Raw genomic sequence first — 66,082 nt, 5'->3', positions numbered from 1 at the left:
AACCTGAGATAAAGGTTGAAAGGTGTTCACATAAAAATGAATTATGATTGTTTCAGGTACACAAACTGACACAAATGTCAAGTGAACCTCAGAAAAATAAAGAAAAGAAAAATAATACAGCCCTTTTAATGAATGAGTTAATGAAAAGCTAAGTGTCCCCAAACTTATGGGCTATGTATATTTTTGTTAAAACCTTTATGTATTTTCTGTTCTTTATCCATTAAAACAGCCTTCTAAGTAAGAGATTAATTACCCATATGATGGCTAACAGCAGTGGGTCAAACACGTGACTAACTTGACGATCATTCAGCAGGAGAGACTTCTGAGACTCAGGTAAAACATAACCCAGTTTACGCTGTCAGTAAACGGGGTTTTTATGTTAATTGGGCTCTGCCAGATGTTGTCTGGCAAAAGCTAAAGGGCGCCATATTCTAATTCAAGCAAATCAGAGGCAGGAGGCAGAGATTCCCTCCCACTGCTCTCAAAGCCGGGCCCAAAAACGTTAGGAGAGAGGGAGGGAGACGGAGAACACAGGCAACTGAGAGGAACATTACATAAATTCCTGGACCCTGTGCAAATGCAGTGTCTGGGCCCCCTACACTATCATTAGCTCTGTTGCTGCAGCCTAAACTTATTGATTTTGCCAATATTTATTTGAAAGTGTGAACATACAATTAGGCCCAATCCCATTTCACCTCTTGCCCCCACCACTTGGCCCTTAGCCCTCTGTTTTGCATGTTCATGTCTAGGGTTAGAGTGTCATGATTTCTGTTGAGATAGAGGGGTAGGGCAAAGTGTTAGGGCTACATGGCCCTCCAAACGAAGGTTTTTCAGAGGCTCACTCAGCGACCAAAGAAACCCACAAATGTGAGTATTTTCTCCGTTAATAAATTACAGTAACCATTGTATTATCATAATTTAATGTTGTTTCAATGTATTTTGGTCCTTTTTCCATTAACAAGCATAAAAAATCGCTAATAGTATGCTGATGTCTTGGTAGCTATCTAGCTTAATTTACTGTTCCACCTTAAATAGTCCAGCAGTTCTGATGCCTGAAGCCCCAGAATGTAACTGCTGCTCCATTTAAGGTGGAACGGGAAAATTCGAACAAGAAGCTGGCGAGTAGACTTCAGCTTCATATCCCTGAAGAATTAGGGGTTGGGTGATAATAAATAATTGTCACAAGGGGAGCTTTTTGAAGGCAGATGATGCCCTAAAGCCCAGCAGCGAAGTCGCTAAACTTAACCCTCCTCTGCTATCACTGCAGACTGGCAGGGTCACCTACAGAGCAGCGCTAGTAGCCTGTTAATGAAGTAATGTTCTTTTTTATTTGAGGGTCCCATTTCATAGGGGAAGATTTCAAGGGGTAACTCAGTTCCAAGGGGCAAGGTGACACTTGAAAACAAGGTGTGGGGGTAAAAATAAGAGAGAGAATTTTTAGACTAAATGATTAAACCAGTGGTTTCTAAACCAGTTCTCAGGGCCCCCCAGATGGTCCACATATTTTTTGCTTTATTCCTGTTAGGAGCTGCAATAAAGCAAAACATAAAATGTTTAGGGGAAAGTTTTCCATGCAGTTGGGCCTAAAGTATTGGTTGATAAGTTACATTGAAATAATATTAAATAATATACTTTTGAACAATTTGCACAATACAATGACAAATTAAATCATACTAATAAAAAAAAACAACCTTGTTCATAGCAGTCTGTCTTTATGCAGTTGTGTCATTACGCAACATAAAATAGTCCATTATAACTCTGGCAAGGAGGTTGGAAGGGGTTTGCATTTAAATTACTGATAAGATAAATAACTGCTATTCTCAACATGTGTAGATACTTCGCCATAGGTTATTTATCATCAACACGTACAGCATGTCTAATCTGTGTTTTTATGGGGCCCTTGGTGGCTGTTTACCTTTGCCTGATGCAAAGACCACCTCTGGTCCCATTATTCCTCCAGCTGTGATGTCCCTGTAGAGGAAGGAGGGAAGAGTGTAAAGAAAGAGAGAGTACGGCCTAGTGCAGAGGAAGAGGGGGCATCCATCAGTTGTGATGTAGAGCAGCAGTGAAGTGGTCTCAGTCACTATAATGAGCTTCACATTAAGAGGGGGAGGGGCAACAGACTAGATCTGCTCATCACTGAGTCACACTCTGTGCCAAACACACACACACACACACACACACACACACACACACACACACACAATATGTGTATGTGAACACATTCACTGAACCTCTGTAGGCAAAGTTACATAGATGTAAAAATCTTTATGTTAAACATGCAGCACGGCTGCTCTCCTGACTCCTGACTGTCATCGGGCAATCAGGGTACGTCCCTATGGGACCCGGTGTTACCATGGTTACCTGGCCCTTCTCCCCACCTGGAGACTGTAATTATGGGGTGTTTAACAGACGTCTTGTGTAATCAGGGGAGCGATTAGGTGTGTGTGTGTGTGTCTGAGTGCGTGCTCTCGACGTAATGCAAAGTAATTATTTGGGCAGCGGACAGTGTTAAAATAATCACAGTCAGCAAAAACACCTCCAGCATGGTCAGCAATAATAATCCATTTGTGTATAGCTGGAAAGTGGAAGAGTGAGAGAGAGTAGAGAGAGATAGTGAGAGAGAGCAAGCGAGGGGGACTCACTTGTCTTCAGGCTGACCTGAATCTCCTTTTTTACCCAGAATCCTCAGGGCTGCAGTGTGTGACTCAGAGAGAGACCAAAGAGGCCTTTGAGTCGAGAGTCGACAAACACACACAACCACATACACATGCAGACAACACACACACACACACACACACACACACACACACACACAGATAAATGTATGAGTGTACACATGACAGAGTCTCTGAGTGACACTTTACATTCTGCAGGCATTTTACTCTTTAATACAGTGAGGAAGAGGGATATGCAGGATGACTCAGGGCAGTTTAATTCCCCTTCCCACTTCCAGCATTAGTTTGTATATATATTGTCTCAGGCTCAGGCCTATGCTGGCCTACATCTAAAAAATAACAGAAAAAGAAACTGAGTACTATCCTTTTTTTCATAATATCGTTAGAAACTGTCTACCATCTAGTGGTAAAACAAAGGAACTGCAACAGTTGGTGATCACAAACTGTCATGGTAGTAATTACTATGCATTATTACATTCGTAAATGTCACAACAATGATTATTCACTGATATTTGTAGAGTTATTTTGCACAAAGGATTCCAAACACATGTCACATTTCCAGCCAAATACTTTTACTCGGGTCTTCGTCTTGAGCAACAGTGTATGGAAGCCTTGGGTAAGTCAAAGTTCCACTTTATTAACTTTTTTCCGCTTGTATTAAATATCAAAAGAAGTCAAAAAATATTTCTAGCATCACTTGTACAATTTCAGCCATCAAAAAGCTACTTTTCTCCAACACAATTTTTCCGCTACTGTATGAAAAAAAAAAACTGATAATATTTTGACCAGCAGGGGGCAGCTGTTTTTCTTCCCCCAAACCTCTGAGGACCAGGTGAAAAAAAATCACTGGGAAGCTAACTGGCTAACAATTAGCCAGCTATTTTTTTCTGTGTGGTCAAGGCAGGGTAAGAAAAAAACAAAAAACAAAACAGCCACCCATGTTGCTCAAAGCTGGTGTAACATGGAAAGTGTAAGCCAATATATATGAACACCAATCAGCCATAACATTAAAACCCCCTTGTTTATATGCTCTGTCAATTTTTTTCAGCTCCATTAACCATATAGGAGCACTTTGTAGTTCTACAATTACAGCCTGTCTGCTTTTCTGCATACTTTATTTGCCTCTTTTTACTCAGAAGGCTTGATAACTGATGGTGAGCACACTTGGTTTTGCATGACAGGGAAGTTAATTGGATTCTGCTGTAATTTGTATCTTCTTAAAAATTTATACTATCCCCTAAGCTAGCTAATGTCAGCAGTGCTGTAGTGCTCTTGTCACTTACTGCCGATGTGGGTGCAGACTTCTGATCCAAGTATCTGCACATGTAGCTAATTCCACAATTTCAATCGGTGTAGGTATTGCTAAGTTTCTTGATACGTTTTCATATTAGATACCTAGGGAGCTGGTGATGTCACTATATGCACAGAGAATTGAAACCATTTAGATAGCATATCGGTAATCTGCACTTACAACCGTCTGTGGATGTACTGAAAAATGCCCCCTCTCAAAATGCAGATGACAAAAATGCTGAGATGCACTGCTTTTTCTAGCAACAAGACCCAATTTATGGGTTGTGGCAATGCATTTCATGAGTAAGTATTCTTATCTTATTACCTGACTAATACAGTCTAAGGTAGGCTAATCCATTATTTCATAGGGTTGAGTGTAGCTATAGAAGATATGAATATCCAAGTTCAATAAGGCAAATAAATTGTGTATTATCTTGTAATTCTTAATTACAATTCTTTTTGACTGAGAATGTGTCCTAGAGCAGCAGTAGAGGACACTGAATGCGTGAAACTTTTGTATGTGGTCACAAATTGCTTGTATATGAAGAAAAATGTCTGAATCATACTAAACATATTCTGTTCAACTAGGTCTCAGCTGACCACCTTAGCAGATTGCCAACAGGCTATCCAATAGTATTCAGACCAAAGCTGGCTGTAGCTATACTCCAAATGAAAGTGATAGTTGGAAGCAAAATTACCCCTTTTTTGGCCAAAATGATGCAGAGATTTAAATTGTTCAGTGCAGTGTGCACCAGCTGTGGAACTCCTACTGACAGTGTCATTATTTTTGGGACCTCCTCCTGACTGTTATTGTCCACTGCAAGAAACAGTGCTGAGACATAGGCCGAGTTCTTTTTTAGTATATTTACAACAGCGTGTTCGGCAGTAGTTCGGTTTCATGTCGTTTTTTTGATGTTTGAAATTATAACTTAAGGCTTTAAGTTTAGATATTTACTGAAGGATTCACTGAAAAAATCTGTTACATAAAGAATAAAGAATATGTTATATGTATGTCATAGACACCGTGCTTGTTTAAGTAGGGCTGCCATAAGGAGTATTAAACCCAGCGTAGTAAAGTGAATGTTATGGTGCTAACATAACATAGTAGTTCCAAAAGAGGTGCTAATGAAAATTAGCATTGTTGTAATAGTTGTAAATTGGTGGTGAATAAATCAAACAAATAAACAAAACAGCCACATTTAATACAATATCTTAAAGACTTTTAAAATTGCCAAAAATCAATGCGAGTCTATAGGAACTCCTTACTTCCAGGGAGGATGTGCTGCTGGAATAGAAGCTTCAGTTGTGTGCCCCATGTCATTGATCTAGGTCTCTAATATGTACACTATATGGACAAAAGTATTGGGACACACCTCTTAATCATTGAATTCAGGCGTTTCATTTCGTTACATTGCCACAGGTGTATAAAATCAAGCCATGCAGTCTTTGTGAAAGAATGAGTCTTTCTAAAGAGCTCACTGAATTTGAGTGTGGTGCTTTAATAGGATTCACTGTTGCAAGTCAGTTTGTGAAAATTCTCCCCTACTAGATTCTCCACAATCAACTGTGAGTGGTATTATTAAAAGATGGGAGTGTTTAGGAACCACAGCAAATCAACCACAAAGTGTCAGACCACGTAAAGTTACAGAGCATGTCGCTAAGTACTGAGACGCATAGTGCATACAAGTCGCCAATGCTCTGCTGACTCAATAACTGCAGAGTTAAAACCTCCTCTGACATCAACGTCAGCACAAAAACTGTGCACTGGGAGCTTGATGGCATGAGTTTCCTTGGCTGCGCAGCTGCATGCAAGCCTTACATCATTAAGCACAATGCCAAGCGTTGAATGGAGTGGTGTAAAGCTGATGCCACTGGAATCCGGAGCAGTGGAAACGTATTCTGTGGAGTCACAAATCACGCTTTTCTATCTGGCAGTCTGATGGACGAGTCTGGGTTTGACGAATGCCAGGAGAACATTACCTGTCTGACTGCATTGCGCCAACTATAAAGTTTGGTGGAGGAGGGATGATGCTATAGGGTTGTTTTTCAGGTGTTGGTTCAGGCCCCTGAGTTCCAGTGAAGGGAAATCTTAATGCTTCAGCATAACAAAACATTTTGGACAATTGTATGCTTACAACGTTGTGGGAACAGTTTGGGGAAGAACCTTTTCTGTTCCAGCCCCAGAGCACAAAGCAAGGTCCATAAAGGCATGGCTGGGTGAGTTTGGTGTGGAAGAACCTGTCTGGCCCACACAGAGCCCTGACCTCAACCCCAGCGAACACCTTTGGGATGAACTAGAATGGAGATTGCAAGCCAGGCCCTCTCATCCAACATCAGTGTCTGACCTCACAAATGCTTTTCTGGATGAATGGGCAAAAATTCCCACAGACACATTCAAAAATCTTGTTGAAAGCTTCCCAGAAGAGTGGAATCTGTTATAGCTGCAAAGGGGGACCAACTCCATAATAATGCCTATGGATTTAGAATGGGATGTCATTAAAGCTCCTGTGCATGTAACATGTAGATGTCCCAATACTTTTGTCCATATCTATGTGTGGAATCAGTTGTGTAACTGCTTGTGTAGAACAAATTCTTGCATCCACAATAACACTTTCTGGACCATAATGCTCATAATGCTGTGACTTTGTGTTATGGTGGACGTGCGTGTCTTTGGAGGGAGGGGCTTATATATGGATGGAGGGTGTGAGATTGAAAGGACTCCTTTGGTGGATACATACAGCAAAAGCTAGACTGACATCATTATAAGTATTGAACACACAGAGCTACATGCGGATAGCTGCAAATTCAAATCAGATTGAGCTAACAGTGCTTTGTAAGTTCCCCAGGACACCGAAAGACATGCAAATATAAAAGACCACCCTAAAATGATAGAGGAAATATTTATTTAGACAACCGAATGCATGCCAGAAACACCCATCGACAGTTATAAGAGCTCCCAACTCCCTCATATCCCCTGTCTCCAGCCCAAGACGAAGCAAGTCTGAAGCAAGAGATGCCGGGAGTGCCATCTGGTGGACATAGCTTTGTATTGCATTGAAACATCATACATTTGAGGAGGGTAGGGTGGGGATATTTGTACAAAAGATTACAGCTTTATAATACGCAAAAAGGGCCGGACATATTTATCTTCGTATAAGTAAAACCAAATAAAAAATATTCACATCTCTTTTGCTCATGGCAAGGAAGTGACCTCACACAAAACACTGACAATAAAGAAGATGCACTAAGAATGCACATGCAGTTTGTACTCAGTGGCTCTCAGTGAGACTTTCACCCTACACATTCTTACAGGAGATTCACAGCTAATGGTGTTGGCATTCAGTATCTTCACAGGTTATTCATACCAAATTTCTCTGCTATTTATCCAATATTCATACCATATTTTTTCCGATTTGATGAATGTGTGATACAGAGACAAGGCAATGAAGTACAGACAGATTCACTTGGGGGGCTTTACAGAGAAGTAATAAAGGATAGAGAGAGACAATTTCTTATTTCTCAAAGAGGGGGAAAATATTGAGAGATATTTAAAGAATTATTTGACTAAATTCTTGCACCATTTGGGGTTCATAAGAGTGTAGTTTGAGCTGCAACACTCAAACATATGTAAAACGCTAAAAAAAGGCAAAAATATTGGTCCATCTATGTGCATCACCACACTCAGTCACTTTTGTTTACATTTGACCTCAAAACATCATAATATCATAATAATATCAAAAATAACTGTAACCCTTTAAAAAAAATCAGCAATAAATAGTCAAGTGGTGTCTGGCTGTATATATTTACACTCTATATTTCAGCCTAACCTACAACATAGACTGTAAGAGGACATTTGTATGAGGCAAAAGAGCATAAAAATAAGTTAAAATAAAAACAGTCAAGGTTATGGCAATAACCGAACACAGCACCTTTCAGAAGATGCAGCAGTTAGCACGACACGTTATCATTTATTTTGAATGAAACCAGAATTCTGCAGATCTATCATGAACAACCCCCTGTGGTTTGAAACTCGATTTTTAAAGTTTAGCTATGCCACTGACTTGAGAAAGCTTATGTATTCAATTAAACGACATGCACGACATATTTGAATTCTGTCCTTTGGAGAAATGGTCCTTGTCCATTTGGATCACTTGGTAATTATGAATATACAGCAACTAATTAGGCTAACGTTTAAGTTGAAATGGCTACAAGGGTCAGCGGTCAGACGGGCTATCATTAACGCATGCCTCAGTCTTGTATCCATGGTTAACTCAGTTATTCTCCATACAGTGACCACTATAATACTCCTATAATACAGTTCTTATGAATCAGAGTGACGAGACTCGAGTTCTTATAACTTTCCATTGTCTTTCAGTCCATACTGGCGAGTGCTGTCTGATCTAGGACCAAGGCATTATGTCACTGAACGACACAGTCCTCCAGGAAGGATGAACAAATATTTTTCCTTTTATTCCTAAATAAAACACATCCATTTCCATGGAAGCTTCCCAGCGTTCTCCAAACAGCTTGGGCGGTGGAAGCAGTCTTGGAAATGGTGATTCCTCTCTTACTCCAAGATGAAAGTGTCCCATGGGATACCACACACTCATGCCCTTTAGCGTCAGAACGTTATGTACAGGATAGTGTATCAGTCCGCTTGAATACACACTACTGCAAAATGTTCTTTTTCACTGTAATTGTGCTTCCACTGGTAAATCAGTAACATGAAGTTCAAAACTTCTTCCAAGTTTACAGTTTTGTTCAGTTTTTTTGTGCTTTTGTTTGAATGTTCGCAATGTACACATGTATGCCGACTGCTGTATAGATGTCTGTATGTTTAGGAGTGCAAATGGGTGGATCTGATGTATGTATATGTTTCCGATCTGCAGCTTCACACACTGCGAGGTGGTCTCTGTTGCTCGTGGGTGCGGCGGTTGCGTCCCCTCTTGTTCTCCTGGACCTGTTTCCACTTGGCTGTGTTGGGAGGTGTTCTTCTGGCTGGTGGGCTGCCTCTCTTCCCCTGACTTTGGGTTACTTGAGTGCTCTGGGCTTTCGGGCTGACGGGGCTGGGTCTGGGGCTCTGGCTCTCTGTGCTTGTGGTGCCCTGTAGGATTTGGCTCCTCTGCGTCCCAGTCATCTTGGGCAGATTTGGGCCTCTGGGAACGTTTGTTGCTTTCGGCCCACTTGGCGCTTTCTGGTCATTCTGATTCTGGCCCAAAGTCTGCAAGCCCTGGCCGACAGGCTGAACAGCTTTCTGAGCCTGCGCAAGGCCCGGCCCGGCTCTGGGAGCTTTCTTGCCACGTTGCTTGCGCTCTTTCCTCCAGACTTGCTCACAGAACTCGTCCACGCTATGCAGGTCCGGGTGCTCCAGCAGGCTCAGGAAGTCGCGGTACCACAGCTTGTGTTTGGGGATGGGTTCACGGTCGGCGGCGCCCGTGCGCAGCAGCAGCTCTCCCACACGCTGGGACGGGATGACCTGCAGGGTGAGACGCAGCAGTGGCTGGATGAAGCCATGCTCTACTGCATGGCAGTGGTACACTCCAGTGTCAGCCTGGGTCAGGCTGCGGATCAGCAAGCCTCGCTCAGTGTGACTCACCCTCTCATCCAGCTTGATCTGAGAGACAGAGAGAGAGGTATAAATTCATAATACAGTCACATTAAAAATAATGGAAACATGCAGTCCGGTCCAATCAGGAGGCAGCATTTGCACACTCCCGAGACAAAGTCTGTCCCATTTTAAGGCAGCATAAATCAGCTGCCTGCTAAGGTGCCTTATTTTGACCAAATCTGAAGGCAGCATTGCATGTGTCCCTTTCAGTGAAGGCAATCCCACAATACTGTTCACCTGTTCACTGCCCGAGGGTTCCACTGCTTCAGTTTGATAAACATGGTGGACGAAGTGGCTGTTTCTGCTGACTGTAAAGTTTACAAATGTACCTTGCTAAGATCTTACTATTAAACTGACATCTTGTGTCCCAGAGGAATGGTGGTAGTACATGAAGTTAAAATGTGAACATCCCTTGTCATAACATAAATCATAAAGTTATATTGTTAACTTTGAATTAATGTTGCACTTTTTTTGCTGGATCTCCTTCTCTATGTCTTGACGTCTGGAATCGAGAACTGAAAAAAAAATATATTGTTGGAAATAACTCCATTACCATCACTTGGAATCGAAGTCGACTCAAGAATTTCTGGAATCAAACAGCTCTAGTGATGATTAATGGGAACTGAAGGATGAAATATATTCCTATTCATTTGTCTTCTTGCTTTAAATGCTAGTTGGTGACAGAAAAAATAAAAATCTACAAATTCTTGCTGCTAGTAGATCCTGCTCTGTGCCTATCAAAATAAATCCAAGCAAAGGCATTTAGAAATGAATGCTGTCATCACATTTATCTGTAATGCTGTTACTCCAATAAAACAAGGCAAAAGCTAAATTTACAACACATTGCAGGCAGTCGTGATTGGTGAGGAGTCCACCGAGTCCAGGTTTTACTAGTGGGCAGAGCCACACGTCATCACAATGGCTGCAGTTGTCTTTGCTGTATCTACTGTCTTAGTGTAACCGCAGAAATGCATGATATGCATCTTTTGTTCACTTTTCATAACTGTTTTGTGGAACAACCATTTTGCATACTTGCAAGTCACTTTCCCCACACACTGCACAAAGGGCTCCAGTAGGGATTCTGTGGGATCCAGGCTACAGTGAGGATCTTATTTCAGATTTGCCATTTAAGGCCTTAGCTTTTTATACAATGCTATTCCTTCTTTAAATGACCCACAGATACCAGCTCCGGTACCAGCTGTACTGGCTCTATTTACCACTTCTTCTACTGATTTGGAAGTGGTTGGCTGAATTTGCATTACAAGTGATATTATATAATGTTTTTTGAAAATATTCATATTAAAAACTGTGGGTGTAGTCCTAAAATGTGTGTTTCTACCTGCTGGAGTGGGTTGAGTGTGGGAGTTTGGGGTCATGCATGGGGTGAAAGGGCATTTGAAAGTGCACAGAGAGGGTTTCTTCTACAATAGGCAGGCTGTAACTGGAGAGTTATTAGATTATCATCACGTCTGTTGGAGGGTTAGAGGTTACTCGAGCACTATCTGTTTCAGATCACTATCTGTAAGAGCAACACAGCTGTGTGTCTGTATCTCTCTGTAGATTCTCTTATTAGCTCCTATCATTCTTATTAAAATTCCTGATCTTCAGTAAAGACCTAGCAAAACATTTGTATGGAAGAGCAGCGCTGCTCACTGAATATGGAATGAACTTTTAATTCAATTGTCAAGATGTAAATAAAACCACAGAAAAAAAAGTTTGCTGTGAAATTCAGTTCAAAAAGACAGAATTGAGTCAGAATTGTTGGTGATAGGAACCAGATGTCTGAAGCATTTAATACCTTTTAAAGCTACATCACAGACAGTTATTACTCAAAATAGTTATGACTATGCTGCCTGACGCCTGAGACTCTTTTATGAGTGGTTTTGGCCTAAAATGTATTTAGTATTTAAATGTTTTGTAAGGCAACAGCACCCAAATATTACCCAAAGAAACTGATTTTATTAAATTTACCATTATTTTACCATCATTAACACTGCATATAAAAGAAGCCACGTGTAGGTTCACGAGTTGTTTTAAATAGTAAAAAAACTGGCTACATTTGCGTTGTTGATATTGTGGCCCATGGTTTCTATCGCCACCTCTGTAAAAAAGTCTGAGGGGGTAAGCATCTCTACAATGAACCATTTCATATTAAACCACTTTGAATGACTTTGTTTACATCTCAAATATTGAATTATGCAGAAAAACATTTCACAATTTCCCATTTAGTTTGTTTCTAAATCTAGAGCTGTGTATAAGAAGAATGTGTGTAACACTACTAATGAAGCTTTCACTTTATCTAATATATACTTAACTTTTGCCTTCAAAACCAATGGGATCATGACAAAATATCATATCATAAATATCATGTTTTTTTTATAAGTTAATGAAATTATTTTTTTTTTATTTTGGACCAGTCCTATTGGTCGAGCCATCAAGAAATGATCACACAACATCATTTGTCATTTTCCAAAAATGTAAAACAATGAAAATTGGAAAAAAAGAGTTATGAGTTTTTGACAGTACAGCTATGATGTACACCATATGTCTAAAAGTCCACAGGCACCTGCTCATCCAACAGTTCTTCTGAAATCAAGGGTTTTAATAGGGAATATGTACCCACTTGGCTGGAGTAACAGTCTCTAACCTTTTGGGAAGGCTATACACTACATGTTGGAACATTGTTGTGAGGATTTGATTGAGCATTAGTGAGGTCAGGTACTAATAGTGGATGAATAGTTCTGCATCACTCTAACTCATCCCACAGGTTTTGGATGGAGCTTCATCGCTCCAGAGAACACAGTTCCACCGCGCCACAGCCCAATATTGGGGGTTTATACCCCTGTAAGCTGACACATGGCATTGAGTATGATGATCTTGGGCTCATGTTCAGCTGCTCTAGAGTGTCCCATTCTACTGGCAATGCTTTTTGGGTAGATTATATAAGTTGTGTGGGTGCAACTGACCACCTGTGTCAGCAACAGGTGCACTTTAAAGTAACTGATTTCACTAGTTAGACAGGGTTGTGTGGATACTTTTGGACACATAATGTATAAAGACATTCAACTAACTATTGTGTGAGTGTTACCTCATGCTTGCGGTCATCACTGGGTCTCTGGATCTGCCAGTAGATAAGAGCTCTTTGAGACTTTGAGCTACATTCCAGGAACATACTGCTGTTCTCCACTCCATACACACTCCTCTCATCCACACTGCTGTAGCCCTCCAGATCATCTACAACACACACACATACAAAAACAGTTATGTATGTCTATTTTGGACAAAGTTCGTCATTTATCTGGGGGGTACATGAGCACGCTTAGCCCAACCTAAGATGACATCAAACCCCGCTGCCTGAGAAGTGTGAGGAAACTAATTGCTTAAACCCTCCTACTGGAGACCCACAGGACTTCAAGGTTTCAATTGTTCCTTGACTCAACACACCTGATCCAGCTCATCAACTAATGATGGAGCCCTTCATGACCCAGATCAGGTGTGTTGGGGCAGGGAACAGTTGAAACTGTGCAGTGTTGGGGGTGGCCAGGAGCAGGATTAAGAAATCTTGGCTTAAACTATACTCAGTGGAAACAAACATATGGTATGCAGTCTTATGTGTACTTTATATAATTATCGAATAAATCTGTTTACCTAGCTAAACATATTTGCAATTAAGATTAAATATTTTAATCCTGATTCTATAGGATATCGGCATTTGATTTGAATTTGCATATATTTGTCAAAATATGTGTCAGGTTTGTAATATATTTCCATATATATTTGAAAAATAAAAATTACTATTAATTTATTAAGTATTTACTATTACTTACATTTGGTCTACATGTCCATATATATCAATGTGCATATGTCGGCACATACACCGATCAGCCACTTCATTAAGTACACCTCCTTGTTTCTACACTCTTTGCCCATTTTATCAGCTCCACTTACTATATAGGAGCACTCTGCAGTTGTGCAATTACAGACTGTAGTCCATCTCTTTCTCTGCATACTTTATTTGCCCCCTTTTACCCTGTTCTTCAATGGTTCGGACCCCCACAGGACCACCACAGAGCAGGTACTATTTGGGTGGTGGATCATTCTCAGAACTGTAGTAACACTAACGTGGGGTGGTGTGTTAGTGTGTGTTGCGCCGGTATGAGTAGATCAGACACAGCAGTGCTGCTGGAGCTTTAAACACTGTCCATTCACTGTCCACTCTATTAGACACCCCTACCTTGTTGGTCCATCTTGTACAAGTAAAGTCAGGCAAAATAGCTCATCTGTTGCTGCATAGTCATCTTCTAGTGCCTTATCAGTGGTCACAGGACGCTGCCCACAGGATGCTGCTGGCTGGATGTTTTTGGTTGGTGGACTAATCTCAGTCCAGCAGTGACACTGAGGTTTTTAAAAGCTCAGCACTGCTGTGTCTGATCCACTCATACTAGCACAACACACACTAACATGCCACCACCACATCAGTGTTACTGCAATGGTGAGAATGATCCACTGCCCAAAAAATACCTGCTCTGTGGTGGTCCTAAGCGGTCCTGACCATTGAAGAACAGGGTAAAAGTACACCAACAAAGTATACAGAGAAACAGATGAACTATAGTCTGTAATTGTAGATCTACAAAGTGCATGCATATGGGAAGTGGAGCTGATAAATGGTAGAGATACAGGGAGGTGTACTTAATGAAGACGCTGGTCGGTGTATATTTGAAAACATCACTTATATTACTCTCATATTGTACATATATTTTTATATGAGCAAACATATGTGCATATATTTTTCTTCCATATGGGTCATTTTTGCTATGTTCAGCCTTGTATGACAAATAGCCTCTCTGACAAAGCTGTTCTGGCCCTGGGGCTGGTGATTGGTTAACAGGCTCATTTACAACTTGCAGCCTTTTGGAATATCAGTATTGCAAAAGCCAATATTGCACTGCTCTTTAATAAATGATAAACTATGTGCAGCTCTAATGTGATGTATGTGTTTGTGGTTACCATTATGATGCAGGTCAGAGCACTGGGAGAGAGGGTCTCCATTTCTGATGTCTTGCCGCCTTGTTCTCCTGCAGAAAATAACAATACATATCATTGAAAAACATTGAACATTTCTACTAAAAAAAAAGCTTTACTATGCTTTTATGCACTGATGCACACAGATCCAGTTTACGGCAGCACAGTTTGCATTGGTCATGCAAGAACCGCTGCACACCACTAGAGGGCACTGTTGCTCCAGTCAAGGAACTGTCCTTTAGCGAAGTAGCCTCAGCTTTCAGCGAGAGGGGAAAAAGAAGCTGGCACGCACAACAAATGCTGGAGCACCAGTTGGTGCTCACAGCAAAATGACTCATGGCTGGGAGCCCTTCCATAGATGCGTTATGGAACTCCACACTGCAGCACCTTCTGATGTCCAGCGAAAATGGGGGGGCTGTGTGGCCTGCAGTCCTGAAAGCCTCTTTCAGCCTGTCTCTGGTCCAGACTGAATCCAGGGCTTTTATGGTAGCTTTGTGTTATGCTAAAGCAGTGGCTGTACCTCTCTGCTGCTGCCAAAGCCCAGGCACTGGGGCCCGGCCAAGACTTGTATCCGTTCATATTTTAGAAATACATAAAAAGGCACAGAGGATTTCCTGCACTAAATGGAAAATCCAAACTTCAGGGCTTGCCGGAGTCGAGACTGTTTTGTTACAGCAGATAATAAGGAATGAGAGGGAATGTGAAGGTGGAGGGGAGTTTAGAGGGAAAATCTGGAGATCAGACTGACTCTGCAGGGGAAGAGAAAGATATGAGCAAGAGCTTAAAAACACCTTCGGTTTCTGTCACCGCGCCCTCGCAAGATCTCCAGAGCTTAATATATCTCTCTTAATATATCTCTCTGTCTCTCACTCCCATCTCTGTTTGTATATCTCTCGCCCTGTAATTCAGTCTTGCTCTCAAACACAGTCCTCGTCTCTGCGATCAGGCCGCATGTGTGAGATGCGGTCAAAAGTCTGTTTCTCATTGCTGCTGGAGTGAAAATATTTGGAGAAGAGTGGAGTGCCCTAGCAGTGCTGACCGTGCGGGTGTGCCCACTTCTGGCCAAAGGGGAAATGGGAGGTTTGAGAATGTGGCTGCATATGGCACCCAATAGGTGTGTAAAACATGGTTAGAATATAATATCATGAAACTTACAGACATTTTTGTTACACACGATATGATTCGTTTGAGGTTTCAGAAGGTGAAACAGACACAATTCACCAGTAAAACAGTAGCAGCATATTTAAAAAGCGATCAAAACTAGAAGCTATTCTTCTTCTATTGTTACAAGCTTGACACATCATCTGAAGAACCATCTCACCATGCAAAGAACCATTTAGCATGCAAATGGTTCTTTGAATGTTCATGGTTCTATACAGAACCTATATTTTCACTCAAGAACCCTTGAAGAACCATCTTTTTTAAGAGTGTACAGCATTTCAAGTAATGCACACCTACAGCTTTGAAGGTCCAAATGAATGGCAAAAATGGTACTGGCAACTGTAAACATTCAATCTAGTCAATATACATAATATTTCGCATTACGAGAATGTTGTAATAATGTTATTTAATGTATCTATTTCTAGAGGTGTTGTATTTCATTGGCAGAGTTTAAGAAAAACTGCTAGAAACAAGCAAAATGCATTATTTCCTAAAACAATTAAAATTATCCACTTACAACAAATAAAAAATGTCATAAGTAACAGGTTTAATTCCACATAGGTTGAACATTAATATAACATTCTCACAACAGTCTCATAATGAGAAAAATTTGCTCTGTTGACTAGATTTGAAGGACCCATATCCTGCATTTTTTGTATTTTGATTCTCCTTTAGGCCCACTTTCAATGTTTTCGTGATTTTATGTACCAAAACCAACCTAAATGATTTTTCACAGGACCATTTCCAACCTCTCTTTATCTCTTTTAACAGGCTGCTCTTATTTTGCCTTTAAGACAGATATATGTAAATGAGCTCTACTCCAATTGGTTGCCTTACATTGTACCTTTTTTGAAAAGCAGTCCAGACTAAACCACCTCTTATAACTTCAGTGTGAATGGATGGAGCTAAACTGCAGCAGCCTGAATAGTTGGATATACAGAGTCGGGTTGTTTTCTGTGACATCACTTAGTTTTCATATAACCATGAGGTGAACAGTATTTACAAACTACGGTTGTTTGGGCATCCCTGGTAAAAAAAAAAATGATTTGTTGATTTTCTAAGTGAAAAATATAAAATGTGACCTGTGCAAAAGTTATTTTATACATTTAATATTTTTATTATACTTAAATAAATAAAAATCGTGCACTTAAATGTATAGAAAAATGCTCTAGTTAAGTTTGTTTCCTTTAGAGGATGCGTTAACATATTTTCACTTTATTTTTGCAGTGCATGCTATCTTGGATTCCCAGCAATGTCGGAATTCCAATAATTTCCACATGATAGAGCAAAACCTCAGATATGCAGTTGATATGCAGCTTGACATAATTTGCCATGATGACATTATTATATTGTCATATCCACCCACCCAAATACCACCACTGCAGGGAGTATATGTGTGTGTCCATATGCTGTACTGGAGGACTGATATGTGTTAACTGTGGGTGGTGTGGAGTTCAGTATCTTTGTGTTTGAGAGAGTCCATTGGCTTTACTGAAGTGTGTGAATCTCCTATGCTGTGGTATGAGTGATGTAGGTGGTATAATGTATTTAAAGGAAGCAGAAGCACACTGAGGGTGGTGTGAGTGTGGTATGGGATGAAGGGCAGAATGTGTGTTTTTAAGGCTAGAGTTTGTACTGCTTGGCTTCTGAGCACTTGTGGAGCGACATGTGGTGGTGTGGTGGTCAGAATGCTGAAAGCTGAAATTCCAAAACTAGTTCCATAACATGGAAAACTTCTGCAGGAACAATACTGCACACAGACCACTCGATACATATGCAGTATGCAAATCAAAGGCAATCTGTTTAGCTTGTTGGCAAATACAAAAATATGTATCGCAGGTATGCAAATGATAATATCCGTCCAACACATTGCAAATGCATAGTCTTGGGGTGCACATTTAATGTGTTTTCTTATGTTAATATGGGGATAAGTCTTCACTACACAAGGCACCAATAGAGTGCAAACAGGGTCATTTCTGATTCCAGTTTTTATAGCCAAATTGACCAATGGATTTTTCTGCCAAAATGTATTAGTTTTTTAGATGTGAAGCATCTCATTGACTCTGGCTTGTAACAAACTCACTTACTCATGTTTAGCAGGCTGAAGATTCTCCACAAGTGGGCAATATTAGCATTCTAGTAGCTTTTGGTGCTTTGCACCAATGACACCCTATGTGTCTTTGACTTTTTCCAGAAGCTCCAATTGTATGGGCTAAATAAACACATACACTATAGCACATTTCCAGTACTTTCTGTTAGCTATAGTCTTAATATAAATAACATTAGTTACTGTTTAATAAGCCAAACAGGCAAATTCTTAACCCTCCTCTATAACCTAAGAATAGCTCAACTAGTCCCTGTAGTTACTGAATAACAAGCTTTGGTATGTAATAAACCTCAAATTTTAAGGAGTTAAGAAAAAAAATCTCTTCCTTATTTAAATAACATGAATCAAATAAAAATCTCTAAGGAAAGTATGAGACAACTGGCTATTTAGCCCAATGAGTCATACATAAAATCAGTGTGTTAATCAGTGTAGCAGCAGCGTTTAAAAGCAGCACGAATGCACTTAGCTTAACTAATCCTGATTGTGCATCAAATTAAAGTGTTCATAATATAAATGTGCTATTATTACAATAGCCACAATACTATGGATTATGCCTGCAAAAGAATGCCTTGCTACAATGCTCTGAATGTATTTTGCAGTTGTGTTACATTATAAATGATCAGGTTACACATTATAGAATGCAGTTACAGTTGTATGCAAAAGTTTGGGTGCCCCTGGACAAAATATGTTTTGTTGATTTTCTAATCAAAAATAAGTAAGTAAGTAAACATCGTCTATGGAGGATGTAGAGATGCAAACGTGTCCATATATTTTAATAAACAGTTACTGTTTATTTGTTGAATTTAACATATTGGGAATGCAATAAAACATAAAATGTGGCCTGTGCAAAAGCTGTGGCACATTTTATATTTCATGTTTTATTTTTTCCAGTTTGTTAATCTTAGCAAATAAATTGTGCACTAAAATGTTAGAAAAATGACGTATTTAGGTATTTGTATACTTGCATGGGTTATGTTTCTGGCATAACTGATCAAAATTATGTTATACATCCTGAAGTGACTAGCTAGATGGAAAGTCTAACTGGATCTGCCTGCTGTGAATGCTGACTGACCTCTTAGCAGTAGGGAAATATCTGGAGCACTCTGTTCCGTCCCAGGCGCAGTATGGATCTCTGGCCAAACAGCATTCAGCGCAGGCTTTTCCGTACACCTCACAGCGATGCAGAGGCATCTGTGATATTCCCACAGCTGAACCCAGGTACAGCTGTTGCTGTTGAGGCAGGCAAACACAAAGCAGTGAGAACCCACAAGCACTTCACTGACATTTAATGGCAACTCACTGAGCAGTATGGGCCGGCAGCCATCAGCAGACTCACTTGTTTAGTGGAGAGTTCCATGGCAGTGATGGGGGTTGGCTCCTACAGGGAAAACACACAGAGCTCTGACTCATTGGTATTTTTCACTTGCTGTAATAAACATTCTTAAATAAGTCTCTGGCTACAATTCGTTACTGTGCTGTTGGTCAAGCTGTGTTGAGTACGTACCCTGAAAACGGTCATCTCCTCCAGCACCACCTCCTCGAGGTCATGCCAGCTCTCTCTAGGAATGGTCACTACCTTCAACACTGTGCCCAGATCTGCCCATGAAAAGCAAAAAACACATTTAACTGATTCTGTTAAACTTCACACTTTGATGTCTGTCTGACTTGGCTTGTACATAGAAATGCATCTGTATTTGATTGTTTTGCATGATCAAAGGTGTCTAAACCAGTTTGCACTGTACAGTTCCAATTCTAATCTAACACACCTGCTCCTCAAGATCTTGATTAGCTAGATCAGGGGTTCTCAACTCAAGCTCTTGGGACCTACAGCTCTGCACAGTTTCAAGTATTCCCTACTCCAGCACACCTGATCCAGCTTATTAGCAAATAATCAGGCCCTTGATAAGCCAGGTCAGGTGTGTTGGGGCAGAGAATGGTTGAAACAGTGCAGGACGATGGGTTCCCAGGACTGGAGGTGAGAACCCCTGAGCTAGAACACGTAAATAAACTAAGAGAAAACCAAAACCTCAAAGAAACGAAGATCTGGACAGCCTTGGTGCATATGCTTTCATAGATTGTGAACACACAATGTTGCACCCATGTACATTAGCAAAAAGAACACTATCAATCATGAGTATGGGATACTTGCCTGTTCCAATGAACATGACATCATACTGGCCATCCTCAGCCTCCACTCTGTCCACCACCAGCTGGGTGAACTGGTACTCGGCGTCTGTCCGCACCACGATGGGCCGGCCGCCTACTGGCTGCACTGGGTTATACATGGCTGGGTGCAGACGTGCAAATGTGATCACATCATCTGGGAGGTCTTTGGTGGAGTCAAAGCCACCAAAGGTCTTACTAGGGCACTGAGAAGACAACAGAGAGCAAGGTGAGGTTTTACACTTCAGTATAGGGGGACATTAGAATGCCCTTGTAATGTTCTTAATAAGCCTTAACAAGCCAGTAGCTGGAAATTAACTGGATACTCATTATTATTTTACCAAGCAATAATTAGGGTGAATCAAGCACTTTTATTTGTGTGTTATGTGTAAATCGTTTGCACAAAATTTTAAATATCCATTATTATGATTAAGCCCTATCAAGCCAATAGCTTGTATTTAACTGGCTGCTTATTACTACTTATTAAGCACTAAAAACAATTAAGCACTTTCCACTTGCTGCTTACTAAAGAAGCAATAGGCAGCCAATTAATTACCAGCTATTGGCTTGAAAGGCTTATAAGGACAAAATAATAGACACCTGAGATGTTGCGCAAAAAGACTGATACATAATACACAAATAAGGTGTCCTAGAAAGTGTTTCATTCACACTCGTTATTGCTTAAAAAGTATTAATGAGCAGTTAATTAGCAGCTATTGGCTTGTTAAGGCTTAATAAGAGCTTTACAAGGACATTTACAGTCGTCCCTCTATGTTGAAGTGTTGCCATGATGTTTTAGCTTTTGTTTGACTGCATTTATATTATCAGTACCGCATTACATAACATAACGTAACATGATATGACATGTAACTAACAACAACTAACAGCTAACAATCACTATTTTATACAAGTGGTTCCCAACCCTGGTTATACACACCCCCGGCTCCTCAGGAAGGATGTGTTGATTAGCGGAATAATTGGTCCAGGTATGTTAGAGCAGGGCCGGGCTACTCCTGGACCAAGTTTGGGAGCCACTGTTTTATACTAGCGTCTAAATTTAGCACATGCTAGCTATGCTAGCAAAATGTTATAACGCTGTGCTAGCTAAAATGCTGAGGTCTTTGTTCATAGTCTTGTAACGAGAGTGTGAGGACAACTTGTTAAACTTCTGGTTCTGGATTGTGGTGAGATCTGATTCTATCAAAAGGTATGCCCCTCTAAAAGCTGCCCCAAATTCCTGTAGTCCATGCTGTTTTAACATAAAGTACAACACAAACAAAGCAAGCTAGCTAGTGAAATGCTTGTGTTACTTAATGGAACTGTTGACATTGCAGGAGGTAATATTTATTCTTACCACATGTAATGTGTTCTCTGGCACATCTACATCCTTATTTGGACATTTTGGGGGGATTTTACATCCATGCTAGCTTAAATTATATCTATGGGCTACTGACAGGCTTACTGAACATCAGACAATGTCGATGAACGCACCCTTGTCCCCTACTTTGAGCTCCACCTCCATAAGACGTTGGATGGCTCAAAAATTTCACACTCATTTAGTTCCCACCCTGGTTCATAACAACATCTAGCCCAAAATTTGTTATGGTTTCCCCAGATAATCTTATAATGAGAAACATCTGGCCCTACAAGACTGTGTTAAAAGTATGTGCAGAAACTCACTGTGCCAGGGCGAGGGTAGGGCACTCTGCCTTGGAAAGGAACCCACTGATAGTTGGGCCCATCTCTGTGGGCATAGGGGCCGAGAAACACTCTCCTGATGTCGGCCATGCTGTAGATGCAGATAGCTGATCCACGGAAGATATTACTGTGCGGAAAAAGAGAGAGAGAAAAGTAAAAATCTGGGAATGTTTGGTGACAGTGTATGTATATAAGTGTGTGTGTGTGTGTGTGCATTAGTGGGTGAGAGAATAATCAGTAATCAGTCCATGGAAGACGAATGGCGGAGCATTTGTAAAATGTTAATTAGTGAAAAATTCAATTAACCACGGGGCACATGAACACACTAATTCTCTTCCACTCAGTCAGGGGCTTCACACATACCCACCCGCATCCCTATGCCCACCCACACTCAGATAAAACATTGATCCGGCGCCGCAGCCTTCGAGGCTCATTAAGTGCTAATATTAAAAGCCAGTCCCCAGAATGCACTCCTATTCATCTCTGGAACGGAGCACTTAGAAAACCAATTAAAGCAGTCTAATTCCTCAAAGCTGGTAATTGAATTTTCGAGGGGCCGTGTTCTCTGCATACATTAGAGATGCAGCCAGGCAGGAATGCTGAACTGGCTCTGGCCGAGAGCCGCGCGCCACGTTCTGCTTTTCTCGCCGCTTGACGGTGATTAATCGTGATGTGTTTGTCCTCTTCCTCATCTCTCACTTGCACACACACACAGGCAGCGTGTGTGAAAGCACTGCGTGCTCATCCATCATCTTAAAAGTCCCCCCCTCTCATGTAACTCGTTTGTCTGCTTTTGTTCCGCCCTACGCCTACGCCTGCCCGCGTCTGGCTGCCCTGCCTGGTACAGAAACAGTCTGGCTGGTAGCGGAGGTTGTTTATCACCCCTGTAAACCTTTGAGTTCTTAATGCTGTTTTGCTTTGAATTGACATTACATTACATAAATAGGTACAGTCACATGAAAAAGTGTGAATACTCATGGTCAAATTATTGATTTTCTAAGTAAAAATAAGTTAACAGACTTAGATAGGGCATTTTTTCTGCACATTTTAGTGCACAATTTGTATTCATTTGCAAAGTTAAATTTTTTGGAATAATAAAGCATAAAATATAAAATGTGCCATAACTTTTGCACAGGTTACATTTATGTTTTGTAATGTTAAATTCTCTGTAGAGGATATGTTAATTTATTTTCACTTAGAAAATCAACAAAAAACATTTAATTTGACCGGGGTGCCCAAATTTTTGCCCAGTATGTTTTCGCTGTTGGGATGAAACCTTGTGTGTCCATTTTTTGTCTTGGCATAATTTGAAAACTCCAGCTGACCTTTACATTGTGTCAAAATATTATGATGAACGGACCAATAAAAACGGTCCAAAGTTATTGGGGGGAAATCTCATTATATTAACTTAAGAACATCTTTTGCTTCTCCTACAGAGTTACGACTTTAGAAATACCAAGTTTTGTTCTGATAGTGTGAATATGTAATCAGACAATTGCACAATTAAATACATAGTTAGCTAGTCCTGTCACAATTATTACATAATCGCCAAATAGCAATTATTTGAGAAGATTATAAATTAAACTACTGCAATCATTTTTCACAGCTGTTAGATTTCACAGTCATAGTATGGTGCAACAAATAAAAAGTGAACTGGGTTAACTGGACTGAGGCTAATAAATGTAAATAAAAGAAAGCAGTAAATGCATTTAGTGAGACATGATGGGGCTGATGAAAACTACCTTCTAATGTGCTTTAGCATGTATTCTGGCCGAAAGTGTGCTTTTATTTTCACTTTCGTGAAGAACGTGTAGCTTTGTTTTATATTATAACTGTAGACATTTGATTCCATACTACTGATTCAACAGTACAACTAGCATCAGCTACTAAGTAAAGATAGCTGGCAACTAATCAGCCAGTATGGCCACTTTAGCCCTATATTTTAGTCAATTACTCATCAGCTAAAATGTCATGATCGTGACAGCCCTATGGTCAGGTAATTATATTTATATTCTATATGCTCACGTTCAAGTCTGTAAATGACTTTTTTTCATTTACTCCTCCAAAACTTTCAAAAACGTGGCAAAAACAACATAAAGGAGTTTTTTTTTTCCTTCAAAACAGCAATGACTTTGATTGAATGTTTACAATCTGCGCTTTGACAGGATTTCTCAGCTTGTTCCAATGAGCCGTGAGTGAGAAATAAAAAAGTGAAAAAAAGTAAGAGGGGTTTCAGGGCGTGTACAGCCTAGAGGACCTAGGAGGGTTAATCTCATTTCCTATAAGCTTGGCTGAGCTGCTGCTTATAGAGCAGGTAAGAGGGGGTTTGAATGTGGGCTGAAGAGGAATTTCCCATCCAGAGTGCAGTGAGGTGAACCGCTTGTCTAGGTCTAACTGGATTACAGGAGAGAGAGAGGGAGAGAGAGAGAGACGTGTCTGAGGAGATGAGCCTGCAAATCACATACACGCCTTGGAGAGGTGTTTTAGAGAGAAGAAAAGAAAGAAAGACTGAAAAGAGAGTGTTACCCACACGCGTATGCATTGACTGTTACCTGGAGGTAGTGAAAACAGCGTAGATCACTGGGTTCTTCGGGTCTTTGGCAGTCATTAAGAACACGTCCTCTGAAAGGAAAGAGCATTGCAAACTGAATCTTTCAGGTTCTTTTGGACCTATATGGACATTTTCTGCTGATATTCACTCAGTGTCGATACTCATTAAAAGCCATATGCCATCTCTAGTTTAGGGGTCTTTTCACTACACTGAGTGTAAAAATTAAGCCCATACTTACGGAGCTCATCAAAGTGTGTGTCTATGCCATTAAGCCCCGGGACTGAACAGGTCAGTTTAGCCTTTAGAAAGGTTGTCCATTTGTTCACCAGACTCCTGTGTCCTCCCTGGTCATTCTGGATAAACCACACACATACAGACATTTAGTAAACATTCAGTACTGTCTAAAGTCAGACACTACCCTTCATTTTCCATTTCATTTCCAGTAAAACAGCTATTAAGTACAATCTATTAATTTCTTGAGCATCAGGAAACAAGCAGAATACATATATTTAACAGAACATATATGTTACAAGTATACATATGAAGATACAAACAATTTCTTAAATTTGTTCTTGAGGAAAGTCCTAAGAAAACATCTACATCAGAATCTGAAAGGATGTGTAGTGGATTGTTTTGTATCTAAGCTTCTCAGGAATATCTCTTGAAAGATAAATAACTTTTACTTAATGGCTCTTTTGACTGAAAATAAATGAAGGGTGGTCTCTGACATTTGTACAGTACTGTATATACACAGTCGAATCACATTATTACGACCACTTCATGTCCACAAGCTGGAAGTGGCAGTGTTATGGTCTAGGGAATGTTTTTGTGGCATTCTCTGGGCCCACTCATCCATATGGAAGGCACTCTCAACCGATTTGGGTATGAATCCATCCTTGCAGATCACATACACCCATTCATGCTGATGGTCTTCCCTGGGGTGGATGGGATCTTCCAGGAAGACAATGCGACATGTGACGCCGCTAGAAATGTCTGACATTGTTTGGAAGAGCATGACCAAGACGTCCAAGTACTACCCTGGCCCCCTAATTACCCAGACTTGAACCCAAGTGAGTATCTGCAGGACCACCTTGGCGTCTATGGATCCTCCCCCACGCACCCTCCAGCAGCTGTGGGATGCATTGCAGTCAGCATGCCTCCAGATACCTGTGACAACCTACCAGGACTTTATTGAGTCATTCTTAGCCCATCTAGCTGCTGTCTGTGCTGCACACGATGGTTACTCTGGATATTAACTGGTGGTCATAATAATGTGACTCAACTGTGTATATTTCCTCTGTTTATGAAGACAATATTAAATACAATATGCATTTATGTAAGAGTGGGCAATATGACAATATGTTATTGTCATTGTGACAAATGATGTCATAATGTGCTTTTCTGAGTACATGAAGGGTAACATAAGTACTATGGGAACACTGAACAACTGTAACATAAAAAGGTTAGAGAGTCTGTAAACAACAATAACAACAACCACTGTGTAACTACATTAACTGCATAGAAACAAGGCACTGATTGGATGTCAGTCCATTATAAAAAGTTCCATAGCCTTTTTAAAATGTGGCATTACTGTTTTGCTAGTGCATTTTGTTAATTTCAGCTTGACCTTAAACCTCAGAAAAACATAACAATGTGATACATACAGTCATAAGCGAACGTTTGGGCACCCCTGGTGAAAATGTTTTGTTGATTTTTTAGGTGAAAATAAGTTAACACATCTTCTACAGAGACACACTTGCAGATTTGAATGCATAGTTCATGTTTATTTGTTGAATTTAACATCTTGAGAGAAAAGTAAAGCATAAAATGTGGTCTGTGCAAAACTTCTGGCACATTTTTCTCCCAATTTGTTAATCTGTGTAAATAAATAGAAACTGTGCACTAACATTTGCTGAAAATATTTCAGTTTGTTCCCTGTAAAGAATGTGTTAACTTATTTTCACTGAATGAATCAACTGTATAGTGTATTAAATGTCTTTAAGGATCATATATTGTTTCAGCATATCGCCCACGCGTATGTATATATAGGCAAGTTTTTGAAGGTGTGAAGGCGTAGAGGTGTCTGTATTGTTACCTTACACAGTTGTGCTATTCTGGAGATGGTGGCTTTGCCTGTGTGTTCTCCATCCATGGCATTCTCTTTGAAGAACAGGAAGATCTTGTCATCTTCTGGGTTATCACTCTCAGGGATGAGGTGAATGCCAACAAACCTGGGATCTGGCACATAAACACACAAACATGAGGAACTATTCAGAAAAACTGCCATATTGGAAGAACCACACAAAGCTCTAAGCCTTGCAAATCTGTGCCTAAGCCATTTTGACAGTTAAACCATATGGGAGTGATTGAGCGCTTCAGTAACTCCACCTCAACTTTGACTAAATGGGCCAAAATCCCACCAGCGCTCGAATATCAGCAGCTACGGGGTTTGCTCTCAGTCGAGCGTGACCACATGTCTTAACGGAAGCGTAACGTGACCCCTCGCCCACGCTGGCGACACACGCATACAGCTACATGCAGTGCTGTGTTACACCACACCAGCAGGATGTGGAGCTTAAAGAGCGGAACGAACAGTCCAGGCACCCACTTACCACTGGATTAGGGTGTGCATGTGTGTGAGTGAAGGTGAGTAAGAGGAGGGAATCCCTCGGTGTAGATCCACCCACCCTCTCCAGACTTGGCCCATAGCATTCAATATATTTAATGTTTTTTAAAGATATCTTTCATTTAGTGAGCCCAAACCTTACCTTCCCTTATACGATCAATGTGTTTAAAGAAGTGACGTGAATGAATGCTTGCATTTCTTTTAAGGCCTCTTTGACACAAAGGAACTGGTGTGATTCAATAGATACTGAATGCGTTGCATGAAGTTTGCGAGGGGACTCCGTCCGTCTCTATTGATAACGGCTTAATAGAATGGCCATGTGGCTAATCCTCCAAACGACATTGGCTCTTTTGTGAGGGACAGACGGCATTCAGAGAGTTACAATGAAGGTGAGATCTGATGTATCCGTGGCAACAGACGATGGGGATTAAGGTGTGAAGAAACCTTCATAAAAGCATCTTTTCTCGTGACTATATGGCAGTATTTACTGCGGTTAAGAAGACCAAAGGCCTGGACTTTTGGTGAAATAGGACCTGATCACAAAACCAGATCAGTGGGGGATTAGCTTCATGGGAAAAAACAGGCCAGCCCTTAAAGCTCAAATTGACCTTTTGTGTCTTCTAAGTCCCTGTTAATTCAGACGATCCGTCAGAGGAAACGCTCAACGACCCAGTCTGGCTAATCTCTACTGCAGACACTCACACATTCAGGTACCTGGATGTCTCGTCTCAATCATCAACCCTCTTATAAACAGTTTACTCAAAGAGAGAAAGCCTACCATTTAGCCATCTGGAATCATGCTGTTCCGTCCTGATTGGGTGTTGAGCTCCAAGGGTTCGGAAAATGGCAAAGTCTCGTCCCATGAAGTCTGCTGAAGTTCCAGAATACAGTTCCCCATCTACCAACCAAAACAGAATAATGGTTCACAGATATCACAAGTTAGAGCAGAGACAGCCACCAGTCCTTCAAACAAAAGAGATCTTTCAGTGACCCACCAATCAGCAGAGAGGATGACAGCATCTTCGGATCATAGGGGCTTTTCCCACGACCATTCTCAAAGTGGGACACATCTAGCCTGAAAACGTTGTCCTGTGGTAGAGGGTTACAGCAGTTTCACTAGTTCAGCAAGTTATTCTGATTTACAGTATTTTACTGTAATAATAATAACAACAGTATCAACCATTTAAATAATGGCAAATGTCTGTGAAATAAAGGTGATAATTTGTTTTTGTGAATTTACATTCTATTTCTGTAAAGCAGCGGTGAAATACGTATATGTCTGCTTTGTTTACATGCATTTTTTCAAAAACTGCTTTTGACCACAACATTTTACTGTACATTTGATGGTGAAAACACTTTTTTTTCACTGTGGCTAATGTAAAGCAGCTGTCTGTGCTGCTAACGAATAGCTTTGGTTCCTAACTGCTAGCACCTGTAGCCAGCTAGCTTAGCATTACAGTTTCCATTTAGCTACAAATAACTCACATCCTCTATCAAGTTCACATTTTGTGTGAAAGTTATGCTTTTAAAAATGTTTTTAAAATTAATTTAAGGCAGGACCACCAAAAATCATCTCATGTTCTTTAATTCCACACAGAATCTTCTCTCATGTCTCCCATAGCTATTGAAGTCAGAAGTGATTATACCCAATAAATGTTTACCTGGATGTTGCCTGGGTCTGTTGTGTTATAGTATTATAGTTGGTATAGTGCATTACAACATTCACGTTTACAGTGTTCTTATGAACAGATATTATAAAAAACTCTTGTTTTAGAAAGTGATATGCACTATAACTACTTTTAAGCAATTATACAAGATTATGCCAGGCAATATAATGTATTATGCATGTCATATAACGCCTTATAAATGCATTTTAAAGAATTGTGAATGCAGGATCTATGAAGAGTGTTATAGATTTTTTTTGAAAGGTAAAATGGTTCCCTTTGATTGGTGTTAGCAATCTCAAACACTGTGCTCAATATAAAGTGTTCTCAGAAGAAACAACGGCCTGCAGAAAGGCAGATAAAGGAATGAGGTAAAGTCAATAGTCCATATGAGAAAACTTTATTATGCAAAATACCCTGGAACACTGGCAGCATCTCTTTTTTCAGGTACTTGCCAGTATATCATGACCTCAATCTTGAACCCCCTACCCCCTTCTCACACCCCCCTCCAAAGCTCAGGCTGAAACAATTTGCAGAATTACACTCAGCTTCAGAAGAAGCATTGACATTACCCACTATAGAAAGGCCAACTCATTCACCATAGACGAAGATCCCCTTCACAACCAATGCAGTTCTTTTTTTCTCTCTCTCATTTTGCACTTGGCTGGTTTGAAATCATTTACAGGGTACAAGCGGAAGCGTTAGCCAGAGATAATAGCCTTCATCTAATTAATTTCCCTTTCTTACAGTGTCACTGTGAATCTGTCAAGGAGATGTTTAATGTGAGTGTGGCTGCATCTGAAAGAGTGAATATAAAATGTCTTGTTAAAAGTATAATTGGTAAAGTTTTGTAACTTGTAAGTGTGTGTATGTGTGTGCGTACCTCTGCTCTTTTGCCAATCTCCAGGTAGGCACAGATGGGGTGGAAAGCTCCTGTACCGCATACATACAAGTGTGTCTGGTTATACGGCTGCAGCACCCGCACAAAGTTGGAGCATTCTTTCTGAAAGTGACATAAAACACAAAACCATGAAGCAAAGCTTCTGAATATGAGCTAATGTCACATTTGGTCTCACTTTATTGTCCCTAGGAACTTGTCGACAAATGTGCAAATTGTTAAAGGGCCCATATCCTCCATTTTTATTGTATTTTGACTTTTTCTCAGAGGTAACATGACATCTGTAAGGGTTTATGTACCAAAAGTACTCATAAATCATGGTCGTTTTCCAACCTCTCTTTATGACTTAGAATTAAACAGCCTGTTGTATGAAATTAGGTATGAGTGTGCAGGGCTATACCACTGTAGACTAAATAGGCAGATGTATGACTTCACAAAACCAATGAATTCAAAACAGGAGAGTGAACGGTACATTTTGAAACTTTAGCAATGTTTACATACTACATAAACTATTTAGTTTCAAAAAGTGACTTAATATTGGCATCCCACAATATGGACCCTTTAAGAAATTATCTGGTGAAACTCAGTAGATTGTCAATGGTATAAAGTTAGGACTAGGACTAGATTTAGGCTTAGGGTTAGAGTTAGAGTAAAGGTTAGATTTAGAGTGAAAAGTAAAGTTGAAATTAAATTATATTTAACTTAATGGTAAGACAAGTTCAACTTCTACAAATAGGGGTGTAAAGAAAAATCAGTTTGAATTGGAAAGTTGAGCCAACAGTCTACCATGTGACTGCATTGATTTACAAGCCTAAATCTGGTTTGAATCAGACAGACAGCTAAAAACCAATACGACATTCGCTAATATATTGTAGCTACCCGCTACTGGCTGGCGCTGGCTCCGAGAGACTCTGGAGGCGTGGCTATGCAGACGGCCACATGCAAAGGCTCATGGTAGGCGGTCGCTCTCCAACAAAGGGACTATTTGTGTTTATTGTTTGTGTTTGTTAGATCAAGTCATGTATTTCTTGTGTTATTATGTGTTGGGGTGTTGGGTTTGGCTTAGTCGGGAGATGGGAGTAGCATGGTTAGAATTGACCTCCCCACTATTCCAGTGGTTTTTTTGTGCCTTTCTGTTGGTGTGATTGATAAAGAGCACTTCTTGCAGCAGAATCATGGCCTCTTTGTGTTTCGTCTGTTGCCGACGCTACGCTATGCTTTGAAAAATCAATGAAAGGGAGTAAAGATGCAACAGATAACAGTAGTAGTGTTACCATGATTTTAGCCAGCTGAAGGCAAAATGGAAATGCGCCCCTTTAGCGTTGTAGAAAATGTTGAATTCAGTTATGCTGGAAACCCAGATAGTTAATGCCAAGTCGGCAGCATTTAGTTACACATGCACTTTGATGGAGTGATTGCTTTCAAATAGTTGAATGAAACTTCCTTTCCTTTCTGCTTTCCTTGATTTTGCCTGATCTGTAGCCATATGGATGCTCATGCTAGTCAGCCCTGCCAGCACATTTAGTGACGCCATGTGCTACAGATCAGGCAAAATCAAGGAAAGCTGATAGAAAAAGAAGATTACTAAATTATTCAGACACAGCCTCTGTCAGGTGCTGAGCGAGTAGCTTTAACAACGGATGGGTGGACAATTACAGCACCATTACACCATTCCTCCTGATTGATAACCTGCATTACACACATAGCCCATTACCACAGACGTAGTGAACATATGAGAGCTGTCTTAGAAGATACGAGAGCCACAACATTTTTTTTTTTAGATTATTGAATTAATCTAGTACAGAGAGAACATATGCAGTACAGAGGGAATTAATGTAGTGTAGTAAAATTGGTGCTTTACAGAACCATTTTTAAAAAGGGTTCTATAAAGAACCACATACAACTGGATTTTCATCATAGAGAGAAACAATTTAACTGTGCAAAGAACCATTTATGCATGCACATTGTTCCTTGAGTGTTCATGGTTCTATATATGTCAACTAGCTTTACTAAATAACCCGAGGGGTGCATCACTAAGAAATAATTATTATCAAATTATGCTTTTGTTAACTCTATAGCTACAGCCATTAAAAGTGTATGACACACTAAAGTAAAAGTAGTAGATCGAAATACTGACTGACATTGACATCTGTAAGGCTGCCTTTTACATGGTGAAACTTCCATGCAACTTTCGTTGCTTGATATCCACATGGCATGCAACTAAACTGCACTTGAGTTGCATAATGTGAAGCATCCCACAACTCACATGAAAACCAGCTGCAACAGTTGTGCAAGTGCCACTCCTTCATAAAAAAGTTTTGTGAAACAGCCAATCCAAGCATCAATACTGCATCACACAATCAAGGAGAAGGGCATATTTTTTAAATTACTAATTTCACCAAGTACAACCATCAAATATATAATGAAGAACCTCGAATAGACAGATATGCAGATATAGAAAAAACAACAGTGACACTGGAAAAATTAATGGTAACACTTTATTTGGATAGTCCACTGTGGATGCTTTGTAGATGCTCAGTCTATCTTTAACTAACATTTAACTGAAAATCTGTTAAATGCAACTGAACTTGAAGTTGCATGTGAAAGATTCCATTAAATCTGTTCCTAACCCTAAACCTAACTTTGTGTTAAAACTACACCTACTCCTAAACCTAAGCCTAACCTTAATGTTATTAGTAATCAACTGAGTATTACCAGAAAGTTTATTAATAATATAAGTATATGTAGATCATCTATAGGGGACTATCCAAATAAAGAGTGACCTAATGTTACAAAAAAGGCTATCCAAACGCTGCAAATATGTAAATAAGACCATGTGTGTGACTTTATAAAGCATGGATGAAACAGCGCACCAAAAATACGAGCTGCTAGTTTGTCTTTTTGAATTGCTTCTTGTCACTGTGAAGTTGCATGGAAGTGATGTTTCATGCAACTCACAGCATGCAACTTGCTGCATGAAAGTTTCATCCTGTGAAGCCAGCCTTACATCACACTTCATGCAAACACTAGTAGTGTTTTGGGCAGTTGTGATACGTATCATTCATTCTCAGTGAGTGACTGGTTAAAGTGTACATCATGAGAACACATACACAATCTGTAGAACACACTTTAAAATGCTTCCTAACCCTAATATTTAAGCTCGAAGTGTCATTAAAAAGCCTCGCAGTTCCCACAGAAGGGCTGATTACAATTCCACCTGCTGAATCCATCTTAGTCTCTCAGCTCACTCTCATTAGCACTGAGTGCGTGTGTGTATCTGGTTTTGATGAGAGCTAAATCTATAGCACATGTGGATGGTCCCACTGCGGTATATGTGATCAGGGGAGAGAGGGCCGGTGTGTGTGATTGTTTAGTCCATGGACGGCCTCTAGGTTCATTTAATTAACAGATATGTGAAGGACAGATTCAACAATAATAAACACACATTACACATTACAAACATCCATTTAGCACAGAAAACACACACAAACACAGCTACACACAAAGACACAAAAACACGCACACACACACACACACACACACACACACACACACACACACACACACACACACACACTCCCACACACACCTTTCCGTGATCATTAAGAAAACAAAGACAGTCCATCTGTATAAACAGAGATGGTTCGGTCTGATGTGTTTGCTGTGATGAGGGAGGAGACAGGAACATCAAAATACAAAGGAAAGGTGATGTGACTCTCTCTCTCTCTCTCTCTCTCGCTCGCTCTCTCTGTGTTCCATAGGTCAAGGTAGGAAAATAAAAAGTGAAACAAGAGTGGATACAAGCAACAATAAAGCTGATATATTCCATCTGATAATATTCAAGTCAATACTATTAAACATACTGTACAGTAAAGCTGTAAATGTATTAATCCCATTATTTTGTGTAATTAATCGCAATTCATCACATTTGTCTTATTTGCTTACATTTGACCCTAAAGAAAGAATTTGTCCATGCAAAAAGCAATCATTTTGTTAAAGTATGTATTTGCCACTTTCAGTAATTCCGTAACAATGGGCCTCACCAACTGTTCTTAAGAAGAAATTTCTTCTTACAACCCACTTATGCAGTTTTTACGAAGATTCTGACACTCACTGTTTTCTTATTTGGGATTTGTTCTTGGGTAAGAACAGAATCTACACACAGTCATGAGCACAAAGGTGCAAACAATTCTGCGGTTTAAGAACACATCTTGAATCTGACATAGACTTCTTCTTAGGATCTTTCTCAAGAACAGATTTAAGGAACAATGTGGCGAATAAAGCCCGTTATTTTAATTCATATGGACATGAAAATCAAATGATTTTCTCAGGGTGACCTCACTTTTCCAATTTTCATCAATTTCCACTTTTCATATTTTTATATAGTTATATATTGTGCTTTGGTTAGTTTGCTGCTCATGTATTGTCATATGCAAACATTTGAACACCCTGGTCAAATGATACGTTTTGTTGATTTTCTGAGTAAAAATAAGTTAACATCCTCTGCAGGGATTTTTTTCCTGCAAATTTAGTGCACAACTCCTATTTATTTGCTGAGTTAAATATATTAAATAAAACATAAAATACCAGATTAAATAAAACATAAAATATCCAATGCTGCACATCAGACAATATTTTATTTTATTTTTTTCCCAATAAGTTCAATTCAGCAAATAAACAGCAATTATGTTCCCTGTGGAATATGTGTTAACTTGTTTTCACAAAACTTGGAAAATCAAGAAAAATAAATACAACCCCGTTTCCAAAAAAGTTGGGATGCTGTGCAAAATGTAAATAAAAACAAAATGCAATGATGTGCAAATCATTTAAACCCTATATTCAATTGACAATAGAACAAAGACAACATATCAAATGTTGAAACTGAGAAATGTTATTGTTTTTTGAAAAATATTTGCCCATTTTGAATTTGATGCCAGCAACATGTTCCAAAAAGAGTTGGAATAGGGGCAACAAAAGGCTGGTAAATTTGTGTAATGCTAAAAAACACCTGGTGGTTAATTGGCATTTAAAATAAATAAGTAAGTAAATAAATAAATAAATAAATTTTGACCAAGGGTGCCCAAACTTTTGAAAATGACTGTATTTATCCATAGGTCTCCAGCAAGCACTGTCCAGCACAGTATGCTGAAGACATTAAAGCTTCTTTTGAGAGCCACGTAAAAGCTGTATTGGAATGAGAGGACCACAATCATGGATTCTATCATAGCAACATACAGTGCGCTGCAGCTGGGCTTCAGCCTGCATGACTACAGATGCTCTGAAAGGTCAAACAAGGAAAATATTTTTTGTACAGCAAAGTACAACAGAGCACCACCAATTTATCTCTGTTACACCAACCAGTGTGAATGTGTGTACACGCCTAACCAAATCATTCTGCACACATTATAAAACATCATTTCTGCCAGTTGCTGATGGACTTGTTTGCACTTTCCCAGCTCTGTTATTCTTTGAAAGGCTCTGGGTGCTCAGTGTGTGCCAGGCAGGGCTTTGAGCTGAGAGCAGCTGCTGAACGGGCTGTTCTGTTAGACCCCCCGATCACTAACCACACACAACACACAATTACTCAGTAATTACTATGTAATTTCAAGTGCATAGCACTTCTGCATTCTCTGGCCATTTATGAATAGTTTATAACACATTCATTTTAGCATTATATTAGCAATAAAGGCATACAGTATGTCTTGACTTATGGCTGCAAGTGTATGTGATAGAACAATAGCAAAGTGAAGCCAAACCTTTAAGCAAAACAAGTGCAGTCATATGCAAAAGTTTGGACACCCCTGCTCAGTGTTATTTACACATATTTATTGATTTTCTAAGTGAAGATAAGTTAACACATTCTCTACAGAGAACATACTTCTGTACATTATAATGCCCATTTTAAATAACCTTTGGAAGTCAAATATTATTATTAATTTGCTTACATAAATATTAAATTAATTACTTTTACATTTCATTGATATATTATGTTCAATTCTGACTTCTTTCACTTTGTTTCACTGTTGAATGAAACATACTTCTTCCTGCAAGACAATACTGTACACACAAAAACAATCAGTAAACAAACTCCTTGACTGCATCTACATATGCAAGTTAAGACTCTACTATGACTAACAGAAGCCATATATCAACAAGCCAAAGCTCATCTGAGATGGACTGACACAAAGTGGAAACAAGTTCTGTGGTCTAATGAGGCAACCTTTCAAATAGTTTTTTGGAAATAATGGGTGTCATGTTCAGGCCAAAGAGGAAAAGGACTTTCCCAATTGTTGTCAACGCAAAGTTCAAAAGCCATGTCATCATGGAGGGTATGTTAGATTAGATTAATTAGATTAAGTTACCCTTATTAGTCCCACAACAGGGAAATTTCATCTCTGCATTTTAACCCATCCATGCAGTGAAACACCACATACACACTAGTGAATTCACACACACTAGGGGGCAGTGAGCACACTTGCCTGGAGCGGTGAGCAGCCCTATCCAAAACGCTGGGGAGCATTTGGGGGTTAGGTGCCTTGCTCAAGGGCATTTCAGTCACATACTGTCAGCTCAGGGGATCAAATCGGCAACCTTCCGGTCACAGAGCTGGCTCCCTAACCTCCAGCCCATGACTAGTGAGTAACATGCACATCTGTGAAGGCAGCATTGCTGAGGGGTACATACGCATTTTGGTGCATCATGTGCTGCCATCTAGATGACGTCTTTTTCTTGGACGTCCCTGCTAGTTTCAATAAGACAATAACAAGCCACATTCTGCACGTGTTACAACAGTGTGGCTTCATAGCAATACAGTGCATTTACTAGACTGACCTGCCTGCAGTCCAGATTTGTCTCCCATTGAAAACATGTGCGCATGATGAAGCACAATATACTACAATGGAGACTTCAGACTGTTGAGAAGCTGAACTGTTATATCAAGCAAGAATGGAAAAAATTCCACTTTGACAACAATTGGTGTCCTTAGTTCCCACATGCTTACTGAGGTCAGGTTGCTGTGTGTTTTTAGTTACATATTTCCTACTCTTAGAACTTTTTTTGGAATTGGATTTGTATTTAAGCCATGTACAGGAACTCTGTATTTTGATGAGTATGACTGTTGCAGTCCCTTGTAAAAAGGAGAGCAGGACTATTAAATGAATCAGAATGAGCAGGAACAGTGTGTTGTTGGAGATCTGAACCTGCCGTCTCGCACCTTCATCCCTGAGCCAAATGGCGGAATAGAGAGAGGAATGAGAGTGCAGAGGAGGGCCGTCCTCAGTAACATTCGAATAAAACATTCTCACTCACTCACTCACAAGCACATTTCAACAAGTCCCTCTCCAGAACAAACACTTTCCCTGCATGCAAGACCCTTACTGTGGTCTGGGTGGGCTTGGTGTTTTTGGTCTGCAGTCTGTGTTGGCTGTATGTGAAGCTAATAGTCTGTGGCTATCTGAGTGTGGAGGCATGAGGGATGCATGTAAGGACATTTTCTCATTAAGCAGATGATTAACTGAATGTGTGTGTCTGTGTGTGTGGAGCAGGTGGTGTGTGTTATCTCTGATATCCCTGTTCTGTTCTCCTTTGACCCTCATCTAACTACAGAGAAGCCAGCCGTGAAATTACCATCAAATACCACACATGCACACACACACACACACACACACACACACACACGCACACACACACACACACACCTACACACACACACACACACACACACACACACACAGACCCCCCTTCCCACCCACATGGACACATTTGCGCACACAAAAATAAGCAGAAACATACATACAATAAAGTGCAAAAGTTTAGGCACCCTGGTCACATTGATATAGCAATACTTAAATTGTTGAGAAAGATGGACACACGCATTTTCAGTTGATACAACTTGTTATATTTTTTCCCATGGCTGGATGTAATTAAGTCAATGTAATTAAACGTTTAATTGCAAATCAAAATGACATGAGTGACACTGTAAATAAGTGGTTTAAATTTACAACAGAAAAATTGTGCATTCTGGGAGAAACAGGTCAAGCTTTTTGTCAACGAGGTGTTGACAAAACTGTGTTTTACAGTAATTAGATATCTTTTGCAAAGCATGTTGGGAAAGTGAGCTATACATCATTAGAGACCCTCCCTGAGAGGGAGACAGCAATCCTTGGTCTAAAACACGTAACGAGGTGCGAGTAGGGACACCAGAGGCTCAACTGAGCGAATGAGAGTAAATGCAGGAAAAAACCTGAGTACTCTGGGCAAAATGCCATTTTGTGGATGCAGACTGTAATATAACAAATGGACTGTCCATGTTTTCTCACCACATGGCCATTTTTTAATGAGCCACAATGTGTCTTATACAAAAAAAGGTCTAAGTTTTTGTGAGATGAGTAACAGCAGATGATGTTGTGAAAGTTAGGGTTCAATTACTGCACCGCATAGAACGTAGGCAGTGTGTATGCAAGTGTGTATCAAATGACTGGTACACACTTGTGTACTGTTTAAATAGTAAAATAAATGAAAATTGATTGTTGCATGTCATTTCTCATACATTAGCACATCACAAAACCTTACTGATCTACACAACTCATGAATCTCAGAAATTTAGCTCACATCACAAAAACAATGATTTTATAACAGCAAACCTATCATGGACAGGTCTTTTACTCTAAACTGCAAACAGGACTTGAATAAATCAAATGATACAAGTTTCATCAACTCAAAAAGAAACACATCCTTGAACAAAATCAATAGTTTCACTTTAATATAACTGTTAAATAAATGTAAACTTTTCTTCCCTCAATCCAATGAATTTTAAGCATTTAGGTTTATATATACAAAAGTGGACCCACATAGAACAGAGAGAGAGAGAGAGAGAGAGAGAGAGAGAGAGAGAGAGAGAGAGAGAGAGAGAGAGAGAGAGTGCTGATTTTTCTGCTTAGATAAATAAAGTGTCTCTGATCTAAGCTAGGCCTCGGAGCCCTTGCTCTGCTGCCAGGCACTGCACACTGAGTAAATAAACTTCCAGCAGGAGCAAAAGAGCACACAGACAGCAAAGGACGACAGCAGCAGCACCCATTACTACATGTACCGGTTGTTGTGTAACACCCAGCAGCCACTACAACACAGTACAAGACAGTAAATACAGACTTATTGCAGAGAGTGATGTCATTGTTGTAAATCACTGACACTACACAATTACAGCTGCAGTTTTATTCTGTGAGAGATGCCAGACAGATCTTTGGAGTGTGAAGAAGGGAAAGTGGATTTTTAACTCTGCAAGAGCCCATAAATGAACATCAGTTGATCCATCAAATGCATTCCTTTTGAATAACTGTTGCAAGATTGAACAAGCTTTATAGAACATTGGCAGAAATCTATTCAATCAGATAGATTTCGGTCGGACTTTAAAACCGCAATAATGTTGAGTTTCCAGTTTGAAATGCTACACTTCAAATGTTGGATTGTCTTATTGTAGCTAATCAAAAGTAATCAGGTTGCAATATTAGCTCACCTGCTATTATTACCCCAATTGCACATATGCCTCAGTACTGAAAGTATTTTTTTTTTTTTGCAGAGCATAACATCTGACCATGCATAATATGGTGCACTTCTTCATTAAAAAGTCTTGAACTTTTCAATTTCTATTGTTACAATCTCACTAATGTTCACTAGGATCTCTATGGGAGTCACTATATAATGTTAGCACCTAATGTTATATATGCTAACTGAAGTGTACTTTTCACTTCTCTAAACTGGTTTTAATACTTCTTACAGCAGCTCTACATATAGAGGACATTTGAACTGGTAATACATAAAGATATGGGTCAAATGACATTTTGTTGATTGTTTTAAAGTCAAAATAAGTGAACACATCCTCTACATTTTTAATGCATAATTGCATATTTTAATGCACAATTAGCAATTCACTAGCAATTGTGTGCTAAAATCTAAAGAAAAATGCCATATTTAAGTGTGGCCTCTGTAGAGAATGTGTTCCCTTATTTTCACTTCGGAAACCAACATAATGTAATTTGGCCAGAAGGATTCAAAATTTTGCATATGACTCTATATGTAATACATTTTTACATTATCTGCAGTTTTTAGTGAATTATTTTTCATTCATTTTAAAATAGCTACTAAACATTATACAACATTTAGTTCCAACCACAAAATATGATCTGAACAGCACAATTATTTAAGCATGCGCTGACCATTGATACAGATAAATTACAGCATCGGTCACTTTACTTAAAGTGTCTGTTACCCATACTTTAGATTTTACAAAATCAGAAAAATGGACTTAGTAGTATGTCTAGATGTTGACTTTAATTTGCTCCTAAATGATCCTGAAACAAATTTACAAGTGTTTATTGCTGCATTAGCTTGTATGCTTATAGTTTATAGTTTATATCGCTGCTGTCGGAAGAAAACTCATATCTCCATTTTTGTCATTTTTCAGTTTTTGACATAATTTGAAAATGGCTGTTGCCCTTTACACTGTGTGTAAATTTCATGATGAATGGACCAAAAGAAATGGCCCAAAATTACATGGTAAAAAGTCTGGTTCCATTGACTTACATTAAAATTAAAGTAGGTTCATAAGCAAACAACTGAATGCAACATTGCTACCTTATATCATAAAGTAACTGCTTCTTTGGCAAAGAATTGCCAATATTAAAAACATATTTGCAACAATATTTGGTTGCTTTACTTTTTTTTTATTTTGTATAGTAAACTGTTGTACAAAAGTGACACATAATAGTCAAGATTTTGTGTTATTCATGATAATGCACTCTCTCTGTTTGCTTATATTCACAATAATAAGCAGATAAAAAAAAGTCTTTAGCTTAATAACTGAATAACAAGCCTGCAAGTTTAAGAGGTTTTAACACTTACCCCGAGATCTTTCCCTGCCCACTTGCACTCATCTCGTTTTGAAGGTGTGGCAGGCCATGCAATCTGCACAGAGAGAGAGAGAGAGAGAGAGAGAGGAATGGAGTGTTAATGTGTGAACGGCTAACACAAAGAACTGCAAATGACTGACTGCAGCTCCACATGAGGCAGACTGTAAAATAATTAAAGATCAGTATCTGCCATCCTTCTGCTGCCACCATCTGTGGTGAATAAAGGAAGAATGAAGGAGACCCGCCACTCAACATATCAGAAGAACACACGTTCATACAAACACTGTAACGCAAAGGTGTTGCAAATGTAAATGATCTAAAATGCTCTACAACGTAGTATGAAATATTTAATAGAGGATTTCTTCCATTAAATTCACAAACAGTAGATGCTGTATGTGGATTTTGACACATACGAGTAGAAAAAAAATAAATCCAGGCTGCAGCACTGTTGCAGGAAGGATATAGTTTTTTGGCACTTTGTTGGTGAGTTAATAGTTATTTTCAAATGATTCTTGTGCAGAATGGCAAATTTGCCAAATAACAGTTTTTATTTATTTCACTTTTTATTATTCTTTTTATTCTTATTGTTTATTTTATTATTATTCTTTTTATTTATTTTATGCTTATTTGATGTTTTATTTATTAAGTTACCATACTGTTGTAATCTTAACTTTCATTGATCTTCTTTTTTTACTTTTTTTTACTATTATTACTATTATTACTATTAGAATATTTTACTATTAATTTTACTTCTTTGATTATTATTACTTTTTTAGCATTTAATATGTTTTTACTGTCCAACTTCTCTGTCCCTAAACTCTGTATAGGCTCAGCCACATTGTAAATGAGGGTCTCCCTCAATGTATTCCAAGTTTAAATAAAGGTTGATTGATTGATACCAGGGCAGAACACAGTTTCAGCGCTCAGTGTAGAAAGTGGCTAACAGGATCCTCCATTAAGAAAACGTTGCAGCATTTAACTTGAACTCTGCTACTTAACATTGATATAACCATAGCAGCTAAATTGTCATAACAGATTATGTCCTCTAATGTAGTAGCATCATGCTACCATCAGCAGTAAATATTATGACAGTCATAATCATAGATGTAATGAAAGCTTATGTACTCTAATCCATCATAACAGTCATTATGGCACCTGTCAAGACAGTTATTGGTAATAGTAACATGACACTCTTATATCACTGGACATAATCTGTCATGTCAACTCATGACATCTTTACTGTTATGTCAGGGTTATATTACAGGGTTCAAGTACAGGGTTACTGAAAACTCTTAACTCTGAACTCTGACTAGCCGTGAAATACAGAACATCTTTAAGCTTTAAATTGTTTGTTAATACTTTCACAACATCTTTAAAGCCTGTGGTAGTTCAGCTCATAACAGGGTAGAACAGCTGTTACCTTCAGGAATCAGTGCTATAAACACGACAAAACTGATAAATACATTTTCATATGCATAAACTTCATCTCAACAAACCTGTAATGTAAAAATTCAAGGAATAGGAGCAGCACAGCAGGTTTGCGTGTGTGTGTGTGTGTGTGTGTGTGTGTGTGTGTGTGTAAGATAAAAGCACTCTTAAACTTCTCCAGGTGAACTAATGGAATAGTAATGCAGACTGTCTGCAGCCCTCAAGACACAGAGAGAATGAACGACAGACAGAAAGAATGTGAGGAAATTAAAATAATGGAATCCAGAGGCAAACAGCAGGCAGAGAGAGAGTGAGAGAGAGAGAGAGAGAGAGAGAGAGAGAGAGAGAGAGAGAGAGAGAGAGAGGAAGGTATGAGAGAGAGAGGAAGGTATGAGAGAGAGAGAAAATAAGAGTGAGAGACAGAGAAAGAAAAGGGGAGATGGAAGGAGAGAAAGGAAATAAGAGAGAGAGAGAGAGAGAGAGAGAGAGAACATTAGTAGAGTGCAGATCTGATCAGGCATTGAGAAACAGCACCAGGAGAAGATGGACAGATGGAGAGAGCGAGGGAGGGAATGTGGATGTGATAAGAGGGAAATTAGAGGGAGATGGGCAGCAGTGATAACCCAGGGCTCTCTTTTCTTTCAGACACACTATCACACCGTGACATCCAGTCAGAAGAAAACAACCCTTCCAATAATGCTTCCTGCATTCTTCACACAATCTCCTGAGCTCCTCACTCAACCTGGTAGCTGCTCAGCCTGACTGTAGAACAGAGTGGAACACAACTCGATTTTAGGGCACAATTATATACAGTGGCCATTTTTTCTTAGTTTCCAAACTGTACAAAGAAATGCGAGAGTGATTTCCAACAGTACTCTTCTAATTTCTCATGAACTTTGTAGATCATCACATCAGTTGAATGTGTACCAAAGTGCATTGTGACTATCTTAGTCAGTGACAGATAAACATTAGCTAACGTTAACAGTGGATGGTAATGAAAACAGTCAAGTTGTGTACTTTGCCCAGTCCACCTTGCAGTTATTAAAATGTTACGCCCACGTTATACGATATAAATAAGAAACCAGTCTCAGCCTCGTACCAGCAATTGACGTTGTTTTGTTTATGTGACTGGTGAATATTGACGCAGATTGATGACGAAGAAGTGTTCAAAATTATTTACTGACTCACAGGGATGTGGGGGTGCTGATGGGGCAGCAGCTACCTCAGATTGTTAAACTGCAATTGCTAAAATGATAACAGAAAAATGAGCTCGAATGGCAAAGCAAATACCCATGTATGCCTTTTGTAGGGTGAGGTTTGTATTTTTATTTTGTTTATGTTGATTTTAGAGAGAAGTGAATCGCTTCCCTCACCAACTGACACATTTGGGGGGCGTGTCTTTAAAGCACAAGCAGGAGCCTAATATTCTTTAAAAAACTTCTAAACATTACAGCCAGTTGTAACAATTTCCTTCTAGACAAGCACATGTAGCGTGCCTACAGGCATGACATGCGATTCTGCGTCTGTTATTCATCATCTGATTGGTCGACACTCTGATCATTTACATGTTTGTCCAGCAAGAGAGATCAGTGTGCATCAGCGGCTCTGTGTTGGTCATACATTCATATCTGTGTTGTTGTGTCTCTCACCACAGTCTAGCGTCCCTGCTGATTCCTGTGTTTTCATTTCTGTTTAGATAACTAGAGAGTCCTGCTCAATACTGCTCAACACTAATATGTTGAGATCCATTTCAGTCACAGCCCATGTTTTTATCTTTTGTTTTATTTAAACAGCTGAACATTTGAAAACACCCACTGCCCTTTACATCATGTGATCATTTGATTATGAATGGACCAGTAGGATTAGGCCAAGGGAGATTTAGAAAAATCTGATTTTTTTTAAGTTTAGAAAAGTTTAACTTACAACAGATGTTACGCACAGAGCTTTTTGTTTCTTCTGCTATGAGGTTAGTGTTTCAGAGGAACGAGGTTTCCTTACCGCACTGACACTATGCACTTACGTGATTTGCTACAATGAAATGACAGACTTGTATTTGAATTGCCATTATGGCCTCTACAAAGGCCTGGACTGATGCCAGCCTGGTGGCACAGTTGGAACTAGTTGGAAATTGTGACTGTGCCCTCATACGCCCAAACTAGTAGTTACATACACAGCATTTGCGTGACTGCTGAGGAAAGAATGCGTTCCAAAAAAGAAACAAAACAAGATTAAAACAATGCAAAATCTGATTTGTTTGACTACAATATATCTACTCAATCATTCATTTCCAGTTGTTTTAACCCTCTTATATTCCCTACAGCATGTTGTCTCTGGCAGAACAAAACTTCCATTTTTGTCAGTTGATTTACTTGAAATGTCAGCTGCAGTTTACACTTTGTCAAAATATCATGAAGATTTAAATAATAGAAAATCAAATTTAGCTTATAATAAAACCTTGTTACTTTGAATTACACTGACAGTTTCACACTGATGGTGCTCACTTACTGTTTTGGAGATACAACCGCGATGATTTACACCTTGAAACACAACATTTTTCCTACATTTTATTTAATGCTTTCTTCTGCAGAGCTCATTGAAAAAAGCAGTAACTTTAACGTAACGTATAATACAGTCATACTCATTACTTTGAACCCCCTGGTCAAATTACACATTTTGTTTATTTATTTATATAATTATAAATAAGTCTTCTGTAGGAAATAAACTTAAATACTACTGCATAATTTCTATTTCTGTGCTGAGTTCAATATGCTGGAAAAAAAAATCCAAATATGTTCATTTCAGCAAGTAAACAGTATTTGTTCATTAGAATATGCAGAAGGATGTTAACTTCACTGAAAAAATTACAAACATGTCATTTCACCAGCAGTGCCCAAACTTTTACACACACACACACACATTTTTTGAACCACTTATTCGTCTGGGTCACGGGATGCTGGAGCCTATCCCAGCAGTCATTGGCCGGAAGGCAGGATACACCCTGGACAGGTCGCCAGTCCATCACAGGGCAGCAAACTTTTACATGACTGTGTAAAATGTTAATTTAATGTAGAGATAAATGACAGAAGAGAAAAAGAAAAAATGTGTGTGTGTGTGTGTGTGTGTGTGTGTGTGTGTGTATGTGTGTGTGTGTGTGCGTTTGTGTGTGTGTGTGTGTGTGTGTGTGTGTGTGTGTGTGTGTGTGTGTGTGTGTGTGTGTGTGTGTGTGATGAGTGATTACCTGTTTGACGTCTCTGTTAATGTTGACCAGGTCAAAAGAGAAGATGTGGTCCTCCGCTCCCACCAGTAACCTCCCTCTCTCCTCATCCATTAGAAATGTGTCATAACCTGAACTGTTCGCTAGTCCAGTGAACGTCACCAGATTACTGGATTCCAGCATCTCTGAGAGAGACAGAGAGAGAGAGAGAGAGAGAGAGAAAGAGAGAGAGAGAGAGAGAGAGAGAGGGAGTCTATGTTATGTGGACATTCTTATCAGCTCTGTGATGAAATAAAAGCAGTGCCTAATTGTGACAAATACAATAACAGTTTTAGGCTTTGAAACAGTTAGTGTGTTTTTATTTGTAAATAAATGCAAACAAATGTTAATGCAATAAATATTAACAAAAAAAGTTGAGATGTTGTGAGCTAGTACACAGTTTCAATTACATTTAAATTCATGTACATTAAAAGGAAAGTATGTTTTTACCTTTCTCTGTAAAGTTACCATTTTGGAAATACTTGGCTTTTTTGGGGGACAGCAATGATGTGAGTCGCAAACTCTACTCATGGTTAGAAAGCTTATTGTCTAAAGCAGGGGTCTTTAATCTTATCTGCAAAGGGCTGGTGTGGCTGCAGGTTTTCACTCCAGTGAAGCAGGAGATGACCTCATATAACTCTTCAACTGTTTAAAGACTGACTGATGAAACCAGTGAAATTAAATGTGCTTCTGCCTGATTGTAATGAAAACCTGCAGCCAGTCCGGCCCTTCACAGAGAATGTAAGTGACCCCTGATATAAACACTTCATACACCATTAACTAGACAAACCTCCATCTTTCCAGCTTTCAGATGGAGAAAACAAAAGGAAGAAGATTGGAGGTCCTGACATGACTTTTTCAGGTCATGTTCCTGGAATGTCTCAAAGTTGCATGCAGTTGCAGGAAAAATGCACATGATCCAGTCGTTGTTGGACTCTCAATGTGTCTCAAATTGTTTAATCATTTATATAAAGTTAAGCCTTGACTGAACAGCTCATTATGTGTCTGCTTAGAGCATAAAAACACAGACATGGACTTTGGAACACACTGTAAGATGCTGAGGATCAGGAAAGCTACAGACCCATTCAGGCAAACTGTCTGGTCCTAAACCACACTGTCAATGTTTAATCTCCTTAGAGACACATGGAAGGTTCTTCAATGAATCTGGTTCATTGCTGTGAATGTCACATTTGCATGTGATTTTGCAAGCACACTGACTCACACAATACCATGAAATCAATGCACATCTAATTAGTTTGCATAAAATATATTTTTAATGTGTGTTTAATAGGAAGGCTGTCTTTATTATCCAAAATGCTTGTTTACTTGCTATTATGAATATCAGTCACTTATTGAATCTTCAGTCTAAAAACAGCCACAGCCATAAAGTTTTCATTTCTCCAGACATATGTATGAGGATATTTGATAAAATACAACCAACTTGCATAAGGAAAGGGAAAATCAAAGGAAAATAAGTGAACAAAACAAAAATTTCCAAAACTAGAGTTTAAAAAATTACTGAAAGACCTGCACTGCAAAAAATGGTATCATGTTAAGCTAAATTATCTTAAGTTTACGTGACAAATCTAATGTTTCTCCTTTCGAGATTGTTGTAGCTTAATTTAAAATTATTTAACTTATTTCTACCCATTTTTATTTGTTTTAAGTAATTATACTAAGTTATTATCTTATCTCACTACAGTGGCAGAAAATCTTACTAGTTTTAAGAAATGTGCTTGAAACCAGCAAAATTATTACTTAATAAAATTACCTAAAACAAGTAAAAACGTTCTAGAAATAAGCTAGATAATCTTATAATAAGTGCATAACCATCTCAAAATGGGGAATATTTGACATATCGTCTAGATTTAAGAACATTTCAGTTGACAAGATACCATTTTTTTGCAGTGTAGAGGAAATGGGACTCCTAACAACCGGGAAAAACTCTGATAGACCACCAAAGCTGTCCCCATCAGATAAACAGCACTTAAAGCTTCCATCTTTCAGAGAGAGGAGAAAATCAAGTTGCTTCAGATCTGTAAAAATGGTGTTCCTGTCCATCCTTCCACAGTGAAAAGACAACCTAGCCCTATGGGTCTGAAAGGATGTGTAGCTGTGAAGAAGCTGTTATTGAGAAAAGGAAATAGAAACAAAAGAAGAAAATCTGAAAATCAAACAAAGATGCTGCAAGTGTTCTCAGAACAATGGACTGACCACCCCAGCGTCCAGACCTCAGTGTTACTGAATGCGTTTGGGATTACTTGTAAGGTGAGAAGCAGAAAGTGCAACCAGCTTCTAAGACTGAACTTTGGAGGAACTTCCATTTGTTTAGCTATACACATGTCCCAATGAGAACTATTACTGAGACACAGATCAACGCATACATTTATATATATATATATATATATATATATATATATATATATATATATATATATATATATATATATATTATTATTATTATCAAGTGACTTATAATTTCGACTGCTCACTTGCACAACAGTTTGCTATGGGTCCATTTTTCTTGCACAACAGAGTGATGCAAAGCTGCTATCGCTGACCCAGAGCTGGAAGCACCAAGAGGACTTATGGAGATGAAGTGGTGAAGAGGTAAATGAGGTGAAGGAGAACAAGGAGAACGAACGAAAGAAAAGAAAGTGAAGAGAGAAAAGAAAAACAGGCTGTGTAATCATTGCCAGACTGTGAACAATCCCCATGCAGTCGGTTCCCAGCACCTCTGCGCTCTCAGGTGAAGCCAGCTTTTCTAGATTGTTTGGAGAATGCGCAGCACAGACTGTATATGAATCATAATGAGCAGTGACATGTCGAAACTGTGGCTAGTCTCTAGAGCTCTGATTGACATGCTGCTGTAGTAGCCATCTGCATTCGATTCTGTGAAGATTCTGGACATCTGCGTGCTTGGAGAAAAGAGAGAAAGTGAGAGAGGGAGAGAGAGAGAAAGAGAGAAAGAGAGAGAGAGCATCTATCACTGCATATTAAATGCTCCCATGAGGACTAAAGGACAATAATGAGTGCATCACTCCACAGAGGCTGTAATATATAGCAGCGTTCCCCTGCTTCTGCCTCTTGAGTACCATTTACTAACTGTTGCACATGACTGTAATAGCCATGTACACACGGCACAGAGGCACCTGAACAACGGAGCAAGCAGAGCACCTGCTCCCTCACTTTTAAATCAAATGAAAAATTGATTTTCCATCTGAATAATAGCGTGCACAAGTTTAACAAAATAATATCTGCCATGTCACTTTTTTAGTGTCATCTAAAGCAAAACTGTCACTTCAGTAGGAGAGCAGAGAAGACACTTCACATACTCTGCAATGATGCAATGAAGCAATGATGATGAATGTCTGTATAGTCAGAATGCAGAAGAGCTTTGTTCATCAAAGTTGTGTACAATCAAATCTGATTGTAAAATGAGCACATGCACGTTTCACAGACTGTTCTTCATTTATTTCATCTTTGCTGTATATGCTTGTATGCAAAAGTTTGAACAACTTCTGTGAAATGACGTTCATTTTTTAAGTGTACTTCCTCTACATAAAAAACAAACGTTTGACAATTTTCTGCAAATTTTAAAGCACAATTTGCATTTCTTTGCTGAATTTCACATAATAGGGAAAGAATAAAACAGAAAATATAAAAGGTGCTATCACTTTTGCACAAGCTACATTTTCTGTTTAAATTTTTTTCCAGTATGTTAAATTTAGCAACTAAACAGTAATCATACATTAAAAAGTATAGAAGTGCGTTTTCTGTAGAGGATGTGTTCATTTTACTTAAAAAAAATCAACGAAACATCATTTCAACAGGGGTGCCCAAACTTTTGCATTCCACTGTATGTTCATGTAAATTTGATCGTAATATTTTAACAACCAGAAAAATGCTTGAATTGTGGTTAAATAGCCAAGACTATTATCAATATCCCCAAGTATATCTGCAATCACATAAAGAATAGAAGAAGCAATATTGATGATAATACTAATAATTGTGCATTTAACATCAACCCTGTTGATTCAGCAATTGTGCACAAATCACCACTTGTTTTGACAAAAAAAACCGACAGCTTTGTGAATCAGATGGAGTAGTTCATATGTCCTTTAGGGTCGGCAAATCTGCGCTCATTTCTTAGCAACAGAAATATAAAGGCGGGTTAAACATAGAGTATTATTATTTATCTCAGCAAAGAATTTAAACCAGCAGAGATCGTTTCAGTCAGTGGCATAACTAGGATCTTATGCGCCCTAATGAAAAAAAGCTCCCCGCATGCAGTGAATAAAAAATGACAAAGTAATTTGTTTGTTTACTTGCTATAATTATGTCTCGCACAAGTTGATGTTTTGAAGGCATGCCTATCCTCCCACTAGCATCTAACGCTAACCAAAATATTTACATTAGACTACCGATTTATGATTTTACAGTTAATATAGATAATTGATGTCACATTGCAGTTGTGATTTGTGCCGGATATGTTTGAAAATGAAATTAGGTTTTTCTGTGAATCATAAGTTTCAATTGTTTCAGTATCTATATATAAGGCCCAAAAAGGTTTTAGGGCAATGAGTTGCCACCCTGACCACTGCTTTCAGTATCTTTCAGTCATCATCAAAATGTAAACTTGCTAATATTAACTATCTATTTGCATTAGCATACTAGATATGCAACCTGTTTGAAAATGAAATTAGGTCTTTCTGTGAGTCATGGGTGAACAATTGTGTCAGTAAATAAAGATTTCTTGTGTGATGAACTCCCTCCCTCCCCCCAGCCATTGCTTTCAGGATCTTTCAGTCTGCAGCAAAGTGTACATAACTTGCTAATGTTAATCTAATAAGCTAGCTTGCTGGGTATGCTACCTAGCAATTTACTCAATGCTGTGTACATTTTAGACAACACTAGTTGGCTAAGTAGTGTTAAACTGTTTTAGCTAGGATTTATTTCAGGATTTTAGTCAAAATCATCATAAAACTTGTGACTGTCAGTCATTAATAAGCTCAACAGAAAATCCCAGAAACCTCAAACCCATCCCCCCAAAACACTGCACCCCCACTTTCACACAAACTCAGGCAGCCATGTCACACTGCACTTCCTGACAAGTATGAATTTCAACTGGATCTTCAAGGGTTTGCACAGCAATGGAGCGGAAATGAATGTGCAACGGCTAATGAATGAGCAAACACGCTCCAAATGATCCACAAAATGAAACAAGCACTTGTTCAAATGTTTTTTGAACAAACAGACCACCAATAGCCTCCCAAATGAAGCACATCCCAGTCTTCAGCGCTTGGCGTGCATACGCACGGAAGGAGCTGATGAAAGTCAGTGAAAGACAGTATGTGATGTCATTGTGGAGGTGTGTTAAGATCATCAGAGAGTGATGGGTTACATCAGCCTCTAATGAGAAGAGCTGCTAATCAAACTAATCAGCTGAGGGCTCTTATGATGTGAAAGTCACCCTGGCTTCTTCGCCAAATAGAATCAGAATCTTTAATTGCCAAGTAGAGGTGCAGGAATCTTCTCTTGGTGTCGGTGTCAATAGAAGTACCAAAGTATATAAAAGGTAAGAGACAACCAATCTGAAACAACATAGATGTACACTGTACAGTATGTACAGTTGCATTATGTACATGAAGGTTCCTAAATGCCTTGGATGTACAGTTCTAGGAAAAAAAGCTCAAATTGGTATGGAATGATAAAAATTTTTAAACTTTAAAAACTTTTATTTCACTCACATCATATTTATGAAAATAGTTTTCAAAAGAAAAATCCACTGAAAGGAACCAAAAGTTTTTCTCCTATGGCTGTGGTTACCAACCCTTGGCCTGGAGATCTGCTTTCCTGCAGAGTTTAGCTCGAACACCACACCTGATTCATCTGATGACTGATTTAAGAATCCATCTGTATGAGATTTGGGTTGTATGTATCACTTAAGGATCTCCAGGAGGACTGTTGTTGACCACAGTTCTAATGCATCACTCCTAATAATCCATTGTTTTAAGGTTATTAACTTAAACTGTTCTTTTTCTCCACTTCCATCCCGTCCTCCTCACACCAAGTTTTCACTTCCCAGGCAGTTGTTAGAGCGTCAGAGCTGTGATATCCGCAGCTTTCTCCAGCTAAAATTGAGTAGCTGCTGTTTGAACTCTGAGAGAAAGGCATTCTTTCCTAAAGAGCCTTGGCGAGGTAGTCATAAAAGGTAGCCCTCAAATAGGCCATGATTAAACATTCGCACACACAACGGCCTGTCCTAGTTTCAGAGCTTACAGAGTTTATCTCAACCAGCATCTCTCTGGATAAAAGCTTAAATGTAGTTGAAATAAAGGTGCCAAAATGGGTTCTTTGGAGTGCTGCCATAGAAGAACTACTCTTTAAGAACCATTCAGCAGGTGGGTCTTTGAAGTGCCACGTTTTTAAATGAGAGGTCTAAGTGTGAAGAACCATTTAAAAGTTTGAAAAACCTCTACATAATATAACATTGATTGTTTTTGTTTCTTAGAACCAAAGAACTAAGCCAAGAACCATTTACCCTGCAAAAATGATATCTTGGCAGGTGAAATGATCTTAAATCTAGTGGCTATATCTAATATTCTTCATGTTGAGATTGCTGTAAGCTTATTATATGATTATTTAACCTAATTCTAGACATGTTTTATGTGTTTTGAGCATTTTTTGAGTAAAAGTTTCTGACTATATTGGCAGATAATTTTGCTAATTTTAAGAAATGTGTTTCAAACAAGCAAAATTATCTGCCAATATAGTGAGATAAGACTTTAAACGAGTAAAAAACAACCAGAAATAAGTTGAATAATCTTATAATATTCAAATAATTACCTCAAAATGAGAAATATTAGATATTTAGACAAGATTTAAGGTGTTTTCTCTTATTAAGATACAATTTTTGCAGTGTAATTTTAAGAGTCTATGTACTAAGGGTGCAGACACATAAAGAAAAGGAATAAATATCATAATCTTGGCTACACTCTTAACAATAAAGGTTCCTAAATAGTCTTTGGCTTTGGATCGTAGGGTTCTTGGACAAAACTTTACCTGGTAAGGAACCTTTACAGTATGTGGAGGTCCTTTAAACTTTAAACCTGCAAGTGCCCAGGATCCATTGTCCATGTACCAGTTTGCATTGTTTTACATGTAGTGAATGGATATCTTGCACAGCTCATTCACAAAAATGCTTCTTTAAAGACTTAAGGCCACCTCACACTGGACACGCCACTCCAGTGTCCGAAACTTCAAAACCAGTACATTTTAATGAAGGTGCACACATCTGGCGTCGAGGCACGGTACCACTGGACAACTCCCAGTACTGCTCAATTTCTCAGCTCACCACTCAGCATTTTGCCATTACTACATTAAATCAAAGCCATATCAAGACAACAGAAAGCCACAGTAGATGACATGTGACCTGGAATTTGCATAGAGAAAAACAGTCTTTTAGATAAACAGACTCATGCTAATGGTATGCTAACATTACTAGCCTAGCTTTTTCCACCTCGTATTTTCAGTTTCAGAGTTTGTGAAGAGGTAGCAAGCTGATATGCACCAGGATAAATCCATAAGTTATGTTGAAAGTTTTGTGTTATTAAATTTATACAAGTACACTGCAAAAAAATAACTTTAGCTTGACATTTATTAGATGTGTTTATTGGATGTGTTTATTATCTATCATATGTAGTATAGGTGCACTTTGTAGTGTATCTGCTAGGTGATGTGTGACACATCTGGTGTGTAGTGACCTTCCTGGTGTGTAGTGACCTTGCTAGAATGAACGTCTCCTTTATTTCTCCCTCCTCAACAAATTAATCTAAAGTCAGACTGTAATAAGCCTACACTGAAGTTATCAGACACGCATTGCTTTTGTCTATTATACACGCTACACTAAAATGAGCAAAGCAGGCAAGAAACATTATAATAAACACACCTGAAAAGGTGGCTGTATTTCACTTTCAATCAATCAAAAAGCCCATTTCCATTTCTGTGGACTGTATGTGTTAGGGCTCCTCTGTGTCGGCTCCAGGCTACTCGCTAAGGCTGGAAAATGAAATAAAAAGAAAGTAAAGGAGTGTTTCACATGGTTTGGGGTGCTACCTGTTTATTTAAGCCTGAAGAATGGAGCACTTCAGATCACGTGTCTCTGTCAGTTTTGGACCCCATCTCTCCCTGTTTCCTCTCCTCTTCCTGAGTGTGTGGTGTGGTTTTGTTCAGCACTGCCACGCTAGCAGACCAACACACACCAGGTGCCTGAGGCTGCCAGACCTTTTGGAAACTTGGAGCTTTGCTTAACACGCTGATCTTAATGCTACGCTAAGCCTCAGCAAAAGGAGTTTAAAACTCAGAGCTTGTAATGAGTTTTTATGATTTTTTAACAAATGATTCAGTGCCTCATGAAATCTCTTTCTCCATGATTGGGTGATATTAAGATTCTTTAGGAAAAATAAGTCCATCATAATATCTCAAATAGTGCATCACAGTATCTCAAATTTCAACATGATTAGACATTATTTGATTATGTACAAAACAATTCAGTGCATCATGAAATCTTACATTTTAAAAGCTCAAAATTTAGAATTATTTTTGGAATATACTTTGAATATACAAATGTGACTGGAGGAATTCTTTACACAATGAACATGGATAGTCAAAAAGTACATACAGTCTATTTTTGACAATTTTTTACATTTTGTCATAGAATATTTTGACCAAAATTGAGTGCATAATATTGAAAATTATTCTAATCAATTCTGATATTTCAAGATTGATGCAGTTGCATTCTTTTTTAATCAGGAACCCAGTGCGGTTCAAGCATGCATACAGCCGGCTGTAGGTTTGTGCCGGTCGCCTCGGCAACGGAGCTGGACACCAGCCTATGGGAGTGCACGCTCGGCTGAGCGTGTTTTGATGGACAGCTCATGACGGGCGGCTGAGGGAAAGCGGACACCCGCAGGGTCATTCGACGCTTAGTGACACCAACAGGAAACAGGATCAGCGTGGCAGATAGACGCCCGCTCACTTGTCGGAATCAAAAGGCGCCTTTTCCATGAATAGCAGTGATTTATGGCTTAGCTGAGTGGGCCCAGTCAACGGTGCAATCAGTGAGGAGACCCCCAGTCCATTTGCCAGGAGATAAACAACCAAAATCACAAATGTTTAAAGGTCGCAATAGTACTTAAAACTGACTTCCTGCCTCATGCTTTGCTTGATTGTGCAACAGCAGAAAGTTTGCATCATGTGTTTATATGAATCAGAGGGAATATATATGTTTCTGCCTGCATGGTGTTTCTACAAATCTTCAAAGATATACTAAATAATTGAATAAATAAAGGTTGAATGGTTCTTGGCTTCAACAAACAGTCTTAGGGAAAATTGATATAGAACCTTACGTTATGTGGAGGTTCTTTAACTCTTTCGAAAGTAAGCTCTGGCTTTCTCCAACAGTCTGTCTAGAGTGAGTTCATTTAGGACACACACAGATGCAGTCCTAGAATGCCACTGCAACGCAATATCAGCTCAGTGTCATTAGGAGAACGCTACAGGGAATTAGGAGGCTACATGCAAACAAAATCAGATCACAGATCCTGTGGTGTTCATGACTTCCAATTGTTTTATTCACTGGAAGTGACAAATATAAAGAACCTATTTAAAGAAATAACATGAGAAGCCAACCGTGGGTGTAGCTATGCTTGTTTACATTGTTGTTCTGGATATGATCACAGATTCTTCTAAAATATACCCAGATCATAAATGCATCCTTCATGCATGGTGCCATACAGCTTGCCATGCAGCCAGTAAAGACTTATATTGATTAACATCATTGTTTTGTCACCATGTTTTGGTTGCATTTTAGGGAAATGCTGTTTGTTATAGGGAGACAAACCAGCAGACAGATCTGATGAACAGGTATAACTAAAACTCAAAACTTAACATTTTAACACTGTATTCAAATACAACCAGAGGGACTGTACCATTTAGAAATCGGCTTCTGCAAATCCCACTGGTGAAACTGTATTATCTAGACACCAGCCACAGTGAATCTCACCAGGGACAACTGTGCTATCTAGAGACTGGCCATGGCAAATTCCTCTAGTGGAACTATACTATCTAGGGTAATATCAAAGGATGAGTTACACAGATCTTGCCGGTGGAACTGCACTATCCATGGATGAGCCATGGTACATTCCACTGTTGGAACCACTCTATCTGGGGAACATTCACAGCAAATTCCACCAGAGGAACCATGCAATCTAGGGACTGGCCATGACAAATCCTACCAGTGAAACTGTATTATCTAGGGACCAGCCACAGTGAAGCTTACAGGGGAAACCATGCTATCTAGAGACTGGCCATGGCAAATTCCACTGGTGGAACTGAACTATCCAAGTTACTATCAAACGACAAATAACACAGATCTTACCAGTGGAACTGTACTATCCATGGACCAGCCATGGCAAATTCCACTGGTGGAACCACACTATCTAGGGAACATCCATGGCAAATACCACCAGTGGAACCATCCAATCTAGGGACTGGTCATGACAAAATCCCACCGGTAAGAGTGGCCAGCCACAGTGAATTTCACTAGGGAAACCATGCTATCTAGAGACTGGCTATGGCAAATCCTACCAGTGGAACCATACTATCCAAGGTACTATTGAAGGATCAGCCATACAAATCTTAACAGTGGAACTGTACTATCTAGGAACCAGCCATGGCAAATCCCACCAGTGAAACTCTTTCATCTAGGGACCAGCTACAGCAAATGTCACTGGGGGAACCATGCTATCTAGAGACTGGTAATGGCAAATGCCACATGTTGAACTGTATTATATAGAGAATGGCTTCAGTGTATCCTACTAGTGGGGCCGTACTTGTGAAAGGGTTAACCTTTGAAAAGTTTCTTCACACTCACAGCTTATTTCTGAAAATGATTCCTCAAAACCAACCTATGAAAGTTTCTTTAGGGACCCAGAAATGGTTCATCTATGGCATCACTCCAAAGAACCCTTTTTAGCACCTTTATTTTTAAGAATGTTGTTGAGCTTCTTTTCTTGAGACAGACCTGGCATGTTACCGCACCACATTCTGGTGCAGTGTGAGGGAAGAGTATGTGGAAGTGTTTAATTACTCCTGAATGTGCTCTGGATGTGCCAGGTTAAGCACAGAGACTGCTCAAAGTAGCCCTACAGCCACAGACACAGCTGAAGCAAAACCCAACTCTCCTTTCTTACTGTCCTAGATTACACATCGACTCCCACAGAGAGAGAGAGAGAGAGATAGATAGAGAGAGAGAGCAGTTTGTGTGACAACAGGAGATTTGGACATTGTTAGCATCACTCATGGATCAGACGCTGCAGGGAGAAAGTCTGTGGTCGAACATGTGGCTTTCACTGGAGTGCTGTTAGATAGGAATGAAGGACAGGCCTTAGGGTTTCTCATGGTTGTGCTGGGATGGGGCTCCTAGTTTCTTTTGCGAACATACTTGGAGATATATACACACACGCAAACGAACCCAGACGTGAAATCCAATGCTTCCAAAAGAGCTTTTCTTCACATATTGATATTGTGAGACAGGTGCGCCATTTCCTATCACACTGCACTCACTGACCACGTCGTAACCAGATACACAATGCATGTGACCCAGATGTACACACATGCAAATATATCATCACTGTCCTTTCAAAATCTCGCAGCTCCAGTGGTTTTGGAATTTTTCTTGCACGACTTGAAAACACCAGCTGCCCTTTTTATTGTGTGAACAATTCATGATAAATGGACCAATAAAAATGGACCAAAATTGCTTGGAATAAAATCTTCTTTAAGAACACTTTTTCCTTTCCTAACTTTTTCCTCTTGTAAAATTACCATTACGACAGCGATGACATACAAATACATAGGTCTTACATATAAGTGAAAATGATGTCACATCGTGTTGTGAGTTGGAATAAGGTGCCACCTTTTGAGGTCTAACTTGTAGCATTTCAGTTCAAGTGCCCTTTGTTGATATTATTGTTTTAATGATTGGTGGCAAAAACTCTCACAGCAGATTAGACTGCCGTTCAAAGAGTAAACTTACAAATGGAATACAATTTTTCACTTTTCCTACATGGAAACTGTAATTAGCATGAGGACACTGTGGACCAGGCCTTGGTAGTTTCACAAGGGTTTGATGAAATTCACTGGGGAAACAGCAACAGGACTACCCAATCAGCAATGACTGGCTCTCAGTCTACCTCAGAACAGCTGCAGTGTAGCTATAAATTTAACTGCCCAACATATTTATCTCTTTATAAGATGCTATGCTACTCAGAGTGACTTTGACTTTTTGAGATGTTCAGGTATAGTATAGTACAGTATGGAACACACATACTATAAAACAGATAACATTGCTATGATACAAAGGTGACAGTTTATGAGGGTAGTTAAGAGAATTGCTTGTAAAATTGCAAACAAACCCCTTAATTTGTTCTTTTTAATTTATTTATTGTCCCACTCATAATGTTGCTAGCTAAATCAGTACGCTTTAGCCTTGTTCCAGTAGAAGCTCAGTTTAGACTAAAAACTCCATAGTTGCCATATTAGTGAGCAATTAAAGGTAGTTCAGAGTTGTATTGATTAGCTACTCATAACATAGTACAACCAGTGCAACAAAGTTCACTGTCAACCACCATAATGATAGTGTAGTATAATGTAACATAATTATAAAATCAGTGGGTACATTATGCTGTATTTTGTCTAGTTAAATTAGTGAGTATCATATCTTCCGGTTAGCTGAGGTTTGGTAGTGACAGACTTTTAAAATGTGTTAATAATGTGTGCTTTCCTAGCAATCAGTGAGGACCGAGTTGCAAGGCAGAGAGAGAGAGAGAGTGAGAGAGAAAGAGTGGTAAATTAAATGAAATTAATGTTAAATTATCTGATTTAGTATTTATAGGTTTTCACACATATTCTCAGCTGAAAATAAATGGGTAAGTAAATAATTAAACAGGGGAAATGGAGTCAAATCAGTTCATGGAACTGTAATAGCAGTTTATAGAAGAATGGAGGGATGGGAAGTGAACAAATGAACAAAAGTATGGACAGACAAAAAAAATGTTTTTTTGTTGTGGTGAAAAAAGATTTAAAATATTTAACCCCTTAAAATCCCAGGTTTATTACACACTTAGGCTTATTATTCAGTAATTACATTGATTACAATGCAAACTGGCTGAGTTATTCTTAGGTTATAGAAATGTGTCGTAAAACTGCCAATGAGTCCTGGCCATAGTGGTTAAATGCATACCTAGCTTATGCGCTAAGCCCAAAAACAAGGTAGTTGCCAGTCTTCAGGTGTATGAGGAGAAGTCGATCATTTGGATCCCTTGTACAAATCTACATTGTTAATAGCACTCATTTCTCTAAAAGACTGTGCCTTTGCATTGCAGTTGAGCTCAACGTGGCACGATCTCGTTTTTTCCTCTTTCTTTTTCCATTAATGTTCCGCTTAGGTAACTTGGGTAATGTTTCGTTTAGGTAAACAAATGATCCTCACAATACGGCGCTGCTGACCTGAAATGCAGTGCAGCATGGCGTAGCTTCACAATTTCTACACCATCCAGCTCAGTGCTTCATGGAGGAAATTATGCTTTTGAGCCAAGTGGTTGCTGAATTGAGTCTGAAACAATTCAGTGAAACGGTCTATGAACAACCCTGAAAGAAGAGAAGTGGCACTTTCCACAGTGACTAAACCTCTGCTCAGGATGCATGCAGCACAATTGCTCAACTTCAGTGACCTTCAAATCTGATACAGGGCTATTTGGATGAACGCAAAGGTAAAGAGGAAAGACAAAGAAAAGGAGAACATGACAGGAGAGGGAAAAAAGAGGAACAAAGAGAAAGTAATAGATAAAAGGAGACAGACTGAAAGAGCCTCAAACAGAGAGGATGAGAGAGACATACCCAGAGAGAGAGAGAGAGTGTGAGCAGCTATAGTTAACTGCTGTGGGTTAGTGGTTGAGACAGGGACAGAGCTGTGAACAGATCGGGAAGAGTAAGCAGGAGAGAGAGAGAGAACAGCAGACATGCCTCTTCGTATAATCATTCCCATCCGCCCCAGAACTCTGGCACTTTGCCATCCGGCACTTCCCTCGACAACAAGCGTGCAGTGTCTATTACAGGCCTGCTCTAGACTGCGTCCAGTGTGGTTCGGCGCGGAGCGTCTATTTCAGAAGATTTAGGCCGAATTCCGACGACTCGCAGTCTCTCCCCCATCCCGGTGCCGCCCATCCCAATCAATCCCAGAAGGCCGTGGGGCAGGGTAATGAGACGGGAGGCCCTGGTAATTACCCTGCAGCAAGTAATTATCAGGTTGTTTCACGAGCTCTTTAAACTCCTCGATGCACGCTGTTGTTTCGCCAGGGATCAGCGATGGGATCGCCCTTTTCCACAGGCCTCTCTGAGTGCTGCACCCACATGCAGCCGCCTGCAGGGGGCACTGATTTCATATCCTCTGGCCAGCTTCTGGCCACAAATGAAGAGGAGAGGAGCTTTGGGCATGTATTTAAAGTTGTTACTGCCATTTTGCTGTACTATTTAAATGTAACTGTATAATTGCATAATTAATTACGTGGGTAGTTACATAATTAAATACATAGTCTCTGTTCTGTGAACATTCTGCACTTCTAACTTTGTTCTTACATAAATAACTTTATGCTAATTTGCATAATAGGATATCTCATTTACCCTCTCTGTGACTTAAATTATTGTTGTTGGGACAAAATTCTCCATCTAAAATCTTAATTTTTGCTATTTTGTTTTGTATTTTTACATTCCAGCCACAATTTATACTCCGTAAAAAGTTGTTCATGAAGGGACCAATAGAAATACTCCAAAAGTCCTTAATAATTTTTTTTTTTACTTTACTGTCCATAAAACATTTTTTCCTTCTCCTGCAAAGGTTTTGCCCCAACAAATCTGGGATGGATTGAAAGCGTAGAAGCTGCATGTTTGGATAAACATCTTGTTTCAATGAGTTCCACAGATTAATTACACAAATTAAGAACAGACATTCATGGCACTGAGGGAGGGAAAGGGCTAGTTAAGGCTTCCCCCACTGGAAATCCCAAGGTTCATGTATTAATTGGGGTCCCTTGGCAAAGTCAGGATGACTGTGTGCCCCTCATCTTCTCTCATGTGGGTCTCCGAGCAAGCAGACAGACAAGCACTGTGTGGCAATAGCGCTGACAGGAGCAATTTTCAGCCTCAGCCGACAGGAAGGCAAAGTGAAGAGATGGCTGGCAGTATAATTACAGGGCCGGGAGACAGAGAGGGGAATCTATCACTCGGCAATCGTTTAACAACTGCACCCAGGATCGGGAGGATCTCTGTCTCTGAGATCTTTTGACGGGCCTTCCTCTGGGGAACAGTGCTGGGTTTTAAAGGAAGAGCCAAATGTGGCAAACAATGAATGAAAACTAGTACTAATGAGAATGACTCCATTTGCATAATGCTAATTGCTGGCTATTCACTTTCCATTAATTGTTTGCAATATTGGCTTTTTTGACTGAACTACTGCTTTAACTGGCCCTGTGTGAGGGTCCGACCCCTTGTGTGTGTGTCCTCCCCGGAGAGAGGGTTCTCCACATGCTTGCTTGATAGTGGGTCCCCTAAGAGCGGCTCTGCGTGTTTATTTGGCTTAATTACTATGCTGCATTCACAGGGGGAGTGAGAATGAATGACACTTCACTTAACGACCAGCCTCGCCTGGCCAACTACTGTCTGCCAGCTCCTTTCATTAAAGCACTCTCTCTCTTTCTCTCTTCATCCTCCATCCTTCTTCCTCTCTCATTCTCTCGCTCTCTGACGCTCAGACAGTGTGTGGGTGTGAACGCCGATCTGTCACTCTGCGAGGCATCAAAAGAGCCATCAAACACCTGTGGACCACTCCATCGCGCACACGGCTCTATCACCATGGCCAGGTGTCTAATTATCTTAGCCTGTCTCTATTCTCACACACCTCGCTGGCCAAAAACACATTCAGACACACTCGTTCAGACACAGACAGACCCTCTTTGTGCAGTACATGGTGCTGAAGTGTATTTTTTCCTTGCCGGGAGACAATTTGACATGTTTTGACGCTCCTGAACACTGTGAACAGCGAAGCTCCATTTAAGCGCTCTTGCTTGAATCACAGTGCTACACTCTCTGTGTGTGAAGTTATCTGTCAATCACATCACATTTAAAGGCTATTGCACAGCCGCGTCATGCAGCGTCCAAAAATTTGAAAATGAAGGTGCGAACTGCAGACATCCGGTGCAGACACGCTCCTGTGCACCATTTAATTTCTCTGAGCACCACAGTGTGCCACTCAGCATGGGTCTAAGGGCATTCTCTTTTTGCAAATCTTGTTTAATTCGCCACTAAAGGCACTTGCATATAAAATATACTGCTTTATCTTCATCGTTACTTTCCAAAACCACTGCAGAAACCTCAGCAGCTGTAAACTTTTTGCATGCCTTTTCATGAAGAATGAAGGGTTTCTGATATGATGGGTCAGTCCTTAGTGATTTCCTGACTGTCCATTGATCAGTTTCACACAAAATGTAGAGGAACACACAAATCATCAAATATACATGGTGAGAGGCAGATGTAGTGTATCTCAACCCCTCTTCATAGGCTCCTAATTCCAGATATGAGTCACGTATGATCTCATGATGAGATTGAATGAAAAGGGCGACTCTACAGATTCAGAACATGTTTGAACCACATTTCTGTACTGTATTCACAAAGATAGAGAAACATATCGCTGCTGTCGGAGCAAAACCTTGTGTCTCCATTTTTGACGTTTTTCAGTTTTTGACATAATTTGAAAATGGCTGTTGCTCTTTACATTATTTGTAAATTTCATCATGAACCGACCAAAACAAACGGCCCAAAATGACTTGGAAAAAAGTCTGGTTCCATTGACTTACATTAAAAGTAAAGTAGATTTTTTCCTTCTCCTGTAAAGTTGCCATTTTGAAGATCTGAGGTTTTGTTCCAACAACAACGATATATAGAAACATCCAATTTGACACAGCACAAGATTAAACCCAGCATAGAAATTTACACAGAGAATGGGTTTACACAGTCACCTTATTCTTTTTTCACCTTGAAAACAGAGTTTATGAACAGTTAGTTAGCTAACACCAAGCATGATGAATTCATAAATGACGATTGAAGGTTTATTCCACTAAATCTTTACTAGCAGAGTATAAAATGAACTTCATCGGCACTCTCAACATTCTCTGTTGTAAAGTCGTGCTTTGTCCTATTTGCTACATGGTGCTACGTCATATCAAAGAAGAGCGTGAAAAAAGGAAATACAAACATTCAGATTGTTAAAAATGACTGCTTTGATGACCTACAGCAGATCATTTTTCCCACAATGCTTTGGGCCATCCCAGAACAGTGGAATTAGCTCAGAGAAGCGTGTGATTGGCCACAGGTGGACCAGCACCTTTTTCACATTAAAGACTTCTCTGAAAAACACCACATGCTAAAACGCATAAACTGCAAAGCCCACATTCCAAACCAATAAACTTCAATGCTTTTTTGGTTATTCCCTCGCAAGGAGTCGTATTTGAGACTAATGTGTCTGAGTGTGCGAGCCTGTGTGAGAATTCTCACGCCCTCTCTTTTTCGCGTTGTCTGAGTATTTCAGACAACACGTTACAACCAAAATAACTCCCTGCATCTATAAAAGAAATGAGAGGGTGTTTTAAAGGCCCCTACTGGAGTAAATCTGTGTCTAACACTAACCTTACAATCAACACAAACACCGGAACACATATACTCACCAACATCAGCATTTATGCTATGAGAGAGAATGAGAGAGAGATAGAGAGAAAGAGAGAGAGAGAGTGAAAGAGAGAGAGAGAAGTAGAGAGCACCACCAAACGTTGAGCCGTATACTTTCGGTCATGTTTCTGGACAAAGAACCGCAGCGGCTTGCCGAGCTGACGTTAAAAGTAAAAGGGCCAAAAATATTCCAAAAATGCTGATGCTTATTTCTGTGGGAGATGAAAAGCCCTGGCTTACAAAAAAGCTGCTTCAGTCTGGGGTTCTCCACAGTCGCCACGCAAAAGAACACTCTGTCTAGAGAATAACATGTTTACCACCGTCGCCACCATTCACACATCCAACAGCATTGCTCTTACAGTGGGATGCATTAGTGCTATATCCATTTTTATGTTTATTAACATATTTTATCTGATTCGGGTTGCACTATAAGGAAGGTATAATTGCCATTTTGTTATGAAAACTTTTTTAAATTTATTTTTTTATTTGCTCAATTTGAACATGTCAGATGTCCTTTGGATTTTGTGAATGAAGCAATAGAAGTGTTAGAATTACTAGGAATAAAATCTTGAAATCTTGCTTTTTTTATCAAAATGTTTGAAATATATATGTATAACTTGGGTATTGAACCTATGACCTTAGCACTCTACCACTTGACCTACAGCTCATATGAAGAATACTGTATAAGGCAGTCCGAGTGCATGACAGCTCTTCCATAAGTGTGCTGACACGGCTGTGTATGCACTTGACTGTGGAAGTACGTCAATTTGTGTGTGGACTTTCCTTAAAGCCTGAGCCGAACCAATAAACTCCAAAGATGGTTGTAAAATAGATTTCTGAGGCTGGGGATAAAAGCCTAATACTCGCAGACCCCCGGTCGCCCATTCAGAACCATTAAAGTGTGATACGCCCCTCAGTTTGAAGTCCGTAAAACAGGGCACCAGACAGCGGGTTCAAACTGGAGGGACAGACAGCGCAGAGGAGAAACCCAGCAAGAGCCAACGTACACAGCTACATTTCCCTCAGACCTCCCTGAACATATGGAAACAATCTGTCAGAGCAAAATGAGAATAGACGATCATACGCCAGAGAGAGAGAGAGAGAGAGAGAGAGAGAGAGAGAGAGAGAGAGAGAGAGAAAATAGACAGAAATGAAAGAGTAGAGCGACAGAGTGGAGCTAGTTAAAACAGGAGAAAATGCACAGAAATAAAAATGAGCAAATGGAGAGCATACAGAAAAGACTGAAATATTAGGTAGATAGATAGATAGATAGATAGATAGATAGATAGATAGATAGATAGATAGATAGATATAGTTAAGTTCTATATAACTCAGAGATGGGAATAATCAGGCATATTGATTGTTATGATCCCACATTACAGTACAAATTGCTGTAAAGTAACTGCTTGTCAATTTCTTGTTAATTTCTCCTTCTTCATTAATTCATCAATTCCAGACACGGGATTGTAACATATGGGATGAAGAGTCAGGATACAGAAGCAAAGCGATATTTAAGGAGAGCACAGAATGTGTCTGAATATGCAATAAGTTGTTAATATCAAGCATATTGCTGAATGAAGTGAATGCAGAATGTGCAGTAAGTTCTAACAGGCAGCATTATTCTCCCAGCAGGCTGCAGCAGATCGCAAACTTACCCTTGTAGGACAGCCTGAGCCGGGGCACGTTCCTCTTGGCCTGCTGTGGGGCCACTCTCTCGGGCAGTGTCACCCCGCACAGCAGCAGTACTATCCCAATCAGGTAATCCATGGTGCTGGAGCGCTGCTCTCCAGCCCAGGTGGGGCTCACAGCCCAGAGTGGCCAGAAAAGAGCACCTCCCTCTGGGGTGAAGCGCAGACTTCTGCAGTCCTTCCTCAACCACAGACAGATCCAGAGCCGTGATCTTCTCCAAAGCAGCCAATCCCAGTCAGATCCCCGGCAAGGCAGGCAGGGACGGGGGCTCACATGGCTCCATTGGGGTCGTTCCTGGGCTGGGGCTGGGGGTTTATGAGGTAATAGGTGTTAAGGTGTATTCCTCTTGGGTTCAGCCTCTGAAGGTGCTGAGTGTGAAGCCGTGTCCAGGGGGAAGAGGTAGACTTTTGCAGGGATCCCGCAACGCTACTCTACTCCACTCCTCTTCTCTCCAGCCTCCCCCCCGCTGCACACACTCACACACACACTCTCACACGCACTCGGACACACACTTCCAGCCCTGTCCACAGCTCAGGCAGACTGAGAGGAAAAGAGAGAGAGGGAGAGAGAGAGGGAGCGCTACACCATCCACGAGAGCGGAGAAAGGGAGGGGTGGGGAGGAGAGGAGGGAGGGAGCGAGCGAGGGAGAGCAGCTGAAGGCGGAGGAGGGGGGTGAAAGAGTGAGCAGCGCAAGGAATGGAGAGGTATGGGCGACAGTCCTCAGCACAGGTTTGATTGTGTGAGTCTGATGTAGTTTTGCACTAAATGTTCACTAAAGAGGAGTGATGTGTGCATTTTCACCTGAAGAAAATACATTACATCATCACTACTACTGTCAAGAGTAAGCAAACTGAAAGACAACACTGTGCTCATGTAACATATTTTATCCATGTGGAAAGGAAGTAAATTCAATACTTTCCTTTTCAAAATTTTATATTAAAGAAAGTCTTAAAGAATAAGCAAAATGCAAGATTCAATATCCATTCACTGTATTTACTTTTTAACAGTTTAAGAAGTAAATCTAGCAGTCTGGACACATCTTATTTTTTACTGTAATGATACAATATATTATCCACAAGTGCTTTATGTCATCTGTTTCAGCACAAACTCAGTTATAACACAAGTTACATGTACAAATATTACATGTTTAAGATGAAAATAGTACGCAAATGAAAAAACACAAAACCAGAAATTCTTTTTTTTTTTTTTACTTAAAGAGAGAAGTAAACAAGTCAATTGAACGCCCCCTGTTTAAATTATGTTTGTTGATCTTCGAAGTGAAAATAAGTTAATACATCCTCTACAGGGAACAAACATAAATAGAGTCATCATCTGCAATTTTTAGAGCAAATTAAATAAATAAATAAATAAATAAATAAATAAATAAAAACAAAGAATAAAATTCTTTCTTTCTATGTCACACTCTTTCTGTAGAAATAACGAATTACGACAGACATGGACAAACACACAGCAAGAGGGCGACCCAGCTGCAGCAGAGAGA

The 66,082-nt window shown here is 39.5% G+C and overlaps 1 protein-coding gene across 1 annotated transcript; it reads right to left on the bottom strand.

The window, feature by feature from the left end:
- Window positions 1-6,849: 6,849 nt before the first annotated feature.
- On the bottom strand, window positions 6,850-65,149 carry sema3aa (sema domain, immunoglobulin domain (Ig), short basic domain, secreted, (semaphorin) 3Aa). Its single transcript, XM_036563754.1, has 17 exons — window positions 64,548-65,149; window positions 45,037-45,197; window positions 40,363-40,425; window positions 29,452-29,571; window positions 27,900-27,993; window positions 27,683-27,802; window positions 26,374-26,516; window positions 24,517-24,631; window positions 24,280-24,349; window positions 21,710-21,854; window positions 20,016-20,235; window positions 19,371-19,462; window positions 19,203-19,244; window positions 18,939-19,096; window positions 14,584-14,651; window positions 12,665-12,810; window positions 6,850-9,582 (listed from the first exon to the last, which is right to left on the bottom strand). The coding sequence occupies exons 1-17, from the start codon at window positions 64,657-64,659 to the stop codon at window positions 8,860-8,862; spliced, it is 2,592 nt and encodes an 863-aa protein (XP_036419647.1). The 5' UTR covers window positions 64,660-65,149; the 3' UTR covers window positions 6,850-8,859.
- Between the last annotated feature and the right edge of the window lie 933 nt (window positions 65,150-66,082).

Source organism: Colossoma macropomum, unplaced genomic scaffold, assembly GCF_904425465.1.
Source record: "Colossoma macropomum unplaced genomic scaffold, Colossoma_macropomum, whole genome shotgun sequence".
NCBI lineage: Eukaryota > Metazoa > Chordata > Actinopteri > Characiformes > Serrasalmidae > Colossoma > Colossoma macropomum.
The sequence above is the reverse complement of the archived record's forward strand: the minus strand, read 5'-3'. Positions and strand labels throughout refer to the sequence as shown.

What these genes read in the sequence shown, in the direction of transcription:
- sema3aa (XM_036563754.1), bottom strand. Translation starts at nt 64,659, where the DNA reads ATGGATTACCTGATTGGGATAGTACTGCTGCTGTGCGGGGTGACACTG. An exon ending in GCTGTTTTCACTACCTCCAG is followed by an intron (nt 21,855 to 24,279) that starts GTAACAGTCAAT and finishes TTTTCCGCACAG; the next exon opens with TAATATCTTCCGTGGATCAG. An exon ending in CCTACCCTCGCCCTGGCACA is followed by an intron (nt 20,236 to 21,709) that starts GTGAGTTTCTGC and finishes TTGTCTTCTCAG; the next exon opens with TGCCCTAGTAAGACCTTTGG.